At 33.5% G+C, this 72,089-nt stretch overlaps 2 protein-coding genes, 1 long non-coding RNA gene and 1 other non-coding gene across 4 annotated transcripts; 3 read left to right on the top strand and 1 right to left on the bottom strand.

Annotated features, from left to right (window-relative positions):
- Positions 1 to 17,235: 17,235 nt before the first annotated feature.
- Positions 17,236 to 20,304, bottom strand: LOC107639412 (uncharacterized). The gene is made up of 7 exons (XM_016342901.3): positions 19,783 to 20,304; positions 19,068 to 19,253; positions 18,823 to 18,969; positions 18,544 to 18,645; positions 18,360 to 18,430; positions 18,205 to 18,272; positions 17,236 to 17,787 (listed from the first exon to the last, which is right to left on the bottom strand). Exons 1-7 carry the CDS (start codon positions 19,990 to 19,992, stop codon positions 17,549 to 17,551), a joined length of 1,023 nt encoding a protein of 340 aa, XP_016198387.1. The 5' UTR covers positions 19,993 to 20,304; the 3' UTR covers positions 17,236 to 17,548.
- An 11,387-nt stretch (positions 20,305 to 31,691) lies between these two features.
- On the top strand, positions 31,692 to 41,219 carry LOC148568510 (uncharacterized). Its single transcript, XR_015880605.1, has 4 exons — positions 31,692 to 31,767; positions 31,879 to 32,054; positions 40,151 to 41,011; positions 41,144 to 41,219. It is a non-coding gene; the product is annotated as an uncharacterized LOC148568510 (long non-coding RNA).
- A 4,113-nt stretch (positions 41,220 to 45,332) lies between these two features.
- LOC107639411 (uncharacterized) lies at positions 45,333 to 47,556 on the top strand. Its single transcript, XM_021121258.2, has 4 exons — positions 45,333 to 45,488; positions 46,252 to 46,843; positions 46,924 to 47,363; positions 47,536 to 47,556. Exons 1-4 carry the CDS (start codon positions 45,333 to 45,335, stop codon positions 47,554 to 47,556), a joined length of 1,209 nt encoding a protein of 402 aa, XP_020976917.1.
- Positions 47,557 to 63,498: 15,942 nt separating this feature from the next.
- On the top strand, positions 63,499 to 63,606 carry LOC148568509 (small nucleolar RNA R71). The gene has a single exon (XR_015881513.1). It is a non-coding gene; the product is annotated as a small nucleolar RNA R71 (small nucleolar RNA).
- The last annotated feature ends 8,483 nt before the right edge of the window (positions 63,607 to 72,089 follow it).

Below are 72,089 nucleotides of genomic sequence, written 5' to 3'. Positions count from 1 at the left end.
TAACTTTATATATTAATTTTGTTATATATATATATATATATTACGTAGTTTTTCTTAATATATATACGTATACATAAATAATTCTATACATATACATAAATAAAAAATATGTGAATTACATTTTGTTAAATTCTATGTTACTGGTTATTAAAAACATCTAAATCACATATATTAATTATTTTTTTGTTATAGTTATTTCATTGTATATATATGATTATTTTTTATTCTACAATCGTGCAATAATTTTTTACTTTTTATATCTATATATATTCCTCAATTCTGACTCCATTCATACGTATATTAACAGTTTTTTTCTAATAGTGATGTTTTAATTTTTCGTTTTCCTTTTTTTCACGTATCTTTCTTTTTTTTTAAATAGTGATGTTTTAATATTTCTTTTTCTTTTTTTTAATACATTTTTCTTAATAATTACATTACTAATCTGAAATATAAAATGAGAAAGAAAATAAACTTAAAAATCGAAAAAAAAAAAGAAATTTTATATTAAAAAATATAAAAATAATATATTCAAAAAGAATAGTTGTAATATATAAATTGAGTCAACAATTTAAATTTCTCTAAAACTAATTTAATCAAATACCAATATTAGAAATAAATTACTTAAATAATATTTAATCTATTCTAGTCCTTAGACACGTATAGATTAGAGTCATTCTCGTAACGACAACGAACTGAAACAACGTCGTAAGTTCGAACATTTAGAATTCGTGCAAATTCAGACCATTCCTTTGTTCTTTGAAAACCTTCTGTATCCCTGATAGAGTTGAATCGAAATTCCTTTATGGGAAAAGGGTTACGGAGATAGCTTTGATGTGTTAGAGACCAAAATCCAGAAGTCACTATTTATATTTGAGTGTCACACCCATTAAACCCGAAAGACCAAATAAAATAGTATCTTTAGTTTTATTCTCATTTAATTCTAAATCAAAAATAATAATGACTTATTTAATTCAGCATTTATGATAATAAATGAGATAACCATTATATAAGTTATTTAATGTAAAATAGCTTAATTTACGATTATAATTAATATACGTATTGCCCATAAATAGATTAGAAAATAATAATTTCGTAACAAAATAATTATTCAATTTGAATTACAATTAATTGATTGATAGAAATTATAATAAATTGTATGGTATTTAAAAAATTAATCAAATCAATTAGTTGATATAATTAATTTATTATAATAAAATTAATTCAATGAGTTAAAAGAAATAAATTGAAAAACACCATCAGAAATATGTTACGACAGTTTTATCATTAAGTGTAAAAATTTAATTTTTACATAATAGAATAGATATTTACAGATTATTATATTAAACACAGACTAAAAAAATACACTAAACAAAATAAAAGCATCAATGGTAAAATATAACCTAAAAAATCACTTAAATTCAAAAAGAACCTGTGATGAATTATAATAAATCTATATATGAGAAGTAAAAGTAAAATAAACAATTAAAAATAAAGTAAAAAGAATAATTAAAAAAAGTAAAAGAAGATAGAAAAGATAATGTGTGGAGTAGATAAAAAATGTATTGCAATAGAAAATTAATATAATTAATTAATACAAAGGATGAAAAAGAAAAATCAAAATACGATCTTATTAAAAAAATTTCAAAAAAAATATTTTAAAAAAGAACCTATTAATCAACTTTTATAAAAATATTACAAAAAATTTAAATTATCTTTAAATAAAATAATAATACCCTTAAGCATTATTAATCAAAATAAATAAAAAAAATTAATATAAAATAAAATCATAGAAAAATATTAGCAAAATTAAGATAAAAAAAATAAAAATTATAAATTACAAATATTTTACCTGAAGTACAAAATAGAGAGGGAGAAAAGGGATATATAAAATAATAAGATAATAATTTGAATTAATTGAGTTCATTTATTTCATTGCTTTATATATTATTTATTAAATAATTTAATATTTTTCTCGATCATATTAAATAATAAATTATTTATAATTAATTTGGTTTAATGAATCAAACAAAATTTAAAATAATTTGATATTTACTCTAATTAAATTAAATATTTGAAGTTATGATTAATGTAATTTAATGAATCAAATAAAGTATTAAATGATGAAATATTTATCCTAATCAAATAAAATTACATAATTGATTAGTTATAATTAATACAATTGAATGAATCAAACACATTAAATTGAAAAATAATTTAGTTAATTTGTGTCTTAAGGACACATTTTAAAAATATTTATTTTGCAACAATTTTTATAAAAGATTTTTTATAATATTTTTAACTTATGGTTTAAAGGCACAGTTATAATAACTCATTAAAAAGTACTTAATTAGTTAATACAAATAATTAATATAATTAATTTAGTTCAATAAATTAAAAGAAATAAATGTGAAAAGAAGAGATAAAGAGAAAGTAAAATTATAATTAAAAAGCTTTTTTTTAGTTTTTTATTTATTAATTATTAATTTATTATAATTAATTTCACAATATTTATTACACGTTATTCATTTTATAAATTAATACAATCAATTTATTGATATCAATTATTGATAATTAATTATAATTGATATAACTCATTTCGCTATACTTTCTAAATAAATAATTAAAAATGAACGTCTCAATTTTTTGTTAAAGTAAAATAAAATAAAATATATAAATTGAGTAGATATAAATCTGAAAATTATAAATTTTATGAACAACTCAAATAAATTAGTACCATAAAATTAAATTTAATATCTATTTTACAAATAATTACTAACCTTTTATTCTTTTAATTATTAATAATTTAAATAAAATAATACGATATAACTTATTTTGTTATTTATTTTAAGTAATTACTAACATAGTTGTTAGTAATACCCAAGTGTATATTATCAACATAATTTTATCACGGGTATTTCAATTCTATGTCATTGCAATTTTGTACTATCTTACTTTTTTAATTGTTATTATTAGAATTGTTAAATAATATTAAAAAAATTCTTTAAAAATAGAAATAGCGATGGCACGTTCAATAATTAATTCAATAGAATTAAATTTAAACGAATAAGATGATTCAATCAATTATACAAATAATAGCATATTTATAAATATTAATATTGAAAATAGTCTCACTAATGTAAATGATCAATACAATAATTATATGAAAAAATAACTAATTACATAATTGCATAATTTTCAAGATCCTATATAGTTAAATCTAACGGACAAATAAAAAAAAATATTTATATGATAATGTCCTAATATTTTAGTATACTATAAATCATATTATAAATTTATATATCATATTATAATTTTAAGTCAACTCTTTAAACACATTATAACATAAACCATCTAAAAAGATACACCAGATTAACGAATATCACATGGGTCACAACATACACTCTAAATTGTCACGATATTTCAAATAAAAAAAATATCAATACAGAAAAATCAATGAATATATATAACTAAAATAAAGAGCAACAAAGAGACACACAAGAAAATAAAATAGAATAAAGAGAATCAATAAAAACATTAACATATAAACCACATACACGAACAATGTATATATTAATTGTGAATCACAAAAAAAAGACTATATATATATATATATATATATATTGAAGTACACATGACAAAATACAATATTACAAAACAAAATTATAGTAAGATTTTTTAAAAACAACATAAAAATCACACATTTTTTTTGTTAATCAGAAGCTAAAATAAAAAAAATGTGCGCCTAATAATAAGCAATTAAAATATACAAAAATTTTAAAAAATATAAAAAATAAAATGTATAAATAAAGATAAAAGAAACAAAAATTCAATAAATTACAGAAATTGTTCCTAAACACGAGAGGGAGAGAGGGGAGGGAGGAAGGGAGGGAGAGAGAGAGAAAAGAAAGCGAATGAATAAAAAACATTTGATTTTGTATAAATAGAGGGTATTGAGAAAAATAAACTAATTAAATTAATTCATATGTTTCGGTATCATATTTATTATTTATTTATTAAATTATTCGATATTTACTCCAATCAAATTAAATAATTAATTATAATAAATGGTGAAATTTGAATGTCTAATCAAATTAATTAATTGATATAATTAATTAATTATAATTGATTTGCTTTAACGAATTAAATGAAATAAACCTGAAAACACCTGCTAATGAGTAATAGCTCAAATGGCATAGTCTCCCCATACTCAATTAAGAGGTTGCGGGTTCGAGTCTTCTATCTTTGGTAAAAAAAAAAAAAAAAACTGAAAACACCTTAAGAGCATGTCGCATCAGTTCTGTTATTAAATGCAAAAGTCTGATTTTTATATAATAGAATAGATATATAAGTAGATAGATGCTAAAAAATGTTAATATTCTCCCTCTTCAATTACTTCTGCTTCTCGTAGAAGTTACTACATGTTTCTTTAAAATAAAAAAAATAAAAAAAAAAACTATTTTTCTTCTTAGAAGCACAAAAAGATTACTAAAAAAATAAAATAATTCTTTTAAAAAATAATTTCCCGAAAAAGTTAAATAAACGAGCCCATTATCTCAATTTGTAAAGAAGAAGCCTATGGTACTTTGAGTAGATAAATCGTACTGTAATGAATTTGTTTAACAGTTTTAATCTTTTTAAAAAGTTTTTATTCATGTTTTTTTATATTGTATTTTTTAACCTAATAAATTAAAAATTAATTTGTCCTAAACCTAATTTTTATTTAAAAGTCTATAAATAAGTAATAAATGGTTACATGTATAAGACAAAATTAAAACCCTTTAAATTGACACTCGACCACAACAAATTAATTTTCTTGTGCACACTAAAAGAAAAAAAGACATAATTACACTTGATATATATAAATATAATTCCAGAGATGGAAAGCATGCATAATAATAATGACGTAAAACATGCTATCTTCGATTTGAATTTTGATTCCGTATAGCTTTTTTCGGTGGAATATGTGGTCCAAAATTCTGGTGTGATAGGTGAAATGAACCCATTGCATAAGGAAAGATGTTATATATGTATATGTCATGTCACGCATAATAATGATTTGCTCAAAGATATGAATGCCTTAGATTCCGTCTAATGTAGCCCACACACGAAAATTGTTACAAACTACCCAGTTGATGATAGAACTCGTTTTTCTTTCCAATTTAATGTTACATGCAGCAGCAGTAATGACATTTGGATTACTGATGATGCAAAATTTTAAATCCATCCAAATGCAATTGCACGATGCGTATCTTATGTAATGAGAGAGATTAGAGTTAAAGCATCCATAAACAGCCAGTTATCGGATAAAAAATTGTAACCACTGTCAACTTTCACCACTCTAGTAATCGGTTTGGAACCCCATAACCACCACCATATTTCACAATCGCATTAGATCACTGCCGACTGCTATATCGACGGTGCAGTTTTGGAATCACCAAGAAAGACAACTTCTCTTTCAACTCCCACTAGAATGTAGTAGGAAGTAACCCTTGGTTTAGCCCCTCTTCATTCAATGTTGCTTTCTTCACACAACCTCCAGTTTTCTTAAAATTGGGATTAGTAGATTTTGAGATATAAGTAGGTTGATCTTAACAAAAATATTAGACCTTTTAGCATCATTCCTCTTTTATAGGGGAATAGATCCTCTTAATTGTTAAAAAAAATTTAGAGAATAAAGTATGATCTCTAATTTTTTATTCTCTCATGTTTTTTTTTTAATTCCACTTATAAAATTAATGATAAAAGATCACACTTTATTCCCTCAATTGTTAAAAAAAAAAATATGAGGAGACAATGTATGTTTTATACAATGTGTACAATGGAGTTAATTTAAAATTAAAACTAAATTATAGGCAACTAATTAATTTTGAATAGTTTCCAATTTGAAATTTAAATCAAATATTATGATTACCGTCGGTTTTGGAAACAAATAAACTACTTCCTTCTCTCAACTCTCTCTCTCAATACGATTTGTCAGCGTTCTATGCCTTTCTCATCGAGTCTCGCCGGTACACTAACGCCACAGTCACCAGCCACCATCGGAAATCCACCGACACTGTTCCGACTAGCGCCGTTGCCACACAGGCCACCGCCAAGGGAGGACGTGCATATTGTGTGGGTCGAACTAACGGCACCGCAGCAACCCGGACGTCCAGCGCCTCCGTCGCAGCCGGTGTGTGCCTTCTTCTTGACACCGTCCTCACCTCCTCCGATTCGTCTTCGCTTTCTCTCATTCCTTCAAGTCTCTTCTCACCGATGATACCACCATACTCTTCTTATTCTTCGAATCCAAGCATGGTTAACTTCTTTCATGATTTGAGCCCTATGCTTCACAACAGTGCCGCTTTTGTCATGACTAGTCCTTCAAAATTATGTTTCACCACAATAATAGTTTCTTCTGTTTATTCATCTTCTTCTTCTATTTTAATGGTCAATTTAGGATGGTCATTTTAGTAGGTATGCGGATGGTTATTTTATTTTTATGTAGATGATTATTTTGATTGAATTGAGTTTAGTTATATATAATTAAAATATGTTAGATGTTCAATTCATTAGATATGCGGATGATTATTTTTATCCTTAAGTGGATGGTTATTTTTATTAAGGGTGAGTGGCACGTGGCAACCCAAGTAGCGACGGTGAAATGGAATGATTATTGATGAAGGTGGGTAGGCTGCCGATTGAAAAAGAAGAGAGTATTGCAGGATTTCAAATGGTTATTTTTTTGAAATAACTAATTGAATTTTTTAAAAATTTGAAATTTGAAATTGGAGAATTTGAAATTTAAAATTTGATGTGAAATAACTAAATAAGAATTTTTAAATTTATTATTTCGTGGGTAATTTTCATTTTTAATTCATATTGGGCTAAATAAGCAGCCCATTGTACACAATGTACAAATACCTCGTTGATTCCCTAACAGGACTCTTGTTAAAATAAATTGAGAATCCATTTTCCTTTTATAGAATTCAAACATGTTTCCTATAGCAGCCAATGTTTTTAAGGGCTTTTTTGGATAGATTCATAATTTTTTTTTTTTAACTTTTAACTTATGAAAATGTATAGTATTAATGTCTGGTACAGTTTTTTAAATTACAGCTTCTTAAAAAACTATTTTACTACTTATGGAAAAGTTAAAAAAATGATTTCTTTCATAATAAAAATTTTTTATCATTCTTCTCTTAAAATAAGCATTTTTAGAACTAAAAAATCAAATACAAAATAATTTATATATAAATTATTTTTAATATAAATATTTATTATTTCAATTATTTTTTTTAAAAAAATTAATTAAACTATTCACTCAAATTGAACTTAAATCTAGTATTTATAATCTCCTTTTGACTTGTATTTTCGATGATAATGTGCTAAAAATTTCAATCTAGTTTGGCTCTTAAAGAAGCAATGCGAAATTTTGGTTTCCAATCAATTTTGTTATGCATTTATTAAAATAAAAATTTAAAAAATTTCTACTACTAATAGCTTTTATTTTTTGAAAACTATTAGTAATAACGTTAATTTAATATATATATATATATATATATATATATATATATATATATATATATATATATATATTTCTTAAGATACATGATAGTTGAACCTAAAAACATAAATAAATAAATATTAATAACTTAAGTTTATTATGATACTTTCAATACACAATACATTGAATGCATTAAAAGTTTCGAAATTTACTATTCTTATCTACTTAGGACACTTGTTGGCTAAATTTCTTTTTAATTTTTTAATTATATTAAATGGAATCCCAAGTGTACTATTTATCTTTTAGAACTTCAGTTATCTTTTACCCGAAATTTTCTACTTACATTTACAATGAGATACTTATTAGAATATGATTAGTAAATTAAGTTTAGGTTACAGTAGAGTTGTTAAGAAGTTGTTAATATCAATTGATAAGTAGTGGAGTAATTAGTAGTACTAGAATGAGACCCGCGCAATATGTGAAAAAGTAAATTATTTATACTATATAGTGTATTTTAATAAATATTATATTAAAAATATTTTACAAAACATATTATTTTAAGATTTTAAATTTATTTATTTTAAAAAATACATAAGTTATTTATATTAGAATTATACAAAATTACATCTTCATTTTTTTTTATTTTTCGATTTGCATTAATTGTTACCCTTTGTCTTTTCATGCATTTTTTTTATTTGTAAATAATTTTAAAAAATGAATGAATGAGAATAAAAAATATATAAAAATATCTTAAATTTAAGAAATTTTTGACAATTGGTATGAGAGATTAAGAAATAAAGAGTAGTAGGAGTGTTAATATATATAAATTATAGAATTTGAATATGTTGTAGAATTTAAATATTTGTAACTGAAATTTTTTATAATTATTATTATTATTATTATGATACTTTTAATGTATGTTTATTGCATTTAATTAGCACTTCATGTTTTAATTGAATAATAATAGATAAGAGTCTTTTGTTTTAATTTTTTTAAAACATTTTACTAAATGGTGATTGGTTGATTTTCATCTTTTGCCAAATCATTAAAATTGCTGATGTGGCATCATTAGCAAAGAAAAGATGGCTTAAATTCATTGTGAATAAAGTTGATATCAACTTTTATATATTATAAATAGATAGATAGATTGTTAAGATTATTATTGAAAACTTTTGTATAAATAATCTCTTTGTATCAATAAATTATACAAGATATAATAATACGTTTCTGATTCCTTTTTGTATTTATATCATGGTATCTAGAACATAGATTAATTTTTTTCTGTTGAAAAACCAATACTCTTCGGCTTAATTTTCTATTTTTTGGGTCATCTTCCCGTTGATCACCAACCATCACAGAAGCTTCTCTATGTCGTTCTGAGTTGAACTAACGAAACACTGTCTGAATCTGATGACGCATGCATTGTCACGTGTTGCTGGAATCTCTGCCACTGAAGTTACTGCACCTTCTTCATCATTCTCACAACAATTTTTTGTCACTCCATTTTTGTTATCTTTTTGTAATGTGATACATGAGTATCTTATACCTTTTTTCTAGTTATTTTTGTATGGTTGAGTTAGATTTTATTTACTTTTACTTGATTTTAGTGCAAAAATCACATTTGGATGCTACTTTGAGTTTTTCTTGTGTTTTTATGATTTTAGGTGAAATTCGGAGCAGTTTGGAAAAGTCTGAAGCGAGAAAGGAAAATGCTGGCAGCACCCCCTGGGCGCTGAACGCCCACCTAGCATTTAACGCCAGCAGGGGGCACAAGCCAGAGACGCACACTTCTTCCCTTGGCGTTCAACGCCCATTCCTAAAGTTTAACGCCAGCAGCAGCCCGTTTCACACATCTTTGGGCCTCCAAATGGATTTAACACTTAGTTTTATTTTATTTTCTTTTTGTAATTTTATATAAAAATAATATCTTTTAGGTCTAGCCATTATTATTAGGTTAGTATTTAAAGGAAAGGATTAACCCTAGTAAAGGGTTCGAACATTATCTTCTTCCTTTCGCACTTTTCAGAATCCTGTTTTCTCTGTAAGTTATGAGCAACTAAACCTCCTGGTTAAGGTTAGGAGCTCTATTTATTTCTATGCATTAGAACTATTATTCTTCTATTTTAATTAATGTTTGATTCAATTCTAAGGTGTTGTTTTCGTTCTTAATCTTATGAACTAGGTGGAATGAGAGTATGACCCTTTTCTACATGAGTTCTTGTGATTTTCGAGAGAGTTATCTCACTTGAACTACAGCTTGAAAATACTCCTCCTAAATTGCTAATTACATGAACTAATTGGGATATGTGACATAAAATCCTGTTAGCTTTGGATGATTAGGATTTTTGTGGTGCTAAACTAGTTTTCTGAACTTAACCCTCTAATCCAAATTGAGTGACCACGAGAGTGGCGTTTGATGAGGATTAGAGGAGATTAAATCACTAAGATTTAGGGTTTAATCACTTATGGCTTGCCATAGAATGAATCATTCATTGTTAAAATAGTTGGTAAGACGTTTTAATCCGGAAAAAGTAAACATCTCCGAAACCTTAATTGTTTTCTCACCATTGTTTTACACCAAACCCTTTACTTGCTTTTCTTTACTTTCTTGTTAATTCTTTATGCGTTTACAACAACTATCTTTTACTGTTTGCCTGACTAAGTCCAACAGGACGACTATTTCTTGCTCAGTCCGACAATCCTCGTGGGATCGACCCTCACTCACCTGAGGTATTACTTGGATGACTCGGTGCACTTGTCGGTTAAGTTGTGCGAGTTCTAATTTCGTGCACCATAATGCCTTTGAGTAACTCTAACCGCACCATCATGTTCATCTCTCTGTCCCAAGTCCAACGAACCCAAGATCGTCTCCATCAAAGTTGTTGCACGCTGTCACGCGCCTCTCGAAGTCATTGTCCTAGTCTCTCTTCCATCATTTTCCAGATTGAATCTTGACCGTTTGATTAAGTGCTGCATCACCACGGTTCAAATTTTCGCCACATGTCGCAAAATCACTTGCATTGTAAGCCCAAACTCACGTCATGTACCCGTTGGTTGACCTGACCCGCATCCATTTTCATCCTGACATGCTGATGTCAGCACAAGGCTGAGTCAACGCGCTGACGTGGTTCTCTCCCTAATCAGAATTTTTCACGTGTCCCCTTGCTGCTAACGTGGTAGATCTACCTGGCTACTAATGTGGCATCTTCGTGTAGATCACTCCTAAGGTTTTTTTATGTTCTTTTTTTAAATTTTTCCTCCGTTTTTGTGATTTCTACTCCAATCTTACTATTTTCACTTGTTTTGAGGGATATTTAATCATTCTCATAGAGAAACCAGATATCTTCTGCCAATTTCTGTCAATCTTAGTGGCTCTAAATATAACCATTGGGTTGAAGCCATGAGAGGATTTCTAATTAAAATGCCGTAAATTATGGTATTATGTGACTAGTGATATTGTGTGTCCAACTAAAATTGAGACTGACAAATCCAAAGAAACGACTGAAAAATCCAAAGAAGCTCCCTCTAAATCTATTGATGCTAACAAAGCCTTTGCTGAGAAATTAGAAGACTAGATAGTAAGAATCACCAAATTATTTCTTGGTTTTGTAACACAACTACACCAGGCATTCATATTCAATTTGGGTGTTTCGAAAATGTTAGAGGTACGGGATCATTTAGCAAAATACTACACAATTTTTTATCTTTCACATCAATATCAATTACTTAAGGAACTTCACAACCTTAAGCAAGAACATGATCAGGCTATTTATGATTTTCTAGCACTGATTGAATGCATTTGGAATCGATTAACCTCTTGTGAACCTGTTCTTAAAGATTCTACTAATGCTAAAGTTTTTGAGGATTATCGTAATCAGACACGTCTAATTCAATTTCTCATGGCACTTATAGATGATTGTGAGCTAGTCAGAGCTTCTCTTCTTCATAAAAATCCCTCGTCTAACCTTGAAGACACTCTCCCATGTCTTCTGTCTGAAAAAAATGTCAAGGACTAACTCAATCCAAAACTGATGTTATCTTTGCAGTTGCCAACAAAAAGGCAAATTTTATCGAAATTGTAGTCGTTCTGGTCACCTTCTACCAGATTGTCCCTTCATTGAATGTCGTAAATACAAGCAGAAAGGTCATATTGCCTCAAACTATTCCATTACGTATTGTCACTATTAAAAACGATTGTGTCACTTGATAACTACTTGTCTTTCTTGTCCAACTCATCTAGATCAGAATAGGTGTATTCTCGCTCCAACACTTCCAAGTCCATGCATGTTACCGCAACTACTGAAGTTGATGTACCTAACTCATCTACTTCTGGTAGTCTATCTTCTGTTCTCCATTTGCTATTGAGTCTTTTCTTACACAAATTCTCTCATTCTCTGGTAATAATTCTGCTATTCTATCCACTCCTCTAGGTAACTCTAAATGGTACATTGGTTCTGGTTGTTCACATGTCACCTATGTGTCATGTTTTCTTGATGAGCGAAAATTGAAGCTCACGGATACCGGCAAGTACACCAGATTATTCAAGTAATACCATGGTGAATGGATATTGTTTCCACGAGGATTAAAGGATTGAGCACGCAAATATCGAGTTAAATAACTAATTAGATCAATGAAACCTGGATTAATGAGTGCTGAAATCTAGAATGCTTGAATGTTGAATGCTAGAAAGAGGACAGTGAATGTATGCTTGATTGACTCTGGATTTGCATGCAATGCTTGCCCTTTGATTATCCTCTCTTTGCTACTTGATTTTTATCTCTTTAATCATGTATTTTCTTAAAAACATTTTGAACATATTTAGTAACAAATGATACTAAAAAGTAATGAGATTATAAGAAGAAACTATGATTAAATCTAAGAAAACAAGAAATTAAAATAAGAAAAACTACTAAAGATGCGAACGCATCATTTTTCCTCTTTGTCTACCACTACCACCGCACCATACATTCACACTGCTCATGGATCCCTTATGTATGTGAATCACAAAGGATCTGTGTCTCAGTCTGACCTTCACCTACATAATACCCATTTCATTCCTACATTAAATTTCAATTTTATTTCTGTGGGTCAATTAGTTGAATTTGATTTGGATGTCAATTTTTCTATTTATGTTTGTCGTGTGTAGGATCTTCAGACAAACAAATCATCGAGATTGGATGTAAGGTCGGAAGATTATTTGAATTTAGGAATCTACATGTTCCCTCTAGCACAAATCTCTATGTTGTTTTTCCACCATCCACACTTCACTTATGGCATCATCGTCTTGCTCACAGTTCATTAGGAAAATTGTGTTCTCTCGTGTCTAAGGGAGTATTAGGGTCGGTCAATAATAAATCTTTTAATTGTATTTCTTGTCAAGCTGCAAAATAATTAGCTTTATCTTTTCATACTAATTCATCTATTGTTTATTCTTCTTTTGATCTTATACACTCTGATGTTTGGAAACCTACTCCCACAGCTTCTATGGGGAGAGCCCGATATTTTGTTATATTTGTCGATGATTATTCATGTTTTACTTAGGTTTATTTAATGTCTAATAAACATGAATTGCTTCAGATTTATATCAATTTTGCTACTATGATTAAAACATAATTTTTCAAAGCCATTAAATTTTTTCGATGTGACAATACAATAGAGTACCGTAACTCCAAACTTTTTAACTTCCTTACTGAACAGGGCACCTTGTCTGAATTTTCTTGCCCTGGAATATCTCAACAAAATGGTAGAGCTGAATGCAAACATCGTCACACTCTTTACTCTATTTGAGCAATGCTTCTTTCCTTTTGTTGTCTTGAACGTGTTTGGAGCGAAGTTGTTCTCACTGCTGTCCATGTTATCAATAGTTTTTCTTCCTCTGTTCTAGGTAACATTGCTTCTTTTGAGCGTCTCTATAATACTTTACTAGACTATAGTTTGCTTAGAGTTTTTGTTTTGTTCTCCTTCAACCCCATAAACATAATAAACTTGGACGTTGGGCTTGCCTATGTTGTTTCCTTGGTTATGGCATTGAACATAAAGATTATTGTTGTTGAGATCCTATCTATCGATGAATCCTGTCATGTTTGTATGTTGAGAACATCACATGTTTTTGAGTTTCTCTTCCTTTCAGTCCATTCCTCCTATCCGTTCACCTTTATTTACTCATCCTTCTATTGATCTTTTCCTTAGTGATGATAATGCAGGAGTTGTGAAAAGATCACCTCTTGAACCTCCTATTTCTGTCTCTTCTACTATTCCGAATGATCTAAGCCCGAACGATGATCCTATTCTTGTGGTACTTCCTCCTCCATTTACTCGTAGTATTAGGGTGAAATCCACTTCTACGTCTTCTTGTTTTTTTCGCCAGTCTTCTTTAATCCTTCAAGCATATTTTAATTCTTATTGGACTGGTGACCCTACTGATCGGCATTCTACTACTGGTTATTGTCTGTTTCTTGGTGATTCTCTTATCGCCTGGCATGCCAAGAAACAAACTTTTACAGCTCGATCAAGCATCAAAGCAAAATATCATGCTCTAGCTGACACTTATGCTGAAGTTGTTACAATTCATTAGCTTCTTAAAGATTTAGGGACTACTCAACCTTTTCCTACTGATCTCTATTGTGATAACATCAATGATATTCACATTGCACTTAATGATGTCTTTCATGAGCTAACCAAACACATTGAGAATGATAGTCATTTTGTACGACAACGACTTCTCATTGATGCTATTCATCTAATCGCTGTTAGGCTATAGATCAGACTGCTGATATCTTTACCAAGGTTCATCATCCTACTTGTTTTTGAAATCTAATGTGCAAACTCAAGATAATCTCTTTAGCTTCTACTTGAGTTTGGAAAAAAGGGGAGATATTAAAATATGATTAGTGAATTAGGTTTAGGTTAGTAGAGTTAATATTAGTTGATAAGTAGTGGAGTAGTTAATAGAGTTGTTAAGATTATTGTTGAAAATTTGTATATAACTAATCTCCTTGTGTCAAGGAATTATACAAGATACAATAACACATTTATGATTCGTTTCTTGTATTTCTATCAACACTAATAACATTTATCTTTGATGCAAATGATTGATTCGTCAAAGATTGTGATGATAGCCTTGAAATGAAAATTTGGAACTGAAAACAACAATAAACTTAAGCTTGTAAGAAGTTTGGATAACCGCTGCTGCTTTTCTACTCTAGTGACAAATTATCATATACTAAAATTAGATAGTTTTTTGAACAATTCTGAATATGTGAGAGATTGGAGATCATAAAGTTTATTGGAGTAAATGAAAGTACGATTTGGATTTGGTAGCCCTCTCCAAAGGAAAACTGCCCGTGGTCTCTCCAAAAGAACTAATCCGTCACAGTACTGAACTCAATTTAAGGGTTTATCGCTGGCTAATAGGTTGCTGCATACACAAAGCAGGATTCGAATCTCCGATACTAGTTTAAACCGACTAGTGAACCAACCACTAGACCAACCTAACTTGGTTGTATATTTTTTTAATATTCAAAAGGTACCTCCTTTGATTTTGCCTTTTTTTTTTTGTTTTAAGCCCTTTCTCTGGTTTTCTTCCATACTCCATTACTCTTCCATTCTCAAAGCTTACACTACTCGGTTGCACTCAGAATTATTTTCCAATATCAATTTATTATAATGTTCTTCAAAGTGGGGAAGTATGGTTCTTGTTTGTCCCTTCTGTGACCAAAAATAGGAAACTAGCCTCTTCGAAACAATCACATGGAGAAGGATAGCATAGAAGAAAACCAATACTGAAATATATACCCACACACACCCCACACACACAAAGGCATGTCTTGGTCGAGTGTGAGGAAGATTGTGTTTCTTGTTGCTTGAATCTAGAATAGGAGCAGGGGTCTATTGTTATATACTTGGTAATGCTTTGTTTTTTTTTTTTTTCTTTTTTTCCCTTTTTGTGTTGATTGTTTAAGTTAAGGATATTATTTTGTGAAGCCTTTTCGAAAGAAGGCATAATAGATGCGCCATGGGATGAAGTTGCCAAAGCAACATAATACTACCTTGGATATGAGAGAGAGAGAGAGAGAGAGAGAGAGAGAGAGAGAGAGAGAGGTTGGTTGTTGGTCCAGTATGTGTGTAGAAAGCATATTTTGTATATGAAATTAGTTAAAAAATAATAATTCAACCGAAGTTAGAAACCAAAAAAATAGTATAAATGAAGGATACTTTTTTTGTATTAAAAATATGTACGGGATACATTTTGTATTTAACTTTAGAAAGGTTACTAATAGCCCTTTTATTGAGAAGGCTTTGAATCCTAAGCCATGAAAGTATAGTTATATTCATTCATATACATAATAGGTCATGAAGCAACATATAAAACTGCTGAACAGCAATGTCAACATTCTGGTGATTACTATGAAATCAAATCATTAGACCTCTTCATCTAATAGATTTGGGTGTCACTAACTATATCTAAGATTATGATTAATATTGACCTTAATTTTTAAGGACTACATGAATGTATTAGATGCCACTTTTGCTATCCAACCACCAAATAAGTAAGATATTACCTTAATAAGAAAGGTTATATGAGCAATAATGCCTTGATTAGTGTTGGTATAATATATGTGCTTATTGTTTGCATGTGGCTCTTAGGAAGGATCCACCTATAATGCAAACTTTCATATGTAAACTCTTAGTCACAGACACAACCACAGTTCTTATATGGTTAGTTATCACTTTGTTCTTGATTTATAATGTTAATACTTATGCATCTTTTTATGCACCAAAATAAATTGAATAATTATGCCTAATTATGTAGTTTCCTAATTTGTGTATATATAATTGTTAAAACTCGATGGAATTACCTATGAATGGTATCATCAAAATGTTGAAACCATTAGTCATCATCTTTATATGTTGAACTATGACCTATTAACAACTACAAAGCTTTATTCCTAGTAGGTGAGGTCAGCTACATGAATCAAACGACACCATTGTCCCCTGACATGTATCATGTTTGTATTGAGTCTATGACCTATCATATCATACCAATTGTTGAAAAAACATGTATTGTATATTGTAATTGCTTAAAACCTATTCCTATTTCCCTCGCTCAACTCGTAACTTAATACCACTGCTTCAGCCAAACAACTTGATAACTTGCCACTAATGCAGCAACAAAAGTCCATGTAAGATCAAGTTTATTATTACCTTCAACCATTGCAGAGCTATCATCATTATCACTTGAGGTAGTAATCATCCTGTCTTCAAAAAAAGTGTTACTAAAAAGACAAGAAAGAATGAGTATCTCACAATATAATGTGAGACCTTTATGTTTAAGACAAGATAAATAACTCTAAAATATAACAATATTACATGACAAATACTACATTTTATAAGTCTGGTATAAATTAAAACAAACTCAAAAGTATAAGTCAGCCACACCATTGATATATGTCTTACATAATTTAAATTAAAACCTCACTATTAATTAGATCAATCAGGGCATTGAATGTAAATTTTAGCAAATGTATTCAACCAAACATGAAGATCAATTACCCCTTGTATTGCATATAGTGACAAAATACTATACCATTTTCTCAAAGCCAACAAATAAATAGAACTCCATCTTAGATGACAACTCATCTATAAGGAATGTATATGCTATTTCAGTTATCACATCCAAACAACTAAATTCTAATTTTGATTTTAAATGAAAAAAAAGGAAAAAAAAGGTATTTTAAGAATTACATCTAAACATAGAAAAGTTTCTCACCTTTGCTTCTGAAGTAATCCTTTAAAAGATTGTTCAGATGAAAGATTCCCCTAATAATTTGTTAACACTGATATAAATCAAGGTTTTACACTGCATCATTGCTTTGATCATAAACTACTACAAAAGCACTGCAACCTAAATTCCGAATTAGGTACAATTGACATCACTCATTCTCGACTATACCTACGTATTCACAGATGAATATGATTCCATGTCAAAGCCAACAAAACTCACCATGACAAAATTTCCTAAAAGGATTAAATGGAGGTGGTCAGCATATGATGGAAAATAGTTTAATAACTCTGAATGCTTGATATAAGGATCTTTAATGTCTCATAAGTCATAAAGACAATGCCCACGCCGGGAACAACCTTGTAGTACTCAGGCAAAATGCCTCTATACAAACCTCGTACCCCTTCATTCTGAATTATGTGTCCAAATGTTCCCAACAGACTGGTATTATAGATGCGAGCTCGACCCCCAAGCCCCTCTAACTGCATCCGGCGCCTTACTAGATCCAAAGGAAATGTTGCTGCACGTTATAAGAGCCAATCAAACTCACAAGGTTACGTCAGATGTGAACATTACTATCTAACCAAAATTTCTCCCTCGGGAAAATAATATTCAGAAAAACTGACAAATATATACATGTTATGAATGAAAATTAGTTATTAGAGCATTTAAATAAATAAGTCATTTTAAAGTCACCAATGCATAATGTGTCTCCCATTAGAAGTTTTCCCCTTAGGTAGTAGGCACTAGATTTTTGCACCAATCACAAGCATTAGTGGTATAGAGCAAAACATCTAATGAAGCACATTATTAATTATAAAAGTTGTTCAACATACAGTGCAGGCCTTTAGCAGAAGAGGATACAAAATCTTTTATCTAAACAAACTTGAGAAATTAGATGAACCAATTAAAGACAGCATTATCATCAAGAACCCACCTGTTGATGACGCAATGCCTGAAAGACTGCCACAAGCAAGGCTGATCATGATTGTTGAATCATCAGGCCTAATTCATAAGGAAATGAGAAAATAATATTCATAAAAGTATATCCTCCAAGCATGACAATATAAGCTTCAACACAAGGCTATTCACCTTTGCGACTTCCAAAATGAACGTAAGCCTTCATAAACAGAAAAACTTATCGCTATACTCGGCCCAACACCCTGTATCACACAAAATAATTAGTTATGTCAGCTGTAAAATTAAAATATAATAACAGAATAAACACAAAATGCAAAATAACTCATTAAGAATTAAAGATGCATCATAAGCCTACCAATAATGTTGCTCCAAGTCCCTTGTAAAGACCCAAGAAGCCTTCTTCCCTGCATATTGTATTAAAGGCATGGGAGATGCCATTGTAGTAAATGGCACTTCTCTGCAAAGAAACATAATAAAATATTCTCAATTCTTGGCCACAAATAGAAAGTAATGATAAATCAGACCAAATTCAATCAAACAATAAATAGCTATCAAATTATACAATTCATTAATGCAAATAACCAAGGGCTTGAAAATAATCTCCAAGAATTTTCAATTCATTTAAGTCCATTACCTGTGCGGCAAGTCGGGTTCTCACTAGATCCAACGGATATGTGGCAGTAGCAGCTGTTATGCCAGACAAACCACCACCTATGAAGTGCACAAAGGGGTCTGTACTTGTATTTCCTCCGAGTTTCTCCCCCAAAATTGAATGTATTATCTGCAATATATGAAATTGATCAGATTTAAGGAATATATATATGCGGTAGCTTCTACATAACATATACATTTTGTAAAGAGCATCAGATGAGACGTTACACTCTTGTAGCGTTCATAGGCATAGAAGTTGACTGCGGTATAAGGAAGTCGATGGGCTACTGTCACCAAATTGCCTTTCCAAAATGCTCTAAATCCTTCTTCAGTGACAATGCGTGAGGCCTCACACCATATGCTAGGCTTGCTCAACGCTGCTGCTGCTGCCACATCAAATTGCATACCTTGCACCTAATAAATTTATGGCATATTGACATAATTAGTTAAACACTAGTTGATAGCAGAGCAATTTAAGTAGCATGACGAGAGATGGGCAAAGAAAATAAATTTTTATTGGCTATCATGGCTATCATGATTCGTTTCATTATTAAAAAAAAATGATATTACAGTGAAAAGATTATTAGTTATAAACTTACAATTTTTTAGTAGAATTTGAATATGATAATTACCAACAACAATAATTACAGCCATCTCCTTTCCCACTAGATAGAATGGGCTACACAGATCAAACAATAAGATTCAATTGTTATTATGTGGGTAACCATATAATTTTATAATAGTTTCAGCTATAATTTTCCTTGGTGTGCCTGCTAAACTACCCTTCATATGACTATTGGACTAACACTAATTCAAATTATTATTAGTTTTTTATTATCAGTGTAAAAATCATGATTAAATATCTAAATATCTGTGGTTGAGGATCTGTTCTATGGAAATCCCAAGAGAAAACCACAAAAAAAAATATAAATAATAAAAAAACCTGAAAAAGAATAGTGAGGCGTGAGAGTGGAGCAGTGCAGGTCTTTCCAAAGGCGCCTGCTATGCCACCGGCAAGAAGCTGAGACACAGTTCCCATCTGCGGCGGTTGCTGACTTTGCTGCTGATGCTGCAACACCTTCCTCCCGCCACGATCACCATCGTTCACCACCCTCTGCGCACCTTCAACCGTCATTCGCGCCTGCGCTTGCATTCCCCAAACTACCCCCCAAAATAAAAGAGGGGGGAATAACAAAAGAAAAAAGAAACCTCGACGGGAGATGATGAGGTTAGTGATACTCGTTACATTCTGTTTAATAGTTTTACAAGTAGAGTGAGTGAAGAACGAGGGTTTTAGGAAAATGGGGAACAGGGCTTAAGAGTTAAGATTTAACTTTTAAGAGTGAACAACCGACTAGCTGTGTAGCTGTACCACAATTGTTGAACTTGAAAGCAGAAAGAAACAACTGGAGATTAGGGTTTAGAAGAGGTTTTGTAGTATACAGCTGCAATTAGCGCCGAAGACCGAAGTCAGCAAAAATATCTCGATTCGGAATAAATCTACTACTTATGTACCGTTTAGGAAGTTATAAAAATAATTTTTTTGAACTTTTGACTTATAAAAAATAGTTGTATTAATATCTGATATAATTTTTAAAATTAAATTGTAATTTTTTAAAAAATTATTTAAGAGTTTATAGAGAAGTTAAAAAAAAATAACTTCTCTCATAATACTATTATTTTTTATTATATTTTTTTATAATAAACATTTTTAGCATTAAAACCTCAAACACAAAATAACTTATTTATAAACTACTTTTAACATGATTATTTATTGTTTAAATTATTTTTTTAAAGAGTTTAATAAAACTATTTATCTAAATTAGACCTTAGTTAAATTAAACAAAAAGGAGTTAAAAATTCAGAAAAAATTATGAAATTCTTCTTAGGTCAGGGTATTTCTACTAGAAAGAACATTACGTAATCTTTTCTAATATTAACTACTTAATTACTGAGCCTTTGTAGCGATTTCGCGTTTCTGTTTTAAGAAAATACCGGAAAATTTTGTTTTTATTCATTAAAATCATGTTTCAAAGATTTCCAACAAATAACAATCACATAAATACTATTAATAATAGGTGTTATACAAAAGAAATCAAAAGAAGCTTGAATACAATATATCATACCTAACCCTCTGTGCAACAAAATCTCAAGGGACAATAGCGAGGGGACTCTATGAAAGCAATTAAAATCCCACGCAAATCCAGATTAGCAACAGTGGCAAAATCTCTAATCATGCCCGCAACGGCGACAATTCCATGACGATAATGATAGTTACAGCAGAACAGAGAATTCAAATTGGATGGGAATTAAGAGCAATTACAGCCCTGGAGATTTCAAGACAAGACATATACCAGAATCAACTCAGAACAAGCATGGCAGTGATAATAAAACGTGTAAATGGGCCGTATTTAAGAAAAAGGTCAAACCAGAGTCAAAGTGGTAGTTTCAGTCTCAACACGGCAAATTTAGCGGTGGCAGAGTAACTAACTCGCTGTGACAAGTGGGTGGTGGCTCCAGGCCGAATCGACAATGACGATAGGGCGTTGGCCTTCGGCGGCAACGACAGCGATGCTTGCTGATAGCAGTAGCGACAGAGGCCCAGCGTTACCCTTCGCTCGCGGTTTCTCCCCCTCTGTTTGAACTTTATGCTTCTAGCCGCGACAACGATGGTGACGGGGTGGCAGCAATAGCTGCGTGGCAACGGAGTGGCGGCGCTGTCCTTTGCGCACGAGCTCTCCTTCTTCTCGCGTTTGTCCTCTCCCTCGCGAGCATTCTCTCTCTCTCTCTCCTCTGGCTCTGGCGACAGCGACAGCAACCGGCACAGGGAGCAGTACGGCGCGGCGATCCTCCTTCCTCTCTTCTTCCTCTGTTCCGTCACCCTCTCCCTCTCCCTCTCCCTCTGTTCTCCGTTTTCTTCTTTCTTCCCTTCTGTTTTCCCCTCGAGCTCCCCGTTCCCTTTCTTTCCCTTTCTAATTGTAGATTTAGGGATTTAGTATACAAATTAGGGATTTGTGATATTAGAGTTAAAATTAGGAATTTTTAGGACTAGGATAAAATATATACGAGTAATATAATAATTTTATAAAATATTTGAGATAGAATAATAATTTAAGATTCAAATATAATATTATAAAAATTACTTTCAAAACGTATAAGATTTTATCTATTAATCTATTAATGAGCTCAAATAATTATTTCTAATTTAAATTATGAAGTAAACATACTAATCACATTTTATAAAATACGGTTAAACTCGAAATATCAATTACCTAAATAAAATTATATGACCTTTCATTATATTTCCATCATAACTTTAATTTTAATTTATATAAAATAACTAATTAAAATAAAAGTTGTACATAAATATTAATTAACTTAAACTTAGAGTATTTAAAAAAATTCATTTAATCATTTCTAATAAATTAATCTCTAAGAACTTAAACTAATAAAATAAACCATAATTTATCCATAATTAAAATTATTTAAATTAAATTATATAATTTTCAAATTATGTAAAACCAACTATAAAAATTTACACAAGAATATTAATTGAATTAACTTCAAATATTAGTAAAACTAATTTAATTACTCTTAATAGATTAGTTTATAAAATAAAGAGTTCAAATTAATAATAAGTCATAACTTATTCATAATAAAAGTTACTTAAATTAAACTATACAATTCTTTCTTATTTTTCAATTACTAAAATTATGCAAAATATTCAATTATAATAAAATTACTTAAGAATCTCAATTGGTTTAAAATAAAATTATCTCCGAATTTATTTAATTATTTCTATTAAAATAATTTCTAAAATTATAAAGTTTAAACTTAATAAGATAAAATCACAATCTATTCATATTTAGATTTTAAAAAATGCCGGATGTTACACTTGATGCTGAAAACAACGTCGTTTTGCAAAAGGTAGCTCATTCTTATTAAAAACCCTTTGGCAAGACAGAAATTACCATATATTGTCCTAACCCCTTCATCAAGCCAGAGCTTCCTTCCCTCTGAAACGAAACTAAAGCGTCATCGAAGAAGGTAGAGTAGGAGAAACGAAGTTCGTATGCTGAAGAAGTTCAGTCATCGATCAAGGTAAGCTAATCCACAACGTTCCTGATCACATTCACATCAGGGTTCCATTTAGTGTAGGGTGCGATGCATGCAAATGCATTCTGCCATGGTTGCTTTCTGTTTCAATTTATTTGAAAAAAAGTTATTGTGTCCTCATTTTAAAGTTTTCTTAGGGTTCTGTGCATTGTGGGTTGATTTTATTTTTGTTTGAAAATTACAGATGATTGATAGATATGTAATTCCTGTTTTTCACCATAGAGGAAAGTTTGTGAGGAATGATGATGGGAAACTTGATTATGTGAATGGAAAAGTAGAAAAATTTTCAGAGATGGACATAGATTTTTATCAACTTTGGTGATTTAGTGAAGTTGTATGAGGGTTTAGGATATCCTAGTTACAAGGCAATATACCGATTTGATAGTACGGCTAGTGATATAGAATCTGAGCTTCATCATTTAACAGGGGATAGTGGGATTCATGAATTGTGTGACAATTTGATTAGGAATGAAGAAAAAGATGAGTTCTATGTTTACTTTGATCATGTTGTCAATGAACCTGAGTATGTAGAAGAAGCAGGATGTAAAAACCACGACTAATTAATCGCCTAATCAGGTAATTAATATTGCCTAAATTAGGTTCCAAAAATTTAGAGTGAGAATTTGAGGATGTAAATATGATTTTTGGACTTAGTAGATTTTTCTGAGTTAGAAAATATTTTTTCTGCGAAAAACTGCGAAAAATCACGAACCGGTCATATCGGTTCAAGTCTGCCCGGTACTGCACGAAAAAAAGTTAAAACAGTCAAAAACCTAAGAAAAATATTAGAAATGAAAATCGGGCGTTAATTTTAAAGGTTTGGCCAAAAGTTGGGACAAACGGGCTAAAAACTCTAACGGGTTGGACCGGACCCAAGTTGGGCCCAAGCCCAACATATAAATAGATTCATTTAATGAACCCATTTCAGCACACCACACTTAAACACAACACCCACTCAGCTGAAAAGAAAAGAGGGAGAGGAGAAGAGATAGAGCACTATTCACCAAGACCTTCCCAAGCTCATATCTTGAGCTATAGAGCTCCGATCGCTGCATCGTTTGCGGCCACGCGTTCCTTGCAAAGAGCTCTAAAAAATCCACCCAAGAAACTGGTAAGAAAAGCTCGAATCCCTCTCAGTTCTTCTCTTCAAAATTTTGAGTTTTAGGACTTTTGATTAAGTGAGGTTTTGTGATTTTGGGGTGTTTAGGTACACTCTAGCCTTTGATTACCATTGGATTGGGATTCCAAAACTATTGGGTAAGGTGAGTTGCTCTTGAACCCTTGTGAAATTATGATTAAATTGAGCCCTAGGTTGATTAGTTATGATTTATATATATTATAGCTTGAGGTTGTGATTATTAGAGCTTGTTGGTGCTTGTTGGAGTTAAATTGGTGGATTGCTTGTGGTGGAAAGCTTAGTTTGTGCTCAATTTTGGGTTTTTGGTATATTGAAAATCGACCAAGGTATGGTTTCGATTTTCTCTATGTAGTATATAATATTCATGGACACTTAGGCTAGTGACCTATAGGACAGGTTTGATTTGATATGGTTGTTGATGATGGTTGGTTGATGATGTATGATGAATTGAATTTGTTAATGTTGATAAGTAATGATGTGGAGGTATGATGTTTGATGAATTTGAATGAATATATATTGTTGACTATTGATATAAAGCCGGAATGAGGTTGATAATGAGAATTTATAGTGATGGAATGATGATTGGTGAATGTGTTGATGGATGATTAATTTTAATGTTGTATATAATTGATGTTGATTGTTGATAATATTGAAATGTGATGGAAAAATTGTATAAATGGTGAATTGTGACCCAAGAGGGTAGATTGTGCTGCAAATAGAAGTTTGGTATTGATTTAGTTGGATGTGGCTTGAGAATTTGGAAAATTGAGTACTTGTGGAATTTGGTAAAAAGGGAATTTTGGTGAACTTTGTCTGATCATAACTCATGCCTCTGTTTTCAAAATTTGTTGAAATTTGTTTAGAATTAAAGTCCATTGAAAACCCTTAAAATTGATATAAAGTTTGCAAAATTTGAATTTTTGTAGAGGAAGTTATGATCATTCAAAGTTTGGTGTTAAAATATGAAATTCCGCCAAGTTGCAGAATTTTGTGATTTCTGGTACGTGCGCACACACAGCCTTATGCGCACGCACACTCCTGCGAAATTTTAAACCTGTGCGCACGCACAGACCTTTGCGTACGTACACGCAGGGGAAGGCTTCCTGTTTAGAGCGCTAGCACAGCTTGTGCGCGCACATACCCGATGAGGATTTACAACCTATGCGCACGCACACGTTGGGAAGGGCAGCCTGTTGAGGGCGCTAGCACAGCTTGTGCGAGCAAACAGAATTGTGAAATTTAGTACCTGTGCGTACGCACACCTCTATGCGTACGCACACATCTTAAAAATCTCCTGGGCGTGCGCACGCACACCCCTGTGCGTACGCACACGCCCTGTTTTATAACTTAAACTTTGTTTTTAAACTATTCCACTTTCCCAACAAGATTGTATACTTCTATGACACCATTTTAAGACTCTTGGGCTTATTTTTGGGCATTGAAACATGGGAAAGGTCTTAGGAGAAATTATTTGGTTTTCTTTGAAAAATTAAAGAACGGAGGCTTAGGTTTCTGGTGTACTGAGGATGGGTTTGGTGGATTGAGAAGAGCGAAAGATGTATGAATTGAGAAAGTGACGGACTAAAGAGTTCGAAATGAAAATGTTGAATTGACAGTGGTTGAGATGAGTCGAGGACTCGAGATGAAATGATGGATCCATGATATGCTGAAAACGTTTTTTGAAAACCGCTGAACTACTGTTTTATAATGAGATTGATGAGACCTATGGGTGCGGCAGGGACGGTGGTTAATCCCGCCTATCGAGGTAGCAGCGGCGGCGTAAGGACGGTGGTTAATCCCGCTTACGTTGAGATGTGAGGTCTGTGGCAAGAGTATCCCGCTCACATCCCTTTGGATCAATAGAGTGTGCAGGCACAAAATCCTGGATGGTGATCTGAGCACCATATCTCGGGGGTTCTCAATGATGATTCCGAAGGGCGACATCTCCATGGAGGTGTGTCGGGCTGGCAGTTGAACCAACAATGTGATATCACAGCTAATAGAACAGGCATTCATCATGTGCATCTTCTAATTGTTTGTTTGCTTTGCCGACTTGCAATTATATGCCTATTTGTATAACATGCCTAATTGCTACTTGAATTACTTGCCTTAAATGCCAATACTTGTGTTTTACTTGCATTGTATATTATCTGTGTTTTCTACTGGGATTGAGGAGGTTCGGAAGGCAGTGGCGATGGGATCGCATGGAGGATAGGTTGGTGAAGGCTGTGGGACAGCGGAGAACTGTTTGACTAGAAAATTCTCTAAGTTAGATTACCCTTTTAATATGTTAAGGTTTAAGTTATGTTAAGGTTTTATATATGCTTTACTGTTTCTAGTTATGCCTTAAGATTGAATCTTGTGATGGATATGAAGTCTAGGATTGCCTTTGGCGTCCCGGCGTCTTATATCTTACATCACTGGGCACTGTTACCATACTGAGAACCTCCGATTCTCATACCATATTCTGTTGTTGTTTTTCAGATGCAGGTCGCAACCCACCTCGGTGACTTGTTTGGATGGTGACAGAAGCGGAGGATCATGATACTTTTTGGAGTCTTTCAGGATTATTTTGTTTATACATCTCTCACTTTTGTATCTTGCTTTTGCCTAGAGGCTTGTATTGAGAGAGAAAAACTTGTATAAGCTATTTCAAACTTCAGTTTCTGTTTTGTCTGTATATATGGCTAGCCGGCTTAAACTCCGCGAGCCGTGGCTAGATTCTTATGATATCAAACTCTTATCTGTTGTTATATTATATCTATATCTTGTGCTTTAAGTTAATAGCTCTGTTAGTACATTCTGCGCTTTTTAAATCCTATTTTTGAACTATAACCTTCATCAAGCTTCTAGATTATATTATTTTTTCTATATATTATATGTATGAGCTTTAGAACTGTCGTAATCATTGATTAACCTTTGCTTTACAACGCGAGGTAAGGCTTAGGCTAATTAGGGTGTTACACAGGAGGCGAAAATGCAGGAACTGGGAATGTTGAGTGCATAGAACTAGATGACATCTGTGATAATCTGATGACATCATCCTCTGATGACAACTAGGAGAGCACAGAAGATGAACTTTACAAGCCTCCACCTCCGGGGTATAATGATGACAGTGATGATGAGAAGAGCAGTGGAGAAGAGAAGCATACCAAAAAGAAGAGAAGTATGACTTACAAGGGGAAAAAAGTTGTTGTACCAAAGAGAAAAATAAAAGAGAACAAGAAGGATCCACTAAAGAGGAAGGATGCACCAAGGAAGAATAGATCGAATATTGGTGGAAAAAGACCCAATGTACAACCAAGTGTTGGGCCCAGTGTAGACCAACAAACTGGGCCTTCTTTGAAAACTGGTGGGCCTAGTAATGGGCCTATTATACACTCAAGCTCCACTGATTCAGAGTATGACTATAAATACCATTTAGATGATTTTCATACCCCTGTTTCTTCTGATGAAGAAGTTGAGAAGCAGCACTGGCCCGTGTTCAACGATGAGTATGGATTTGGAGAAGGCCACTTTGAAGTAGGCACCAAGTTTGCAACTTTTGATGGTTTTAAAGAAGTGGTGAAGGACTTGTTCATATCTGAGGGTAGGGAGCTTTAGTGGATTAAAAACGATAAAGAAAGGGTTCGGGTGGGCTTTAAAGGAGAAGAATGTCCATGGGTTGTACATGTATCCTACAATAATTCTCTTAGGTGCTTCCAGGCTAAAACTTTTAAATCTGAGCATACATGTACAAGGGACATGGGCAGTAATGCTGCTGGCCAACACTGGCTGAGCAAGAAAATTGAAAAAAGGCTAGCTATCCATCCTCTGATGACTAGGAAGGAGGCTAGTGATTTTTTGAAAGATGAGTTTGGCATACATCCTCAAGATAAGATGGTTTACAGGGCACTAAAGGAGGCAAGAGATAGAATTGTCGGAAGCAAGAGTGAGAAATATGGAAAGCTGAGGGATTATCTATTTGAACTCTTACGCAGCACCCCTGGAGTACTGCACTCTTAGAAGTGATACCAATTCCACAGTCCCCACTAGTGTTTGATAAGATATATATATGCCTGGATGCATGCAAAAAAGGCTTCAAGAGTAACTGTAGACCTTTAATAAGTTTGGATGGATACTGATGCGGGTGCATCATTGCCTATTTTTAGTTGTTATTTTAGTAGATTTTAGTTTAGTTGTCATACAAATTTTGTTAATAAATAAGTAATAGCATGAAATATCTCTGCAAGAAATAAAATCTCAAGCATAGCTGAGTTTTAGCTAATATACAAGGTAAATATGATAAAATAGATCACACTAAGTGAAGTTTTGATTTTGAGTATTATTAGCACACTTAGTATATAAAGATCATCTTGTATATTACCTTGATGCACTTATTTTCTTGATGATAGGAAAAGCAGAAGCAGAGGAAAACAAGGAGCTTAAAGGGTGAAACCGAGAAGAAACTATGGAGAGCGCCTTTGGTGCTATGCTTTTCCTCAAGAACACTGTGAATCTCCAGGAGAGTGCCTTTGGCGCAACGCTTTTCTCAAAAGTGTTCCTCAGCGTTAGAAGAGCGCCTTTGGCGTTCCGTTTTCACCAAAGAACACCTGCGATAGAAGAGGGAAAATTTAGCTGGCGACGCGTACGCGTGGGTGACGCGTACGCGTGAAAGTGATGTTTTTAGCTGGTGACGCGTACGCGTGAAAGTGTTATTTTTGAAAGGCCACGCGTGAGCGTGGGTGACGCGTACGTGTGGAAGAGCGCCTTTGACACTAACGCTACGCCTTCGATGCCAACGCTGAAGATGACACGTACGCGTAGGTGACGCGTACGCGTGACAAGTGCCAAAAAGCTTGATGACGTGCACGCATGGGTGACGCGTACGCGTGAGTGCACGAACGCTACACTTTCCTGAAAAATGCTACGCCATTCTGAAAGGCTCATCTTAATTAATTTTTCAATCCAAGGTTACTCTAAATTCAAGCAAGCGAGCCCACAATTGTCAACCAATCCAGGCCACAAGAATCATCTAGAATAGTTAATTTTCATTTGATTGTAATTTGTTTTTAATTTTATTTCAATTTGTAATTTAGGAAAGCCTATATAAAGGCCTTAGTTTCATAGAATTAGGCATTCTGGGAGGACACAGACATGGAGAATTGAAGGAAGGGGGAGAGAGTGAAGACTGATTCGAAATTCTGTGATTCGGACCCCTCCCCTCATACACTTTTCTTCCCTTTCTCTTCTTTTCTTTCTTAGCAGTAGTTTAGTTTCTTAGTTTGTAATTTTCATTTATGAATTCTTTAATTTTTATTTTCAGTTTTGAATTCTTAATCTTCATCTTTATTTTTATGCACTTTAGTTTCCTGCAATTTGGTTTTTATTTGAGAGCAATGACTACTTAATTCCCTCTGCATTTGGGAAAGGAGCTCTGTTTCAATTTTGATTGAATTGATGTTTATTTCTTCTTCTCTTCTTCATTCTATCTTCATACTTGGATATCTATTAGAATCCTTGCAAGAGAGTTTTGTTCTTCAAAGATCTTTGGATCTATTAGAATCCTATTGTGAGCCTCCAGGGAGGGATCATAGGTTTTTGTTTGAGCTCTCTTGGCATAATGATGTTGTTTGTTGATTTAGAGTTGGTACGTAACATATAACCGCTCTAATATTGGGGTCTTTGGAATTATGTAGTATGAGATTAGAAATCATATTTGTTTATCTAAGAAAGAGTCTGTGTGCTTTATAGATCCAATTACTACCGAGAGAGGGATTGGAACTACTTGAATTACATGTGAGCCTTGAGAAAGGGATCATGAAATTCAGTTTAAGGCTCTTGTCTCATAATCCTTCTGATCAATACACTCTTAGTTGGTATGTGAGATATAACCTCTTTGAGTTGAGGTCTTAAGGGTTGTGTGGCTTTTGGATTAGCACTACCAAAAATCTTGATTAAAATGGCAATATTATTATGGCATGTCCATAAAACTGCCATTTTTTGGCTAATTTTGGCAGTTTTAGTGTCTGTCGTAATGTTCAATTCTTTTGACAGTCATTTTCTTTTTTTTTTCCCTTTTTATGTGTTTTAAACTGAGGAGGTGATGGATCTGAAAGTGATTAGTGTTGCATTTGAGAAGGGGAGAGTGATGTGAATGATGAACCCTAATCTCTTGTCGCTGTTCATCTTCCACCTCTCTCATTCATCTCTTTTCTGCCACCCATTGCAACTCATCTCCTCGCCGGCGTCACCGCTGCAAACAATGTCGTTGATGTTGCCTTCAACGAGCTCTGCGATTTGGTTGTGCCTTCTCTGTCACTTCCAATAGGTAATTTATTTCATCTTCTTCTTTTTATTTTTTCTCTCACTTCATACTTTTAGATCTAGTTTATGATCTAGTAGAAAAAAATAGTGAATGCTTGCTCACTAAGTCGTGCCAGTAAATCAGATCTACCAAAATGTTCGACGGCATCCTCGGTCAGAGATTCGTCGCGAAATGGTTCCGTACTTTGATTTCTCTGTTTCTATTCTTCCTTCTTCATGTCTTTCACTTATTGCGGATATGCTGATTGTGATTTTCAATTTCTTATTTTATCTCCTTTTATGTTTTCTGTGAATCGTTAATTAAATAGACGAAGTTTAGAATCCAATCGATGTGATAAGGAGAAAGAGGACCGCGATGGAGAAGTCTATTAAGATTCGCTTACAACAGTCTTTTTTTCTGCTTTTGTTTTAGGAAATTTGTTTATTTGATTATGATAGATAGATGAGATTCTTTACTGGAGTCGATATATGAATTCATTAATGCACAATTTTAGAAGAATGTGCTAGTTTTAGTCTTTCGTGATTCAACTATAGTCAAAAGATTTTGAGACGTTGTTCTGTTTTTAGTACATTTTAGTACAACTGATTCTTGCCAATTTTGGGTGATCAATTTTGTTCTTGTGACAAATACATTATCAAACTATTGGCCCAGAAAAATGGAAAGGTTCGGAAGGAAAAGTCGACATGCTTGTATGCGGGATAGGTACTGGTGGTACCATCACTGGTGCAGGGAAATATCTGAAAGAGAAAAATTCCAACATAAAGGTTAACTGTTCTTTAGATACATTTGCAGAAGATAATTTCTGCTATAATCATGGTGTTATTTTCTTGTTATTATTTTTCTTTTGACTTTTGGTCGTTGATTGGTATGGAACTAACTGAAAGTCCAGTGCTCTTAGGAGAAAAACCTGGTGAGTTACAACCTCTTTTGTGATAATGACTTGTATTTTTTTAAAAAAGGTTATTTATTTATTAGAAGTCCTCAAGGTTAAGGTCCACAACTTTATTTTTAGTACCCAGTGATTTACAATTTGTCATTATTAATGTGTAGGTCCACACAAGATCCAGGGTGGTGCAGGCTTTGTCCGTAGTGTATAGGAAGTCAATCTTCTCGATAAAATCATCAAGTAAGCTTTATTCAAGAGTTGATAAAATGTTGTGATTCATGAATACCTTTTAGTAGTATTTGCCTTAAAAGTTACACGAGCATTCAATATGTTTGAATTGGGAATAAGACTAAAAAAATGATGCATTTTATGTTTTGTTAACTCTTGAGATATGTTTAAATTGGCAGATATCAAGTGAAGAAGCTATAGAAACTGCAAAGCAACTTATGCTTAAAGAAGGCCTGTTTGTAAGTTCCCAAATGTATGTGTATTAGTATTCTGTTGTGACACTTGTAATTTATTAACTTTATTGTTGATGCTGAACCTGTTGATTTTGAGAATAATGGAATTCTCTGGCTCCCTCCTGAACCAGAAGATGCAGAAGACGAGCGAGAAACTTTTTTTGTTGATGAAGATGATGAAGACAACGATGGAAATGGGAATGCCATTGGTGAGTGGGGATATTTGTGCAATTCAAATAGTTTTGGAAGTGGAGAGCATCGCCACAAGGATAGGACAAGTGAGGAGCAGAAGAAGGTAATGAAGAATGTAGTAGATGGACCTTTTAGGGCATTGGTGGCTCAGTTGTTACAGGTCAAAAACCTACCTGTTGAAGACAATGGTGAAAATGTTTGGATGGAAATAATCACATCTCTCTCATGGGAAGCTGCTACTTTATTGAAGCCAGATACTAACAAAAGTGGAGGGATGGAACCAACTGGTAATGTGAAAGTCAAATGCATGTCTACTATATTTGAAAACTAGTGTTAAACCCGTGCGATGCACGAGCTTGTATTTAAATTTGACATGTTAAATTAAAAATAATATTTTATAACCATAAATTTTTTGAGTTTAGTATAACACGATCATCGTCATTATATAATAAACGTACTGAATATGCTGTTTTATCTTTTTTCAAAGTAAAAAAGCAAATAGAAGAGTTTGAAGTCTATAATATTCTTGAACCATAAGGAGGGAGACATGAACAAAATAAGAACATATATAACTGTAATAATAACATGTCAATTTTACACTAAATTTTATATCAAAAGGCTAATAAAAATTTATCGACAACCTAATATCTTACTAACTTCATTAGAAAAGCAATTGGCATATGATGTTGTGCTCCTTGTTACACATTTCATCTCAAATATGAAAACAAAGTAATAGATAAATTAGTTATATCTACAGTAAATATTTATACAAAAGTGTAAATCATAACATGCTATTAAAATAAAAATAATATTATTCTTACCTAAATATTATTAAAAATTCTTTGAACACGACATTTATTGTTGATGACTTTGGATTGCCGTCTTCGTCTAGAATTAAAACCCTGAGCCACTGCGACTCTTAACTCTTGACAAAATAACATAAAGATGTCTATAGATGAATATTAATTTTGGCAAGTAAAGTCCTACATGTGATAATGATTGACCCTGACTCTTGTTAATGGTCATTGCAAAGCATACTGTTAATGGAAATTGTCTCCGTTGGAACTTAAATGGAAATCCTGAATCTGAAGGGATCAAATTCATTCTTGGAATGTATACTTTATCTCCAATATTTCTACCAGTCACTACCATCGCTCCAATTATGTTGCTGCCAAGTTCGTTAACTATTAATCTTGTCCCGTTGTATAAACCTGAAGTCTGGTCTATGTTTCGCAGTAGCATTACAACGACTCCTAGCTTCAAAGTCAACTTGTGATTGGGTAGTCCTGAACATTTGATGTCATTTAGGAACTCTGGTATGAACCACTCTTATTGTACATCTTCATTCTCATCAGCTTGACATGTTGTGTCAAAACTCAAGTACTCCTTTTCCATCCCTGGAAAGATTGTCAATACAAAATCGTTTACCTTCTCGACACTCTCAAGCGTGGGTGCAAGAATTGCCCTACTCTAAAAATACCTGTAATATGACATGTTTTGCAACAAATTTGGATATGAAAAGTCTACCAAATGAGAGAGAGGATCATCAGTAGTTGTAATCAATAGATCATTTGGAATTTCAATTTCTGATTCATCACCAACAACAGAACCAATATTTCTATTTCCAATATCAAGTATCCAATTAGGAAATCTCTTCATTTCACCTTCATCTTGATCTGAAGAAGACATTAGAAGCCTCATGTTTGTGTGCAGTTTCAGAACCTTACAAAACGACCACAGATGGGATGAGCTAATATCTGATGTTAATATGTCGGGTCTACTCCCTTTCGGAACACTGGAAGTATCTGTCTGGAATCACCTCCTAGAACAACAACCTTACCACCAAATGGTTAATGTGTCTTATGTTGATCGGTAACTGATATAAGATCCCTGAGCATCTGATCAAGTGCTTCAAAGCACATTTTATTGAGCATTGGAGCTTCATCCCAAATTATTAAACTACTTTGGATGAGTAGCTCAGCCTTCAAACTGCCATGCTTGATGTTGCAAGTAGATTCATCAGTAATTGTAATGGGTATTGAAAATCTAGAATAAGCCGTTCTGCCACCAGGTAGGAGTAAAGACGCAATTCCACTAGATGCGACATTTAAAACAATCTTTCCTCTAGACCAAATAGCAGAAGAAAGTCCATTCCAAATAAATGTCTTACCACACCCACCATGCTCAAAAGCAAAGTAAAAATCACCAAAGTCTGTAATAACAGCATTGAGTATCTCGTCGAATACTAACCTTTGCTCATGAGTCATCTTTTGTTTCATATATAAGTTTGTATGAGTCAACTCATTTGTGTCATATGCTAACTCCTCCTCTATTAGCTTATTCTGAAAAAGGCGAACATCAGACATCTCAGGATATGGCATTGATTGATAGTCTCTTAAAGATCTCGCATTGCTGTTGAGTATCATCTCATTCTCAATAAGGCAGAGATTTTTCAATTCGTCATCAGTCATGTTTAGTCCTAGCAAAAGCACATGGTGGTCTTATGAAATATTTAATAAGTAATTCTAAAATAAAATTATTAATATTATTAATAAAAATAAAAATAATAAGAGAATACAATCTTGATATAAAAAAAATATAGTAAAATACCTTGGTTTTTCAAAGCTTTTCTCCTCTCATATAGTATTACATCAGCTAATAATGTCCAAGTTGTATTCCAAACATGCTCTGGGTTGCTAATACTATTAGATATCAGTAGCATCGCAAATAATTTTCTCAATTGATGACCAGATGCAAGTTTAGCTACCTCATTAATAGCTGTAATGAATTCTCTATCATCGCACAGTAGTCCCATGGAATAGCAAGCATCTTGGAAGCTATAATATGTAATTTCATTAACTGTCCTAATAGACTCATATGTTGTGCAACCTCTCTGAACAGCTAACAAAGTTCTCATATAATAAATATCACCTGTACCCGGTGGAACATAGTTTAACCTCCCGATAGAATACCCTCTTTTACGTAGATGTCATTCCCCTTGCTTCTCTATCATAAACAAATTAATTTGGAAACTCAGCATATGTCAAAATGTGACCTGATTCAAATTTTTTATTGGCCTCCATCCATGCTAAGAACATCGTACATTTTTCTTACTCTTCTTCCACGATTTCCTCAAGATTGTCATCATCTTTAAAGATGATATTTTACTCTCCAGACAAATGAAAAGTTAATCTCATCATTGAAGGCCACCTCTGATGAATATCATAAGTTAAAGTTCTCCACACAGCCTCACATGCAGACAAATATCTGCAATCATAAAATTGTTTGATCTCATCAATAACCTGAGCATACTCTCCACTGGAAGCTTCCTTTGTAACTCCAACTGCTACCTTGTCTGGACCTTTATTCACGTACTTGAACAAATATTTGATAGCATTTGACTTGTTGCAACTCTACATTAACATGCGCTTGATAAGACATAAAAAATGATTTTTATTAGTTTCATCATAAATAGTATTAATCCTATTATTTGTCGATAAAAATAAATAAAATTAAATACAATCTAAAAATTAATAACCTTATAAATTATATAAATTTAGAAAAAATATTCAAAAAGAGAAAAAAAATGAAAGTACTTCTATTGTGTAGAAATAATGTAAATTGAGTAAAGAGAAAATTTATAAATATGGCAAGTAAAAAAATTTAAATTTAAAAATTGAAATGGTTAAGACGTCACTTAATTGGGAATTAGTATTAGAATTTCAAATTTTAAATTTTTAAATAGAGTTTCCTAATTAGCTAGTACATATTTTAAATTTTTAAATAAAATTTTCTAAATTAATTCAATTTTTTCGGAACAAAATTAGAAATAGAATTAAGTATAGAAGAATGTCAAATTAAAATTTTCTTTTAAATAGTATAAATAACCTCACATTTTAATAAGACTGATAATTCTATTTACTTTAATATAATCTTTTGTAATTAGCATAGTAGCTTATAAATTATATAAAATTTAAAAAAATATTCTCAAACCCAATTGCTTATTTAAAAATTCAAAAAAAAATTATTTGAATTTAAATTTAAAATTTTAAACATAATACTTTAATTAGAAATTATAATTAGATTTTTTTAAAATAGGTACACATTAAAAATTAATAACTAACTTAATTGTATCAACAATAATTCATATGAGAAATTTGTAACTTTATGACATTAAATACTAAATTAGAAGTTAACAGAATATCAACAATGTGAATCGAATTAAAAATAAAACCACAAGTAATAACCAAATAACTTCAATTTATATTTTAAAAAATTCTAAATTCCAAACATAAAAATCGAAAAGAATCAAAAGAAAAATAACAACTTAAGAAAAGACAATATTTCCACCAAAACAAACATATGCTTGGTATTATTCTATTAGATAGACTCTAAAAGGGATTCCAAAACATGTGTATCTAAATTCTCAAGTTTCATTCTCAATCTTGATCTTCTTGCAAGTTGAGGTATCTCCTTGCACCTTCGAATCTTCTGACTCCGAGGATAGTCGCTTGGTTGGTGTAATAGCATTTTCCAACACTTTGAATTCATCATTGTCCGCAACTTCATTGGAGAATTCAAGCAATAAATTATGTACAAAATACTACGTTAAATTAAAGACTTCCTTCTCACATTTGATTTTATCTCAATAATATTTTTTGAATAAAATAAAGATCTAACTTTGAGAAAACAAACAAACAAAAAATTAATTTTTTGAACAAATACCTTATCACATTCGATTTTTTCCCCTTCAATAATTGAAGATGCCTTTGAAGTTGGAAGCAAACCACTGGTGTAGTCAACATCTTAAAATTATAATTAGTTATTAATTATTATTTATAAATTAGATACTACTAATGACCAAGAAAGAGAAAAATAAACCTATTTTTAATAGAAAGTACAGTTATAACTATATGCACAATTTGAATAGAGTGAGCTTTTTTGAATTTATTTATGAGGTCCACATTATCAGTTATATTCTTAACTTTATAAGAAGGTGAAAAATGTAGATTATCAGATATTTGAACTTCAACGATGAAGAGGAAGGTCTTTTCAATTAGGTTGAGCAAAAGTGTAGGTGTTTCCGATAGATCTCCTTTCTACAGGGTATTACATAATATATTAATAATAAATAACATAAAAATTACCATTAAAAATATCTTTACTAATGTTTTTAGAAATAAATATTGGTTAGATCTTACCAATAGGAGTGGATCAAGTATCTCTACACAGCTCTTTCCCAAAACTTGTTTTTTCTCCTTGTCAAAGATTACGAAACATGCACACTCAGAGTCATCAATGACACCCAACTTTATTTGGTACATGCTTAATAATAATAAAAAAATAGCATAAAAAAAAGTTAAACATAGATTTATTCAATATCTAATCCATTGTAATTAAACTTTAAATTAAAAAAAAAATTCAATGTATAACAGATTTAAATTACTTTTTTCCTCAACTTTTTTACAGAAAAAAATTACCGTATCTAATTCTTTTAAATGCTCAATGGTTTTGCCTTGATAAATTTTTAAGAATGCAGCCTCATTTGGAATTTCGCCGATATTACCCCTAAACTCTTCAAATCTTACAAAGCTAGATAAATAAAGCGAAAAAACGACGTTAGATAACACATAATATTAAACTAAAGAATTGAAAAAAATATATACCCACCTATTTTTAAATTGGATGACATTTGCTTCTTCAAGATTGAAGAACATCTTTGTGTCATACATGAAATTCTGTAAAACAATTTTTCCTGAAAAATTTAATTTAATACAAAATGAGTAAAAACTCACTATTATCGAAAAGCTCACATAAAAAATGAGTAAAAGCTCACATATAAAAATTCACATAATTATGGATAAATATTACTGTTATATAACTTCACTCTAACAAATTGTAAGACGACAACAGCTCCATCCTTATTGCCAGATCCCAAAAAAATATTTAATTCATGTGCATAGTTGCCAAAAAGTGCATACTTCGTTATTTTTCTATGCCAAATAGAATGTTTGATGTTAAATATACTTTTTATAAAAAATAAACAAAAAATAATTACAACTAAAAAAGTAACTACCAATAAAATAATATCAAATTATATATATTTTATATTTTAAAATTAACAATAAAATTAAAACGTCAAACACAATTTAAAAAAATTAATAATTAGTTTATTAATTATTTTAAACTCATAAAAAACTAACTACGGAAAGAATGCTTTCTATTAAAATTCTATTTAAAAAAAGATTTAAACACTTTATTATTTTTCTATGCCAAATAGAATGTTTAATGTTAAATATACTTTTTATAACAAAATAAACAAAAAATAATTACAACTAAAAAAGTAACTACCAATAAAATAATATCAAATTATATATATATTTTATATTTTAAAATTTAAAAATTAACAATAAAATTAAAACGTCAAACACAATTTAAAAAAATTAATAATTAGTTTATTAATTATTTTAAACTCATAAAAAACTAACTACGGAAAGAATGCTTTCTATCAAAATTCTATTTAAAAAAAGATTTAAATACTTTTTTTCAAAATCAATCTGAAGTGATTTTTCAAAAAATTTAAATGCTATTAATAAAAAAACGAATTGCCTTTTTTTCAAAAGCGTTGTCTTTGAATAAAAACGTTTGTTACATATTTCAAAAAATTTAAATATTATTAATAAAAAAACGTTGCCTTTTTTCAAAAAACGTTGTCTTTGAATAAAAACGTTTGTTTCCTATTAATAATATTAATAAAAATATTCATAACAAAATAAATTAAAATAACAATTTAAAAAGATGAAAATATCAAAATTTTTAGATTTATAAAAATAAATATATGATTACCCATCATCGATCTCTAATTCATTAACAGTGTACTTGGTAGATTTACCATCCTTTTCAAGAATCCTCTTACTCCCAATTCTAGTAAGATATCCAACAATATCTGAAATAATTTAAAATAAAAAAAATTGTTGTCAATAAGTTTGTTAAAAAAAAAACACAGCCGAAATTATCAATAAAATAAATAAATTTATAAATAAATTATACTTTTTCTAAAATAATAAACTTTCCAACTAAGTAGGTGTAATCGTACCCAAGAGTATTGAGAGTGTCAAAACTCACAAAATTAAATCCATATCGTGAAATACTTGATGATACTGGAAGTTTGTGCACATCCGTACGTTGGTTTAAATTAACAACATACTCATGATGTGTAGTCTTGAAGTTACTCTCATTGAGTCCAACACCAACATATCTTATTTGGTAAGATATTCCTTTCTTTAGCAAATTTACGAATCGAGACACAAAAGCCCTCTTAACCGAGGCGTGTATTTTTCCTCCCTAAAATTGATAAACAAAAATAAAAAAATAATTAGATAGGGATAAACAAACAACTTTAAAATATAAATAATATAAATTTAAAATAAAATAAAAAAATATTAGTAGAAAACTCACGTCTTCATCGAGCCAAACCATCTCAATTGAGTATGGCAATGAAGAATTTCCGTAATTTGGTAGTGTTCATAACCGTATCACTCGTATACGTATATACAAATTATCGATTGTAGGATTGATTTTTGCGATTTTGTGAATACCAGTCATTGGAATAAGTAGGGAAATTTTAGATTTTGAATGTATGTAAAGAAAGGGTTTGATGTACTTTGAATCGTAGTGTTACACATATCTCATAACTTATACTTTTATAGTTGACTCATAGCTAACATTTTTTAAATTTGATTGACTTTAATTTAAATTTGAATTAAATTTGTAGATAAAGAAATAAATATATTAACAATTTTTAAAATTCTAAATATATTTAAATTTACATATGTAGCTGCAATTTTTGAAAAAAAATCAATAAAAATTTAAAAAATAGTGTTAAAATTTAAAAAATAACAACTTAAATAAAATAATTTAAAATTAAAAAAATAACAACTTAAATATAACCACTCAAACAAATAATTTAAAATTTGAAAATAACAATCTAAGCAAATAATAATTTATAATTTATAAATATAAATCTAAAAATTTTTAGTGACGACATCTATGCAAATAAATTCTCAGACTCAATGTTAACTCTCCATTTGTATTTGTATTACTATTATTATTACTATTACTATAAAGATAAAGATAAAAATTGAACAAATTCCTTTTTCCCTGCTTTCTCCATCTCTTACGGAGGCCCAAATGAAACACACAAATTACTAGCATCGACGGCTGCAGATTCTCGAACCGAAATCAAGGGTTGATATCGGTTCTTTTCCCCAGGTCTCCACGTAGGATTTTTGGTTCTGAATTTCATTTACATAAACCCATTCAATTCAATTTCAATTTCCAGCAAAGGTTAAAAATATCTCTACTTAGAGTTTTAGCACTTTACAAAGGTACTCTCCCAGGCTCCAATTCTCTTCTTTTTCTTCTTCACTGTGCTGCTCTCGTTTATATTTTTTTTAATCTCCGCCTTGTTCTTTCTTCATCTTCCGATTCAATTTATTGTTGTTTATTTGTATTACTTCCCCGGCACTTGACAAGTTGAGAATTATCTTGCTATGCTACCTATGATATTGATATATCTCTTTTCGTTTTGGTTTTCAATCCGCTGGTTTTATTTCATTGGTTATTGCAAGGGTTTGATCAAGGAGCTTGACATTTGATTGATAGATAGCTCTCTGAAACTAATAGTTAGGTAATGAAAGCGTTAAAGATGGCTGGCTTTTGAATTTATGTTATTGATTAGGACAAGAACAATGAAATGATTTTATATAGTTTGAGTGTAACAAGCTGAAGTAAATAATTTGGCTAATTTTTCTTTCTGCACTTCTTTGTTTTCGTCTCATATGTGTCGGCAATCTGGTTTTTTGATGTTGAAATACCATATATAGAACATAATAATAATCAAGGTTTATGGTTTACTTCAGGTTCCAACGATGGCTTTCTTTGGTCGAATTGGGAATTTACTCAGAAATGCTGCAAACAAGCAGATCAGTTCAGAATTGCTCTCATCCCCATCTATTCTCCAGGCAATACGGTGCATGTCATCTGCTCCAAGCTCAAAACTGTTCATTGGAGGTGCATTGAAGTTTGAAATACCTTATAAGTTGCATCCATCATGTTTTATTTTTGGTGTAATGTAGCTGATACTAATAATATAATAGATATTGATATATGGATAGATACATATTAACATTTCCTCTGTTGCAGGTGTTTCATATTCTACTGATGAGCAAGGTTTGAGGGAGGCATTTTCAAGATATGGAGAAGTTGTTGATGGTACATAAGATTCTTTTTCCTCCACTTGTTTCTTTTGTTATCTTAATGTTGTTTGCTTTTATGATTTTTGGTTCTTGAAAATTGTCTATATTAATTTACCAACAGCTCCTAACAAGCTATATTTGCATGTCTACTATATTTTCAACTTTTAACTCCCCCAATTCAACGAATAACCTCGGTGAGACGAGAGATATATTGGGTTGATGATGTTTGTGTTCGAGACAAATTGTAATTTCAAGAACATTCTACACCTAATTCAAATAAATTGTTATTCTATTTATTATTCCTAGAATTGTGAAGTCTTTCGGGCAACGGTCATGAAATCATATTCATATATATTCATACCTCTCACTCTCACCTTCCACAAACAAGGCAAAAGCAAGGTATTTATTTATCTGATCTTCTCCTGTTTGAACTAATCATGATTCAGAATCTATATGCAAGTTGATGGTAAGCTTCTCTTAATTTGGTGTTTGCTTTTAGAGTTGTTGATGGTACAAATCCAGAAGAGATAGAGATAACAACACCTGCTTTTAACGATGCAAATTTTGAGAGGGTTGAAAGGCTAATCAAAGGTTGGTGTCTATTTCTTCCCTCATACATATATATATAATTTTGAGATTTGTTTCTTGATTTCTTTATGTTTATGATCAAATGAGCGGAATTAAAATAGAGGAAATGTAGTCAGACAATGAAACCCTAAGCTATTATTAGTTACTCTTGTAGTGAAAACAAGTCTCCCTTGGGCAAATATAGTGTTTATGACCATAACAGCAGGATAGTAGACATATGCCTCCTACCTCCATTCCTCTTGGATCTAATGAAATTAGTTTGAAATTAGTCGTGGAATATGTTTATTGTGTTCCTCTATTAGGAAGAGCAGAAATTATTTTGAAAAATCTGGGAGTGGATCAAGGGAAGAAAGGACAGAGTTACCAATTTTAACTTTAAATCATTATCATTAGTCAAACCAACCAAATTGGTTATCAATCAAGAATTAGGAATGAAGGCAATGTTAGTTATTTCTCATGTCACAATTAAAAATATATTGGCCTGGAAGATTCTATATACTTCCCACGAAACATTTCAATAGTCACAATTAAAAATATATTCTATATATCAATCATTAAATATATTCTACATAATTGACTAATTGGCATTAAAGCTTCGTTAGAATTTTTGGCATTCTTTAGGAATTGAAATAAGCATTTTATTGGAAGTGGTAAATAAGGATTTTATTCTTGGCATTCTTTAGGAATTGAAAGCAATCAAGAGTACAAGTTACGCACAAGAAGTACCAGGAAGATTTCCTCTTACTATGTAAGTATAATGATGATAATACTAATAGTAATTTAAGGAGAAAAAGAGATTATGAATAGAAATTACCTATGTAATTACTAAACTAACTTCCTATATTAATAGGCAAGCATGTGAATAGCTTAATTTTTGCTGCTTCAAGATATCAGAAAGTTCTTGAGGAGAATCTTAATTTATCAAGTGCAGGATTTGAAAGGTAAACTATATTATTATTATTTATACTTTTAATTCATTTACTTGTATAAGAATACAATTGAATATATACATAGAATATTCTGTAAGAAATATAAAATATATATGCACTTAATTAACTTTTTTACAACACACACAAAACACATACAAGTTACGCACAAGAAGTACCAGGAAGATTTTCTCTTACTATGTAAGTATAATGATGATAATACTAATAGTAATTTAAGGAGAAAAAGAGATTATGAATAGCAATTACCTATGTAATTACTAAACTAACTTCCTATAATAAATAGGCAAGCATGTGAATAGCTTAATTTTTGCTGCTTCAAGATATCAGAAAGTTTTTGAGGAGAATCTTAACTTATCAAGTGCAGGATTTGAAAGGTAAACTATATTATTATTATTTATACTTTTAATTCATTTACTTGTATAAGAATACAATTGAATATATACATAGAATATTCTGTAAGAAATATAAAATATATATGCACTTAATTAACTTTTTTACAACACACACACAAAACACACAGATATATATAAATACCAACTTTATATGAACTAGTTAGTACAACTTGAAGTCTGATTGTTACCCTCTCTTTATATTTATATATACAGATATGAAGTATAGCTCTTATCACTATATATAATAACCATCTTGTAGCAGATACGGAATTGAAGTGTAGTTTCTTGTAAATAAATTAAATCTATGTCACATTTTGCAAACTAATTTCAAATCAAATTGGCTAATTACAAATCAAAGCTATAGTCCATCAAACAGAATCAGGAGTGTAAGTTATGCACAAGAAGTACCAGGAAGATTTCCTCTTGTTTGATGTTGTTTCTTTTGGTTTTTTATTCTAATGTCTTTTCCTGAAATTCTTTCAATTTTCAGTTTTTTTTTATCTTATCTCCATTTGGCTCACATTTATGAACGAGCTAACCAGGTCTTCACTGTATATTTTGGTATTGCAGTGGGATTCTACCAGGTATGTAACCTTAAACAAATTAGGCTTATTTCTTCCTTTGAGATGGCTTACTTCTCTATTTGGTTTGATTGAGTTACGTAATTGCTGCTTTAGATTTGTATATATGCTGCAATATTTTCATATGAACTTGACACTTTGGTTTTTACCATCTGCATGCAAGATAATATGAAGCTAATGGATGACATAGCTGCTCCAAAACCTACCATATTTATTAGTCCAAGTAGGAAGTAGGAAGTAGGAAGTAGGTCTTTTGGAGCGAGCAACAGAGCATTGTGAAATATGGAGTTTTATGTATTAAGAGTTAATGTTAAGACATTTATAGTTAAAAAATCATGTTATGTTTGATACTTTGTATAAGAGTTATTACTTTTGATTTCCAATACTAAAAAATCATATATTATATTTAATACGTTGTTTGTGAGTTATATAATATTTTGTTTATGGATTATGATTTTTTGGTTATTGTGAAATTTTAATAAAAAAAATTATTTGTTTAACATGATAAAAACGAGGGTAAAAACTGCCTTTTCAAATGATAAAAAATGTTACTATTAGGGTTAAAACGGCGGTTCAAAAACGTCATTTTAACCAATTAAAAGTCACTCTGTCAAGGTGAAAACGGCGGTTCAAAAACGCCGTTTTAACTGACCAAAATGTCACTCTGTTAGGATAATAATGACGGTTCAAACCATCATTTTAACAAATGAAAACGCTATTCTGTTAGAGTAATAATGGTGGTTCAAACTGCCGTTTTAACCTATCCAAAAATTGTCGTTTTAATCCTGGAAATAATGGCAGTTTAACCAACAAGAAAATACCTTTAGTCGAAAATAATGGTGGTTTTCAAAAAATCAGCGTAATAACCAGAATGGCGCCCAGAATTACGTCACTTTCTAAAACCGCTGTTCTCGGTAATAATGGCGGTTCAAATCGCCGTAAATACCCAAAAAAACCGCAGTTTTAACAAGAATTTTTTGTAGTGTAGAAATTGAGCTTCACCTCTTCTCATGAGCAATTAGATTAAGAGATTGGCAATTGATTATGTGAAGAGAAATTAAATCACCAAGAGATTGGGGTTTAATTACTCACAGTCCGTCATGGATCTATCTTACATGATTGAGAAGGAGTGAGACCCATTGATTCAAGAGAAATTAACATCTCCAATCCCTTATGTTTGCCATCTTTACTTTTTGTCATTTACTTTCTTGCACTTTACTTTCTTATACTTTCTATTCCTTGCATTTTACTTTCCAGCACTTACTGTCTACTTCATTGCACTTTACTTCTCTTGCTCTTTTACTTTCCGGCACTTTATTTTCAGCACTTTATTTTCCTGCACTTTACTTTTACTTCATTTACTTTCCCTGCACTTTATTGTTTTCTTTTAATTTCATGTCATTTCCATTTCTTGTTGCTCATCACTCTAAATTGAATCATCTAACTAGAATAATCAACTAACTATTGATTGCTTAATCCTTTAATCCTCGTGGGATCGACCTCACTCTAAGTGAGTTTTATTACTTGATGCGACCCAGTATACTTACCGGTAGTTAATACGTGAAATTAAATTTTTCCATATCAGATGCTTTTTAAAAGGGCATTTCAGTGGACAGTTACTTTTGGCGATGGCACAAGATGCCAATAATAATTTCTATACTATTGCTTATACTGTTGTTGGATCAGAAACAAAGGAGTCGTGGAAATTGTTTTTAACTCTCTTACAAGAAGATCTTGGGAATGCAAGTGTGCATGGATGGAACTTTATGTCGGATCAACAAAAAGTTAGTAATTTATTTGTTTATGATTATATTTTGAAATCTAGTTCATTATGCTTCGGATAAAATTATGCTTGTATTTTGAAATCTAGTTAACTTTTTGTATTTTGTAATTTAGATTATTTGTATTAAAACTGCAGAAAAAAGGCTTGTTCTGTTTCTCATTTTTTGTTTAGTTAGCATTAGTTCAGTTTTCTCACATTAGTTAGAATTAGTTAGCATTAGTGCATTGTGTATACTATTAGAAATTATCAAATTGCAGTAGTTCAATTTTCATCATACCAGTGGCATTTGTTAATATTAGTTCATTTATGCATCAAGTTAGCATTAGTTCACTTGTGCATTATTCATATATTAAGTTAGTTTCAGTGCATTTGTGTATTATATTAGAATTTGTTAAATTGCATTAGTTCAATTTTGATAATACCAGTGGCATTATTTAGCATTAGTTCTTTTATGCATCTAGTTAGCATTATTTCGCTTGTGCATCATTTGTGTATTAAGTTAGTATTACTGCATTAGTGTATTATATTAGAATTTCATAAATTGCATTAGTTCAGTTTTCTCATACCAGTGGCATTAGTTAGTATTAGTTCTTTTATGCATCTAGTTAGCATGATTTCACTTGTGCATCATTTGTGTATTAAGTTAGCATTACTGCATTTGTGTATTATATTAGAATTTTATAAATTGCATTAGTTCAATTTTCTCATACCAGTGGCATTAGTTAGTATTTGTTCATTTGGAGATGATATTATGCTACTTTCAGGATCTTCTTGAAGCAATGAAAGAGGTGATGCTAGAGGCACCAAATCAAAATTGTGTAATGTATATGTGGAAAAATTTCATCAACCGTTTTAAGGATCTACAACTTAGAGATGTGGTTTGGGAGTGTGCAAGATGTTCAACCCCCCATGAGTTTGTAGAGACCATGGAAAAGCTTAAGAAGATTAATGAAGAAGCATGGGAGTATCTTATAAGATTTGATCCTCGGGTGTGGGTGAAGGCTTACCTTAACCATGGGCCGAAGGTTGATTCTTTGACAAATAATATGTGTGAATCCTGGAATGCCAATATAGGAAAGTACAGAGTGAAGCCCATTCTTACAATGTGTGAAGAGTTGTGCTGTTATGTCATGAAGAGAATGACGAAGCATATCATTCTACTATCAGCATATCCTGGAAAGCTTGCTCTGGTACAACAAAAAAGAGTTGGCCGAATGATTAAGCCCAGCAACAGATGGAATGCAGAATGGATAGGTGACAACGAGAGGAAGCGGTTTGAAGTGAGTCGCAAGACATCAAGAGTTGCTGTTAAGTTGATGAAGCATACTTGTTCATGCAATATGTGGCAACTAACAGGTTGACTTACTTATTCTTTAATTAAAAACTTGTTAAATGAGTAATGTATTCTAAACTTGTATGTGATTGTTGAATTATAGGAATGCCTTGTGTTCATGCGATTGCTGCTATTAGGAAGAAGCATGACAAGCCAGAAGATTATGTGCACAAATGGCTTTGCATGGAGTCCATCCATCTGACTTATGCACACTCTATCCAACCAATTCCCAGTGAAGAATATTGGCATAGAATATGTTATATCAAGCCAGAACCTCCACCCATCAAGAGGCCGATTGGTAGGCCAAAGATGCATAAAAGAAAGAAGGATCCAATAGAGGATTTGATTCAAGGGGACAAGGTAAGAAAAACATTTCGCATAACATGCAGCAAGTGCGGCGAGAAAGGTCACAACTACAAGACGTGCAAGGGAGCACCATCTAATCCTAATTGGAAGCCTAAAACCAGGAAACCAAAGCACCAAAACTCAAGTACTCAAGCACCAGTGGAACTTCCATTATCCCAATCTGCTCCAAAGACTGAGGTAACAAAGCACTTGAGGATTTAGTTGTCTTTGTTATGAATGATGAAGGATTTATGTGTCTTCAATAGAAATGTTAAAGGATTTATGTGTCATCAATAGAAAAGTTAAAGGATTTATGTGTCTTCAATAAAAAAGTTAAAGGATTTATGTGTCTTCATTATAAATGTTGTAGGCTAGCCATAATACACAATAGGCAGTTCTATGTGAACAAGCACACAACACTCCAATGGTCCCAAATCAAGCCTTACCATGCCCATCAGCAACTCTAGCAAGACTAGCTGTACCAACAGAAACAACCCCAGCATAAGCAGCATCATTCAGCCAATCACCAATCAAGACAACAAACCAGACTTATTCCAAAGTACCAGCTAAATTTAGGCCAAAGCAACCAATCAAAAGGCCACCTGCACCAACTACAACTCAGACTCAAGTTGCTCCACCAACTTCAACAAGTGTGACAACAAGATCGAGTGGAGAAGTATCAAAGGAGACCCTGGCAGCAACAAGTTGTGCTACAATAGGAATGTTCAAGTTTATACCAAATCCAGGCTTCAAGGACCAGAAAAAGTGACATGCTTGTTCCTGAATTATTTTGGAAACAAATATTAGTTTTTTAATGCAATATTTAGTTGTAATACATATTGGCAAACTTTCTTTTAGCCAATTTAGTTGCTTTCGAATTAGTATTTTGGAAACCAAGGGTTGATTACTTGCTACAGTTTCTTTTTCTAGATGTTATTATGTTATGGTATGACAATATTCCTATGTTATGGTTTAGGTTGAATGGATGAATTATTGTTAATCGAATTAATTATATATGGCTTGTTTCTGGCTTAGGTTCATTGAATGAAAATAAACATTAATTTACATGCATTCTATATCTGTTTTAAGGCAACAAGATATGGATAATTCAAATCTTCATTCTTTCATTCATATTAACCAAAATAGTCAACAGACATAATTCACTACAATCCACATTTTTTTTTCATATTTTTCATACCCTAAATAAACAAAGACCAACAACTACAACAATCAAGCCTATAACTATGACCCAGAAGTTACTGCTTTTCTTGTTCTCTAGGTAAATTAATCTTTGCTCTAGATCAGCCATTCTGTTCTCCAATTCTTTCTTCCCAAAATGTTCTTCAACATCTAAGCTCTGATTGTCACCCAATTTTTTTGTTGGCTCCATGCACCCAATTCTTTCAATGTGGTCATCAACCCACACAAAGAATTTACAATATGGTTGTTTCACCTAATCAAGTCGGATAGTATGAAAATATGTTGGTAAAAAAAACTTTCAACTTCACCCATATACATGAAAAATTGTGAGTTTACCTTGAAGATTGGGCATCCGAAAAATAGCCTGTTTGGTTGGTATTTGTCTTCGACAAGTAAAATATGGCATACATCCCGCAGAAGCATTTTGGAGCGACACTATCTTTCTCATCCCCAGCTTGCACTGAACATAGGGCTGCATTTACAACCGAGCCTTCCTGTTGTCTGCCACTACCTCCGCGTTGTCTCATGATTGATGAGCTTCCATCGCTGGCCATCAATATAAGCAACACCACCATCATCAACAAATATGAACAACTACTGCGTATGTTACTTCAGAAAACTCAATTTAAATCTCATTAGGGATACCTTTGCAAAACAACGTTGTTTTCAGCATCAAGGACCTATTTGTCCTTAGAACTTTATTTCCTTCCAGCGTGGCACTGTAACGGACACCTGGACACCATTTCAACCACGTCAGCCAGTTCCATTTGGTGTATGAGAGACAAATAGACGGAAGGATTAAATTGTCCTCCATTTGTTAAAGTCAGGGATTTTTTTGTATTTAAATTTTGTTAGGGATGTATTTGTCAAAAATTAAAAAATTCAGGGACTTATCTGTCTTTTTTCCTAAAATAAATATCAGATTATCTATAATCTATAAGTTATGTAGTTAATTTTTAAAAATGAAAATTATTGCTTCTTTTAAAATAAAATTATCGAGTGAGGCCTTGAACACTTCTTTTACTTTAAGAAAAAAAATATTTTTTACTTATTTTTTTTTCAATTTTGTACAGTGTATACTCTTTGAACTAATGTACCATGATATGGTGGGTATAAATGAGAGGCAATAATATGGCTTGACATGTTAGTAGTTCTGTGGACGTGAGGTAGAGATGAAACTCACTCACTTTCTTACATTGAACAACTTAGGTTTGTAATCATTTGACTTACACTATATGCAGTAGATAAACCACCTTCCTGATTCCAATGACTATTGGAAAAAGGGCCAAAATATCTCTTTGCCAGCTTCTGACTCTTGCGGCATGCCACTGATTGCTGCTGGTATGACTACAGTTTGACGAATACAAAGTCACCTGGTGCATGAAATTACAATCACACTTTTGCAATTCCGCACAACTAACCAGCAAGTGCACTGGGTCGTCCAAGTAATACCTTACGTGAGTAAGGGTCGATCCCACAGAGATTGTTGACTTGAAGCAAGCTATGGTCATCCTTGTAAATCTCAGTCAGGCGGATTCAAATGTTCATGAGTTTGATAATTAAAATATAGTTAAAACAGAAAATAAGATAGAAATACTTATGTAATTCATTAGTGGGATTTCAGATAAGCGTATGAAGATGCTTTGTTCCTTTTGAACTTTTGCTTTCCTATTGCCTTCATCCAATCATTCATACTCCTTTCCATGGCAAGCTGTATGTTGGGGGATCACCGTTGTCAATGGCTACCGTCTGTCCTCTCAGTGAAAATGGTCCAGCTACGGGTTACGTAGGGCTAATCATCTGTCGGTTCTCACTCATGTTGGAATAGGATTCATTGATCCTTTTGTGTCTGTCACTACGCCCAACACTCGTGAGTTTGAAGCTCGTCACAGTCATCCCATCCCAGATCCTACTCGGAATACCACAGACAAGGTTTAGACTTTCTAGATCTCAAGAATGCTGCCAATTGATTCTAGCTTATACCACGAAGACTCTGATCTCACAGAATGGAGGGCTCTGTTTTTAGGAGAGGCAACCATGCATCGTGCACCAGGAGGCTAAGAGATACACACTCAAGCTATTGCAGATAGAACGGAAGTGGTTGTCAGGCACGCGTTCATAGGTGACAATGATGATGAGTGTCACGGATCATCACATTCATCAGGTTGAAGTGCGAGTGAATATCTTGGAATAAGAATAAGCTTGAATTGAATAGAAAAATAATAGTACTTTGCATTAATTCATGAGGAAAAGCAGAGCTCCACACCTTAATCTATGGGGTGCAGAAACTCCACCGTTGAAAATACATAAGAACAAAGTCTAGGCATGGCCGAATGGCCAGCCTCCATACGTGTACAAAAGCATAAAGGTCTAAGGACTAAACGTCCAAAGATGAAAATACAATAGTAAAAGGTCCTATTTATAATGAACTAGTAGCCTAGGGTTACAGAATTAAGTAAATGATGCAGAAATCCACTTCCGGGCCCACTTGGTGTGTGCTTGGGCTGATCATTGAAGCTTTCATATGTAGAGACTTTTCTTGGAGTTAAATGCCAGCTTTGGTGCCAGTTTGGGCGTTTAACTCCAGCTTTTATGTCATTTCTGGCGTTCAACGCCAGAATAGGGTAGAAAGTTGGCGTTTAAATGCCAGTTTGCGTTATCAAAACTCGGGCAAAGTATAGACTATTATATATTGCTGGAAAGCCCAGGATGTATACTTTCCAACGCAATTGAGAGCGCACCAATTGGGCTTCTATAGCTTCAAAAAATCCACTTCGAGTGCAGGGAGGTCAGAATCCAACAACATCTGCAGTCCTTTTTCAGCCTCTGAATTAGATTTTTGCTCAGGTCCCTCAATTTCAGCTAGAAAATATTTAAAATCACAAAAAATACACAAATTCATAGTAAAGTCCAGAAATGTGATTTTTGAATAAAAACTAATAAAAATATAATAAAAATTAACTAAAATATACTAAAAACTACCTAAAAACAATGCCAAAAAGCGTATAAATTATCCGCTCATCATCACCCACCTTGTATACCACAATATTATTCACAAGTTCATTATCTCGCCAGCCAAAGAAGAAAGAGGCAACTGAAAAAGTTACAACAGGGACACAGGCAAAGTGGGTGTTGATGCAGGAGGTTGTTGATAAGGTTGTTATGGCAAAGTATCAATAGCATTTGGTGAGGTTGAGGAGGAAGTGATGCAACACCTGTGCTAAAGTCAAATCAAATCAAGGCCGGCCTTGAACACTTCCCTTCCCTTAAGAAAAAATATTTTTTACTTAATTTTTTTCAATCTTATACATTGTTTACTCATTGAACTAATGTACCATGATATGGTGGGTATAAATGATATGCAAATATGTTCTTTGATATGTTATTTGTAGTTCTGTGGGCATAAGGTAGAGATGAAACTCACTCTCCTTAGAATTGAAAAATTTAGGTTTGTAGTCTATTGACTTACAATAAATACAGTAGATAAGCCACCTTCTCGATTCTTGTGACTATTTTAAAAAGGGCCAAAATATGTCATTCCCAGCTTCTGACTCCTGCACCATGCCACTGATTGCTGCTGGTATGGATACAGTTTGATGAATACAAAGTCACCAACCTTGAATACCATAGTATGTTATTCGCAAGTTCATCATCTCGCCAGCCAAAGAAAAAAGAGGCAGGTGAAAAAGTTACAACAGAGAGATAGTCAAAGTAGGCATTGATACGAGAGGCTGCTCATATGGTTGTAGCGGCAAAGCATCAACAGCATCAGGTGAGGTTGGGTAGGAAGTGATGGAATACCTGTGCTGAAGTCAAATCAAATTGAGCCAGGCTTTGAACACTTCTTTTCCCGTAAGAAAAAAAAATATTTTTTACTTATTTTTTTGTCTATCATGTACAATGTATACTCTTTGAACTAATGTACCATGATATGGTGGGTATAAATGAGTGGCAATAATGTGGCTTGACATGTTAGTAGTTTTGTGCATGTAAGGCAGAGATGAAACTCACTCAACCCTCGTAGCATTGAACAATTTAGGTTTGTAATCATTTGACTTACCGTATATGCAGTAGATAAGCCACCTTCCCGATTCCCGTTACTATTGGTAAAAGGGTCACTTCTAATTCTTGCGCCATGCCACTGATTGCTGCTCGTATGACTGCAGTTTGACGAATACAAAGTCACCCGCCTTGAATACCACAACATTGCTCGCAAGTTCATCATCTCGCCAGCCAAAGAAAAAAGACGCAGCTAAAAAAGTTACAACAGGGAGATAGGCAAAGTGGGCATTGATGCAGGAGGCTGCTGTGGCAAAGCATCAACAACATCTAGTGGGGTTATGCAGGAAGTGATGCAACACCTGTGCTAAAGTCAAATTAAATTATGGCAGGCCTTGAACACTCTCATTCCCTTAAGAAAAAAATTTTTTACTTAAAGTTTTTTCTTTCAATCTTATTCAGTGTTTACTCATTGAACTAATGTACCATGATATGGTGGTTATAAATGATACGCAAATATGTCTCTTAATATGTTGTTTGTAATTCTGTGGGCATAAGGAAGAGATGAAACTCACTCTCCCTCTTAGAATTGAACAATTTAGGTTTGTAATCTATTGACTTACAGTAAATGCAGTAGATAAGTCACCTTCCCGATTCTTGTGACTATTTGAAAAATGGCAAAAATATCTCTTTCTTAGCTTTTGAATCTTGCACGATGTCACTGATTGCTGCTGGTATGACTACAGTTTGACGAATACAAAGTCACCCACCTTGTATAGAAACAATATTATTCTCAAGTTCATCATCTTTCCAGCCAAAGAAGAAAGAGGCAGTTGAAAAAGTTACAACAGGGAGACAGACAAAGTGGGCATTGATGCAAGAGGCTGCTGATAAAGCTGCTGCGGGAAAGCATCAACAGCTTCCGGTAAGGTTGGGCAGGAAATGATGTCACACTTGTGCTAAAGTCAAATTAAATCAAGGCAGCCCTTGAACACTCCCCTACTGATAAATCACTATTTTATGGTTTATTTTATGTTTAATTGAGTAGTTTCATCAAGTCTTCACCCACTTATTCTTACTAATTGCATGATTTTATAATTCCTTTCTAGTTTTGTTCTATGGTTGAAAACTTGCTTCCTAAAGATCTTTAATTTGTGTATTTTAATTCTCCTTTATACCATTCGATGCCGTGATCCGTGTGTTAAGTGTTTCAGGCTTTATAGGGCAGGAATGGCTTAGAGAATGGAGAGGAAGCGATGAGCGAATAATTTATACGCTTTTTGGCATTGTTTTTAGGTAGTTTTTAATATGTTTTAGTCACTTTTTATTATATTTTTATTAGTTTTTAAATAAAAATCACATTTCTGGACTTTACTATGAGTTTGTGTGTTTTTCTGTGATTTCAGATAATTTCTGGCTGAAATTGAGGGACCTGAGTAAAAATCTGATTCAGAGGCTGAAAAAGGACTGCAGATGCTGTTGGATTCTGACCTCCCTGCACTCAAAATGGATTTTTTGGAGCTACAGAAGCCCAATCAGTGTGCTCTCAATTGCATTGGAAAGTAGACATCCAGGGCTTTCCAGCAATATATAATAGTCCATAATTTGCACAAAGATAAATGATGTAAACTGGCGTTTAACGCCAGTTCCATGTTCCATTCTGGCGTTAAACGCCAGAAATAGGTTACAAGTTGGAGTTAAATGCCCAAAACAGGTTACAACCTGGCGTTTAACTCCAAAAATAGCCTAGGCACGTGTAAAGCTCAAGTCTCAGTCCCAGCACACACCAAGTGGGCCCCGGAAGTGGATTTCTGCACTATCTATCGTAGTTTACTCATTTTCTGTAAACCTAGGTTACTAGTTTAGTATTTAAACAACCTTTAGAGATTTATTTTGGACCTCATGACATTTTACACATTTCATATTGTATTTCTGACGGCATGAGTCTCTAAACCCCATGGTTGGGGGTGAGGATCTCTGCTGTGTTTTGATGAATTAATGCAATTACTATTGTTTTCCATTCAATCACGCTTGTTTCTCTTCTAAGATATTCACTCGCACTTCAACTTTATGAATGTGATGATCCGTGACACTCATCACCATTCTCAACATATGAACGCATGCCTGACAACCACCTCTGTTCTACCTTAGACTGAGTGCATATCTCTTAGCCTCCTGATTCAGATAAGAGTCTTCGTGGTATAGGCTAGAATTATTGGCAGCCATTCTTGAGATTCGGAGAGTCTAAATCTTGTCTGTGGTATTCCGAGTAGGATCTGGGAAGGGATGACTGTGATGAGCTTCAAACTCGCGAGTGCTGGGCGTAGTGACAGACGCAAAAGGATCAATGGATCCTATTCCAACATGAGTGAGAACCGACAGATGATTAGCCGTGCGGTGACAGCGCATTTGGACCATTTTAACTGAGAGGACGGATGGTAGCCATTGACAACGGTAATCCACCAACATACAGCTTGCCATAGAAGGAGCCTTGCGTGTGTGAAGAAGACAGTAGAAAAGTAGAGATTCAGAAGACAGAGCATCTCCAAAACCTCAACCTGTTCTCCATTACTGCATAACAAGTACCCTTTATTTCATGTTATTTATTTTTCATAAATACAATCACTCTTATCATTAATCTCCTGACTAAGATTTACAAAATAGCCATAGCTTGCTTCAAGCCGACAATCTCCGTGGGATCGACCCTTACTCACGTAAGGTATTACTTGGACGACCCAGTGCACTTGCTGGTTAGTTGTGCGGAGTTGTGAATCACAATTTCGTGTACCAAGTTTTTGGCGCCGTTGCCGGGGATTGTTCGAGTTTGGACAACTGACGGTTTATTTTGTTGCTTAGATTAGGAATAATTTATTTTTGTTAGTTTAGAGTCACTAGAATTGCATCTGCTATTTTCCTTTCAAAAACACTATTTTTCTTTATTAATTTTTAATTTTTCTTTGAGTCTTCTGTTTGAGTTTAGATTCATATTTTAAGTTTGGTGTCAATTGCATGTTTTTATTTTCCTTTAAATTTTCGAAATTTGTGTTCATTGTGCTTTCTTGATCTTCAAGTTGTTCTTGCTATTTTTCCTGTTTGATCTTTAGTTTTTCATGTTCTGTGTCTTTTCTTGTTTTTCTTGTGCGTTTTTAAATTATCAGTATTCAAAAAGTTTTATATACATTAAATACCTTTTTTTTAAAAACACATTAAATTTATAGCTCAGTTGGCTAGAGCATTGTGCTTATGTTCTTGGTAATTGGGTATCTTCCTTTTAAAACTTTTTCTAAAATAATTTTCCTTTGATTAAATCTTGTGTCAAGCTTTTAAGTTTGGTGTTCTCTTGTTATTTTTCTTTAATTTTTGAAAATTTATTTTTAGTTTTCTAAAAGTTTTAAGTTTGGTGTTCTTTTTATGTTCTTGAGTCTTTGAATTTTATTCTTGTTGTTCTTGTGAGTCTTCAAGGTGTTCTTGAGTCTTCTTTGTATTTTGATCCTAAAATTTTTAAGTTTGGTGTTCCTTAGTATTTTCCCTCCAAAATTTTCGAAAAACAAGGAGCATTAGATCTAAAAATTTTAAGTCTTGTGTCTATTGTACGTTCTTCTCTTTCCTCATAAAAATTCAAAAATAAAAAAAATTATCCTTTCCTTTAATTGCTCATAATTTTCGAATTCATTAGGTTGATTTGGTCAAAAATTTTAAAATCATATCTTTTTCAAAATCTTATCTTATCTTTTCCAATCTAAAATTTTAAAATCATACATTTTTCAAATCTTTTTAATTAATTACTTATTTTAATTTTCAATTTTCCTTTTTATCTATTTTTCTAATTTTCGAAATTATAGTTAATTTATTTTATTTTATTTTCCTTTTAATTTTCGGTACTCAAAAAGAAAAAAAATAATAATTTTTTTTATATTTTGCAATTCACATCATCTCCCTTTATCCATCATGGACTTAAGTGAAAATGAACAGTCCAGAAGGACTCTGGGGTCATATGCCAACCCCATTACTACTGCATACGGGAGTAGTATCTGTATACCTCCCATCAAAGCAAGCAGTTTTGAGCTAAATTCTCAGCTCATTGTCATGGTGCAGCAAAATTGCCAGTATTTCGGTCTTCCACAGGAAGAACCTACTGAGTTTCTGGCACAGTTCTTGCAAATTGCTGACACAGTGCGTGACAAGGAGGTAGATCAGGATGTATACAGGCTGTTACTGTTTCTGTTTGCTGTAAAAGATCAAGCTAAGAGGTGGTTAAATAACCAACCCACTGCAAGCATAAGAACATGGAAACAGTTATCAGACAAATTCCTAAATCAATATTTCTCTCCAAAAAGGATGACACAGCTAAGGCTGGACATCCAAGGCTTTAAACAAGAGGATGATGAATCCCTTTATAATGCCTGGGAGAGGTACAGAGGGATGTTAAGGAAGTGCCCTTCTGAAATGTTTTCAGAGTGGGTACAGTTAGACATCTTCTACTACGAGCTTACAGAAAAAGCTCAGATATCTCTAGACCACTCAGCTGGTGGATCTATACACATGAGAAAGACTGTTGAAGAGGCTCAAGAGCTTATTGATATCTTTGCTAGAAATCAGCATCTATACATAAGTAATGAGTCCTCTATGAAAGAAGAAGCTAAGGCAGTATTAGCTGACTTTAGTCCTCAGGAACAAGTTGCTGAACTCAATCAGCAACTATCTTCTATAACAAGGCAGTTATCAGAAATTAAGGAGATGCTACAAGAAACCAAAAATGCTAACAAGGATATGGAATCACAAGTGAATCAGACAAAATAGCAGTTATCAAAACAGATAACAGAAGAGTGCCAAGCAATTCAATTAAGAAGTGGAAAAATATTAAATACATCAACTCAAAGAAGCAGAAAGCCAAAAAAAGAACAGCTGACAGAGGATGAGTAACCTGCTACCCAAAATCCCTCTGAGGATAGTAAGAGCCCAAAAAAGAATAAGTTTGGTGTTCAAACGCCAGTGAGGGATCAGACACCTGTAAGTGCTGATAATAACTCCCTCAAGAAGGCTTCTCAACTTACCTCTGTAGGAAATAAACCTGCAGCAACTAAGGTTGAAGAATATAAAGCCAAAATACCTTATCCTCAGAAACTCCGCCAAGCAGAACAGGATAAACAATTTGCCCGCTTTGCAGACTATCTCAGGACTCTTGAAATAAAGATTCCATTTGTAAAGGCACTTGAGCAAATACCCTCTTATGCTAAGTTCATGAAAGAGATCTTAAGTCATAAGAAGGATTGGAGAGAAACAGAAAAAGTTTTTCTCACTGAAGAATGCAGTGCAGTCATCCTAACAAGCTTACCAGAAAAGCTTAAGGATCCCGGAAGCTTTATGATACCATGCACATTAGAGGGTGCTTGCACCAAGACAGCTCTATGTGATCTTGGGGCAAGTATCAACCTAATCCCTGCATCCACTATCAGAAAGCTTGGCTTGACTGAAGAGGTCAAACCAACCCGGATTTGTCTTCAACTTGCTGATGGCTCCATTAAATACCCATCAGGCATAATTGAGGACATGATTGTCAAGGTTGGGCCATTTGCCTTCCCTACTGACTTTGTAGTACTGGAAATGGAGGAGCAAAAGAGTGCAACTCTCATTCTAGAAAGACCATTCCTAGCAACTGGACGAACCCTCATTGACGTCCAAAAAGGGGAGATAACCCTGAGAGTCAATGAGGATGAGTTTAAGTTGAATGTTGTCAAAGCTATGCAGCATCCAGACACATCAGAAGACTGCCTGAGCGTTGATATTATTGACTCCCTGGTGGAAGAGGTCAATATGACTGAGAGTCTCGAATCAGAGCTAGAGGACATTTTTAAAGATGTTCAGCCTGATCTAGAAGAACCAGAGGAACTAAAAGAACCTCTGAAAACTCCTCAGGAAGAGGAGAAACCTCCTAAACCCGAGCTCAAACCACTACCACCATCCATGAAATATGCATTTCTGGGAGACGGCGACACTTTTCCTGTAATCATAAGCTCTGCTTTAGAGCCACAGGAAGAGAAAGCAATAATTCAGGTGCTAAGGACACACAAGACAGCTCTTGGGTGGTCCATAAGTGATCTTAAGGGCATTAGCCCAGCCAGATGCATGCATAAGATCCTATTAGAGGATGATGCTAAGCCAGTGGTTCAACCACAGAGGCGGCTAAATCCCGCCATGAAGGAGGTGGTGCAGAAAGAGGTCACTAAGTTACTAGAGGCTGGGATTATTTATCCTATTTCTGATAGCCCCTGGGTGAGCCCTGTCCATGTTGTCCCTAAGAAGGGAGGAATGACAGTGGTTCATAATGAAAAGAATGAACTGGTTCCTGGTATGCAAAATCGTGATCGTTCATTCCTTGGTAACAGCGTCAAAAACTGTATACGCACATTCATAATCTTAATTCTTTGTCACAACTTCGCACAACTAACCAGCAAGTGCACTGGATCGTCCAAGTAATAAACCTTACGTGAGTAAGGGTCGATCCCACGGAGATTGTCGGCTTGAAGCAAGCTATGGTCACCTTGTAAATCTCAGTCAGGCGGATTCAAATGGTTATAGAGTTTTAATAATTAAAATATAAATAAAACGTAAAATAAAGATAGAGATGCTTATGTAATTCATTGGTGAGAATTTTAGATAAGCGTATGGAGATGCTTTTGTTCCTTCTGAACCTCTGCTTTCCTATTGCTTTCATCCAATCCTTCATACTCCTTTCTATGGCAAGCTTTATGTAGGGCATCACCGTTGTCAATGGCTACATCCCGTCCTCTCAGTGAAAATGGTCCAAAATGCGCTGTCACTGCACAACTAATCATCTATCGGTTCTCGATCCTACTGGAATAGGATTCAGTAATCTTTTTGCGTCTGTCACTACGCCCAGTACTCGCGAGTTTGAAGCTCGTCACAGCCATCCCTTCCCAGATCCTACTCGGAATACCACAGACAATGTTTAGACTTTCCGGACCTCAAGAATGGCCGCCAATAATTCTAGCCTATACCACGAAGACTCTGATCTCACGATCAGAAGGCTAAGAGATACACATTTAAGCTTGTTTACATATAGAACGGAAGTGTTTGTCAGGCACGCGTTCATAAGTGAGAATGATGATGAACGTCACATAATCATCACATTCATCATGTTCTTGTGTGCGAATGAATATCTTAGAGAAGAAATAGGCTTGAATTGAATAGAAAAATAATAGTACTTTGCATTAATTCATGAGGAACAGCAGAGCTCCACACCTTAATCTATGGTGTGTAGAAACTCTACCGTTGAAAATACATAAGTGATAATGGTCCAGGTATGGCCAAATGGCCAGCCTCCCAAAGAGGTTTCAATCATCAAAACATGATCAAAAGATGTAAATACAATAGTAAATAGTCCTATTTATACTTAACTAGTTACTAGGGTTACAGAAATAAGTAAATGATGCAGAAATCCACTTCCGGGCCCACTTGGTGTGTGCTTGGGCTGAGCATTGAAGCTTTCACGTGTAGAGGTCTTCCTTGGAGTTGAACGCCAGTTTGTAACCTGTTCCTGGCGTTTAACTCTGCTTTGCAACCTGTTTCTGGCGTTTAACTCCAAAATAGGGCAGAGAGCTGGCGTTGAACGCCAGTTTGCATCATCAAAACTCGGGCAAAGTATGGACTATTATATATTGCTGGAAAGCCCTGAATGTCTACTTTTCAACTCAATTGAGAGCACTCCATTTGGACTTTTGTAGCTCCAGAAAATTCACTTTGAGAGCAGGGAGGTTAGAATCCAACAGCATTTGCAGTCCTTCTTCAGCCTCTGAATCTGATTTTTACTCAAGTCCCTCAATTTCAGCTAGAAATTACCTGAAATCACAGAAAAAAACACAAACTCATAGTAAAGTCCAGAAATGTGAATTTTATTAAAAAACTAATAAAAATATACTAAAAACTAACTAAATCATACTAAAAACTATGTAAAAATAATGCCAAAAAGCGTATAAATTATCCGCTCATCACAACACCAAACTTAAATTGTTGCTTGTGCCCAAGCAACTGAAAATCAAATAGGATAAAAAGAAGAGAATATACTATAAATTCCAAAATATCAATGAAACGTAGCTCCAATCAGATGAGCGGGACTAGTAGCTTTTTGCCTCTTGAATAGTTTTGGCATCTCACTTTATCCATTGAAGTTCAGAATGATTGGCATCTATAGGAACATAGATTTTAGATAGTGTTATTGATTCTCCGAGTTCAGTATGTTGATTCTTGAACACAGCTACTTTATGAGTCTTGGCCGTAGCCCTAAGCACTCTGTTTTCCAATATTACCACCGGATACATACATGCCACAGACACATAACTGGGTGAACCTTTTCAGATTGTGACTCAGCTTTGCTAAAGTCCCCAATTAGAGCTGTCCAGGGTTCTTAAGCACACTCTTTTTTTTGCTTTGGACCTTGACTTTAACCGCTCAGTCTCAAGTTTTCACTTGACACCTTCACGCCACAAGCACATGGTTAGGGACAGCTTGGTTTAGCCGCTTAGGCCAGGATTTTATTCATTTAGGCCCTCCTATCCACTGATGCTCAAAGCCTTGGATCCTTTTTATTACCCTTGCCTTTTGATTTTAAGGGCTATTGGCTTTTTGCTCTTGCCTTTTGGTTTAAAGAGCTTTTGGCTTTTTCTGCTTGCTCTTTCTTTTTCATTTTTTTTCGCCATTTTTCTTTTCTCTTTTTTTTTTCTTCGCAAGCTTTTGTATTCACTGCTTTTTCTTGCTTCAAGAATCAATTTTATGATTTTTCAGATTATCAATAACATTTCTCCTTTTTCATCATTCTTTCAAGAGCCAACATATTTAACATTCATAAACCACAATATCAAAAGACATATGCACTGTTCAAACATTCATTCAGAAAACAAAAAGTATTGTCACCACATCAAAATAATTAAACTAGTTTCAAGGATGAATTCGAAACCATGTACTTCTTGTTCTTTTGATTTTTTAGAACAGTTTTCAATTAAGAGAGGTGATGGATTCATAGGACATTCATAGCTTCAAGATATAGACACTTAAACACTAATGATCATGTAATAAAGATACAAACATAAATAAACATGAAGCATAGTAAACGAAAAACAGGAAAATAAGGACAAGGAGATTAAGGAACGGGTCCACCTTAGTGAGGGTGGTGTCTTCCTCTTCTTGATGCTTCTTTCTGGCGTTTAAACACCAGTAATCTCTTCTTCCAGGGTGAGCTGTTTTTAATGCTGTTTTTCATTCTGTTTTTGATTTTTCAGTAGGTTTTGTGACTTCACATGATCATCAACCTAAAAAAAATAAAATAACAATAGAAAATAAATAGATATAATTAAATAATATTGGGTTGCCTCCCAACAAGTGCTTCTTTAAAGTCAATAGCTTGACAGTGAGCTCTCATGGAGCCTCACAGATGTTCAGAGCATTGTTGGGACCTCCCAACACCAAACTTAGAGTTTGAATGTGGGGGTTCAACACCAAACTTAGAGTTTGGTTGTGGCCTCCCAACACCAAACTTAAAGTTTGACTGTGGGGGCTTTGGTTGACTCTGCAGTGAGAGAAGATTTTCATGCTTCCTCTCCATGGTTACAGAAGGCGATTTTTGAGTTTTAAACATAAGATTGTCCTCATTCAGTTGAAGGGCCAATTCTCCTCTGTCCACATCAATCACAGCTCTTGCTGTGGCTAGGAAGGGTCTTCCAAGGATGATGGATTCATCCTCTTCCTTCCCAGTGTCTAGGATTATGAAATCAGCAGGGATGTAAAGGCCTTCAACCTTGACTATCACGTCCTCTACTAGTCCATAAGCCTATTTTCTTGAGTTGTCTGCCATCTCTAATGAGATTCTGGCAGCTTACACCTCAAAGATTCCAAGTTTCTCCATTACAGAGAGTGGCATTAAGTTTATTCCTGACCCCAGGTCATACAGAGCCTTCTCAAAGGTCATGGTGCCTATGTTACAGGGAATTAGGAATTTACCAGGATCCTATTTCTTTTGAGGTAGAGTTTGCTGAACCAAGGCATTTAGTTCCTTGATGAGCAATGGAGGTTCATCCTCCCAAGTCTCATTACCAAATAATTTGGCATTCAGCTTCATGATTGCACCAAGGTGTTTAACAGCTTGCTCTTCAGTAATGTCTTCATCCTCTTCAGAGGATGAATACTTATCAGAGCTCATAAAGGGCAAAAGGAGGTTCAATGGAATCTCTATGATCTCTAGATGAGCCTCAGATTCCTTTGGTTCCTCAAAGGGAAACTCCTTATCGGTCAGTGAACGTCCCAGGAGGTCTTCCTCACTAGGATTCACGCCCTCCTCCTCTACTTTGGGTTCGGCCACACCAAGCAAGGTAATGGCCTTGCACTCTCTTTTTGGATTCTCTTCTGTATTGCTTGGGAGAGTACTAAGAGGGGTTTCAGTGACTCTTTTACTCTGCTGGCCCACTTGTGCCTCCAAATTTCTAATAGAGGACCTTGTTTCATTCATGAAACTTAAAGTGGCCTTAGATAGATCAGAGACTATATTTGCTAAGCTAGATGGATTTTGCTCAGAATTCTCTGTCTGTTGCTGAGTGGATGATGGAAAAGGTTTGCTATTGCTAAACCTGTTTCTTCCACCATTATTAAAGCCTTGTTGGGGCTTTTGTTGATCCTTCCATGAGAAATTTAGATGATTTCTCCATGAGGAATTATAGGTATTTCCATAGGGTTCCCCCATGTAATTCACCTCTGCTATTGCAGGGTTCTCAGGATTATAAGCTTCTTCTTCAGAAGATGCCTCTTGAGTACTGTTAGATGTAGCTTGCAATCCATTCAGACTCTGAGAAATCATATTGACTTGCTGAGTTAATATTTTATTCTGAGCCAATATGGTATTCAGAGTATCAATTTCAAGAACTCCCTTCCTCTGAGGCGTCCCATTACTCACAGAATTCCTTTCAGAAGTGTACATGAACTGGTTATTTGCAACCATGTCAATGAGTTCTTGAGCTTCTGCAGGCGTTTTCTTTAGGTGAATAAATCCACCTGCAGAATGGTCCAATGACATCTTAGATAATTCAGACAGACCATCATAGAATATATCCAGGATGGTCCATTCTGAAAGCATGTCAGAAGGACACTTTTTGGTCAGTTGCTTGTATCTCTCCCAAGCTTCATAGAGGGATTCACCTTCTTTCTGTTTGAAGGTTTGAACATCCACTCTAAGCTTGCTAAGCTTTTGAGGAGGAAAGAACTTGGCTAAGAAAGCCGTGACCAGCTTATCCCAAGAGTTCAGGCTATCTTTAGGTTGAGAGTCCAACCATAGTCTAGCTCTGTCTCTTACAGCAAATGGGAAAAGCTTAAGCCTGTAGACCTCGGAGTCAACCCCATTGGTCTTAACAGTATCACAGATCTGCAAGAATTCAGTTAAGAACTGAAAAGGATTTTCTGATGGAAGTCCATGAAACTTGCAGTTCTGTTGCATTAGAGAAACTAATTGAGGCTTTAGCTTAAAATTGTTTGCTCCAATGGCAGGGATTGAGATGCTTCTTCCATATAAATTGGAATTTGGTGCAGTAAATTCACCAAGCATCTTCCTTGCATTGTTATTATTTTCGGCCATGTCTCCTTCTTTTTCAAAAATTTCTGTCAGATTTTCTCAAGAGAGTTGTGCTTTAGCTTCCTCTTCAGAGTCCTTTCAGGTTCAGGATCAGCTTCAACAAGAATGTTCTTATCCTTGTTCCTGCTTATATGAAAAAGAAGAGAATAGAAAATAATAGGGATCCTCTTTGCCACAGTAGAGAGGTTCCTTTATGTGAGTAGAAGAGAAGAGAATAGAAGAAGAGAAATTTGAACACCAAGAGGAAGAGAGGGTTCGAATTTTTAAGAAGAAGAGAAGTGTTAGTAGATAAATAAATAATTAGAAGGAGATGAGAGATGGAAGATTTCGAAAATTAAATAAAATAAAAATATTTTTGTTTTTAAATTAAAATTAAGGTTATAATTCGAATTTTTTTTAAAAAAGAAAAATTAAATTAAATTAAAATTTAAAACAATTAGTTAATTAAAAAGGAATTTTGAAAAAGAGAAAGGTGATTTTCGAAAATTAGAGAGAGAAAATTAGTTAGGTAGTTTTGAAAAAAAGATAAGAATCAAACAAAAAGATAGGATTAGTTTGAAAAAGATTTGAAAATCAATTTTAAAAAGATAAGAGGTTAGAAAAGATTTTGAAAAAGATGTGATTGACATTTATTTTTAAAAAAAAAAGATTTGAAAAAGAAATTTAAAAAGATTTGATTTTGAAAATTAAATTTGATTACTTAACTAACAAGAAACAAAAAGATATGATTTTAAAATTTAAAGATTGAACTTTTCTTACTAGGCAAGTAACAAACTTAAAATTTTTGAATCAATCACATTAATTGTTAGCATCAATTTCGAAAATATGAAATAGAAATAAGAAAAAGATTTTGAAAATAAATTTTGAAAATTTCGAAATTATGAAAGAAAAAATGAAAAAGATTTGATTTTTGAAAAAGATAAAATTTTTAAATTGAAAATTTGATTTGACTCATAAGAAACAATTAAATTTTAAAACTTTTGACTGAATCAAATCAAATTTTCGAAAATTATGAGTGAAATAAGGGAAAGATATTTTTTTTATTTTTGAATTTTTAATGATGAAAGAGAAAAACAATGAAAAGACTCAAAACATGAAAAATGTGAATCAAAACACACAATGCATGCAAGAACACTTTGAATGTCAAGATGAACACCAAGAACTTATTTTTGAAAATTTTTAAGAAAAGAAAAACATGCAAGACACCAAACTTAGAAATTTTCAAACTTTGGACACTATGAATGCAAGAATGCATGTGAAAAATAAGATGCAACACACAACAAGAAAATATGAAGATCAAACAAGAGGATTCATCAAGAACAACTTGAAGATCATGAAGAATGGAATGCATGAATTTTCGAAAAATGCAAGAAAGAGATAAACATGCAATTGACACTATACACAAACAAGAAACACAAATTATTTTTAGTTTTATGATTTTATAAATTTTTTTGGATTTTTCGAAAATTCTTTTGAAAAGGAAAATAAGGATTTCAAAAGTTTTAATTGGAATTCCAGGAATCTTGCAATATTAGTCTAAAACTCCGGTCCAGGAATTAGACATGGCTCACTAGCCAGCCAAGCTTTCAGTGAAAGCTCCGGTCCAAAACACTAGACATGGCCAATGGCCAGCCAAGCTTCAGCATACATAGTTCAAGCATGTGAAGAAGAAGCCTCCCAAAGAGGGTTCAATCATCAAAACATGATCAAAAGATGTAAATACAATAGTAAATAGTCCTATTTATACTAAACTAGTTACTAGGGTTACAAAAATAAGTAAATGATGCAGAAATCCACTTCCGGGCCCACTTGGTGTGTGCTTGGATTGAGCATTGAAGCTTTCACGTGTAGAGGTCTTCCTTGGAGTTGAACGCCAGTTTGTAACCTGTTTCTGGCGTTTAACTCTACTTTGCAACCTGTTTCTGGCGTTTAACTCCAGAATAGGGTAGAGAGCTGGCGTTGAACGCCAGTTTGCGTTGTCTAAACTCGGGCTAAGTATGAACTATTATATATTGTTGGAAAGCCCTGGATGTCTACTTTCTAACATAATTAAGAGCGTGCCATTTGCACTCCTGTAGCTCCAGAAAATCCACTTTGAGTGCAGGGAGGTCAGAATCCAACAGCATCTGCAGTCCTTCTTCAGCCTCTGAATCTGATTTTTGCTCAAGTCCCTCAATTTCAGCCAGAAATTACCTGAAATCACAGAAAAACACACAAACTCATAGTAAAGTCCAGAAATGTGAATTTTATTTAAAAAGTAATAAAAATATACTAAAAACTAACTAAATCATACTAAAAATTATGTAAAAACAATGCCAAAAAGTGTATAAATTATCCACTCATCAGTTCCTACAAGAACATTTACAGGGTGGCGTATGTGTATTGACTACAGAAGGCTCAATACAGCCACCAGGAAGGATCACTTTCTTTTACCATTTATAGACCAGATGCTGGAGAGACTAACAGGTCATGAATATTACTGCTTTTTGGATGGCTATTCAGGATACAACCAAATTGCAGTAGATCCTCAGGACCAAGAGAAAACAACATTCACATGTCCATCTGGAGTATTTGCATACAGAAAAATGCCTTTTGGTCTGTGCAATGCACCTACAACCTTTCAAAGGTGCATGCTCTCTATCTTCTTTGATATGGTAGAGAAATTTCTGGAAGTTTTCATGGATGACTTCTCAGTATTTGGAGACTCATTTAGCTCCTGTCTTAACCATCTTGCACTTGTTCTGAAAAGATGCCAAGAGACTAACCTGGTTTTAAATTGGGAAAAATGTCACTTTATGGTGACTGAAGGAATTGTCCTTGGGCATAAAATTTCGAACAAGGGAATAGAGGTGGATCAAGCTAAGGTAGAGGTAATTAAAAAATTACCACCACCCACCAATGTTAAGGCAATTAGAAGCTTTCTGGGTCATGCAGGATTCTATAGGAGGTTTATAAAGGATTTTTCAAAAATCGCAAAACCTCTGAGCAATCTGCTAGTTGCTGACATACCATTTGTCTTTGACATAGGGTGTTTGCAGGCCTTTGAGACTCTGAAGGCTAAGTTGGTCACAACACCTGTCATTTCTGCACCAGACTGGACATTACCATTCGAACTAATGTGTGATGCCAGTGACCATGCCATTGGTGCAGTATTGGGACAGAGGCATAACAAGCTTCTGCACGTCATTTACTATGCTAGCCGTGTTTTGAATGACGCACAGAAGAATTATACAACCACAAAAAAGGAGTTGCTTGCAGTGGTTTATGCCTTTGACAAGTTCAGATCTTATTTAGTGGGATCAAAAGTGATTGTGTACACTGACCATGCTGCTCTAAAATATCTCCTCACAAAGCAGGATTCAAAACCCAGACTCATAAGATGGTTGTTGCTTCTGCAAGAGTTTGATATAGAAATAAGAGACAGAAAAAGGACAGAGAATCAAGTAGCTGATCACCTGTCCCGGATAGAACCAGTAGCAGGAGCATCCCTCCCTCCTACTGAGTTCTCTGAAACCTTTCTAGATGAGTATTTGTTTGCTATTCAGGAAGCTCCGTGGCTTGCAGACGTTGCAAACTATAAGACTCAAGGTTCTCCTTCTGTAACCATGGAGAGGAAGAATGAAAAGCTTCTCTCAATACAGAGTCAAACAAAACCCCCACATTCAAACTCTAAGTTTGGTGTTGGGAGGCCACAACCAAACTCTAAGTTTGGTGTTGAGAGGCCACAACCAAACTCTAAGTTTGGTGTTTAGAGGCCCCAACCCTGCTCTGATTATCAGTGAGGCTCCATGAGAGCTCACTGTCAAGCTATTGACATTAAAGAAGCGCTTGTTGGGAGGCAACCCAATGTTATTTAATTATATCTATTTATTTTCCATTGCTATTTTATGTTTTCTTTAGGTTGATGATCATGTGAAGTCACAAAAATAATTGAAAAATCAAAACTAGAATGAAAAACAGCATTAAAAATAGCTCACCCTGGAGGAAGAGCTTACTAGCGTTTAACGCCAGAAAGAAGCATCAAGCTGGCGTTAAACACCAGAAACAAGCACCAGACTGGCGTTTAACGCCAGAACAGAGCATCAAGTTGGCGTTTAACACCAAGAAAGGGAGAAAAGCTGGCGTTTAACACCAGAAACAAGTAGCAGTCTGGCATTAAACGCCAGGATTGCACACTAAGGGCGTTTTTCCACGCCTCAATAGAGCAGGGATGATAAGTCCTTGACCCCTCAGGATCTGTGGACCCCATAGGATCTCCACCAACCTCAACTCATTCTCTCTTTCCCAGGATCCCCACCTACCTCACCATTCCAATTCAAACCATTCCCCTCCCAAACCCACCCATTCACACACCTCCATCTCTTCCACTTCTCCTTCTACTCCCTTCTATCTTCTTTTGATTGAGGACGGGAAAACCTTTTAAGTTTGGTGTGGAAAAAAGTGTTGCTTTTTGTTTTTCCATAACCATTTATGGCACCTAAGGCCGGAGAAACCTCTAGAAAGAGGAAAAGGAAGGCAGTTGCTTCCACCCCCGAGTCATGAGAGATGGAGAGGTTCATCTCAAGGGTCCATAGTTCATTGGTAGAGCATTTGACTGCAGATCAAAGAGCCATGAGGGAGGAGCAACAAAGACAAGGAAGAGACATAGAGGAGCTCAAGAGCACCATTGGTTCTTCAAGAGGAAGAAGACGCCACCTTCACTAAGGTGGACCCGTTACTTAATCTCCTTGTCTATTTGTTTTTCTGTTTTTCGATTTATATGCTTTATGTTTTATCTATGTTTTGTCTTTATTACATGATCATTAGTGTCTAGTGTCTATGTCTTAAAGATATGAATTTCCTATGAATCCATCACCTTTCTTAAATGAAACATGTTTTCTGAAAAAGAAAAAGAAGTACATGAATTTCAAATTTTAAAATAGTTTAATTATTTTGATGTGGTGGCAATACTTTTTGTTGTCTGAATGAATGCTTGAACAGTGCATATTTTTGAATTTGTTGTTTATGAATGTTAAAATTGTTGGCTCTTGAAAGAATAATGGAAAAGGAGAAATGTTATTGATAATCTGAAAAATCATAAAAATGATTCTTGAAGCAAGAAAAAGCAGTGAATAGAAAGCTTGAAAAAAAGGCGAAAAAAATAAGAAAAAGAAAGAAAAAGAAAAAAAGCAAGCAGAAAAAGCCAATATCCCTTTAAACCAAAAGGCAAGGGTAAAATAAAAAGGATCCAAGGCTTTGAGCATCAGTGGATAGGAGGGCCTGATGACATGTCATCATGTCATATTTTTCTATGCTTTTTCATACAAGAAATAGATGATTTGTGCTTAAATATTGAATGCTTTTGTGCTTAAATGGTATATTTTCTTGATCTTTTAATTTTATAAATCTTGTAGGATATAAGAAGAAAAAGAAGCAAAGAAGTACAAAATAAGCTAAAAAGGAGAAAAAAAGAGCTTTAGGGCACACTTTGAAGTTGGAGCACACTTTGGAGCCCTAGGCCACGCTTTTAAAAGCGTGGCCCATGACCAAATTAAAGGAGAATAGGCAATCAGCACACAAAGCTCCGCTCTTGGCAAGAGCAGAGCTTTATCGTGATGTTAATTGGGCTTTGAAGCAAAATTTTCGCTAAGTTAAAACCTGGGCGCTCACAGCATGACCATGCCTCCTTCAAAGGGCTATAACGTGAGCTACAGACGTCCGATTGATGTTCTTTCAGTTGCGTTAGAAAGCTTACATTCAGAGCTTTCCAACGATGTATGGAAATCCATATTTGGCATAAAATTGGGGTACGAGTTAAATGCATCTTTAAGGACCAAAAACAAGTAAAAAATATACCAAAGTGCAACCACCAAGGCTCGAAACTGGAGCCTCACTCCAAAGCAAAGTAGCGCTCTATATCATTATTGTGCTCCGCTCTCTTGGAGAGCATTGTCATGCTCTCTCCAAGAAAAAATCAAAGGAAAATGTTTGCTAGTGAAGCCACAAGGATTTGAACTTGGGTCCTCACCCAAGCAAAAGGAGTGCTATGCTCTTGCCAAGAGCAGAGCGCTACTTTCCTTATTTCTTGCGCAACATGGACACGGCCCAGGGAAGCTTGGAGCGCACAAGACACACAAGGCAAGCCAATGCTCCGCTCCCCATAAGAGCAGAGCACTCTACTGGGAGCAAATACACATGGGCCAAAAATTCAACCAAAATTCCATTTAAATTCAATTCCTCTCCAAATTGAATCAAGGCCAACCAAACCCATTTCTCCTCAAATCCAAAGCAAGCAACGCCCACATCATCACTCAAAGGCACAAGAACATGCTAGAATTAGGATTTTCATTTAATTTATTTTTCATTTCAATTTCATTTTATTTTGCAAAAAGCCTATATAAGGCATCATTTCCATCTTTGTTAGGAGAGCCCCATTAGAGAGCACAAAGGCTAGCTCTACTAGAGAGCATTAGGATTAGAGAGCTCTCTCTTAGTTTTGATTTTTGTTTTAAATCTTTGGTTGAGAATTGAAGAAATTCTGTTTCAATCTCACCTTGAGAATTCTCTCTGTTTGCTTGTCTGCATAATTTCAGTGAATTGTGATTTGAATCAAAGCTCTCTTTACTGCTTTCATCTCTATTTTTTTCTTCAATCTGTTTGCTATTGGATCAAGGAAGGGATTGAGATCTAGACTTGTTTTCTAGTCTCATTGAGCTCCTGAGATCTTCAACCTCTCATTTAGATTTTGCAATTGAGTCAAGCTGCTTTCTGTTTTGATTTTTCAAGTGATTTTCCAAATCTGTTTGAATCTGCTACATCTTTTACTTCTCTGTTTGATTGCTATTTACATTTCCTTGTTTGATTTCTTGAATCCCAGCTCCCAAAATCCTTTTATTCTTCCTGCAATTTAGATTTCCAATTGCTTGAATTATTGCTTCCTTTAATTCCCAGCACCCAATTCAATTTACTTTCAAGCAATTTAATTCTTCTGCACTTGTTTGGCATTTTACATATTTGTTCATGATCTAATTTACTTTTTCTGCAAGTTTAATTCTCCTGCAATTGCTTTATGCTTTGATCTATTGCTTTCTTTAATTTCCAGCACCCACTCCCCTTTACATTCACTGCAATTTATATTTCTTGTCATTTAAGTTTCTGCAATTTACATTTCTTGCTCTTTAAGTTTATGTCCAATTTACTTTCTGCACTTTAAATTTTTTTGTCATTTACTTTTTGCTGCACCAATTATCACTCACCAATGTTAGCTTGACTAAACTAATCACCCACTAAAGTTGCTTGATCCATCAATCCCTGTGGGATCGACCTCACTCTAAGTGAGTTTTACTACTTGATGTGACCCGATACACTTGTCGGTGAGTTTTAGGTGATTGGAATTCGTTTTCCAAAAAAATTCCATCAAGTTTTTGGCGCCGTTGCCGGGGATTGATTTAGATCAACAATGATTAAGTGGGTGAGAAGTCTAGATTAAGCATTTTTTTTGTTTTTGTTCTTGAAACCAAGGTGTTTGTGTTTTTGCCTCACTAAGAAATTCTCATCTCTGATATGAGTAATTTCAATTTTCATTGATGTTGCATTTTACAAAATACAAATGGAGTTCAACTCATCTTATGGTCAAACAAAATTTTATGGGATATTACCCACCATCATCAATCTCTAATGATGGCTGGGAATATCACCAAGAAAATACAAATTATGAGCACTCCAATTCATGGAGATTTGCTTCAGAGACACAAGATGAGCAAGAGAATCATATGGGATATTTTCCTCCACCATAAAATGATGCAAGTCATTATTCTAATGGTGGCTGGGAGTATCACCAAGGAATGAAAGAGCATCCACCCTCACGTCCCAGTTTCTCATTTGAAAGTTCTTCATCACTTGATTATGCCTCAACACAAAGTTTCCTCCAAAATCCATATAAGTCATCCCATCAATCACACAACTCATTCCACACCCCTCAACACAACTTCACCACAACACATCCATGTCACCAAAATTACTCTCAACCTTCATCTGTTGAACCAGCAGATGAGGATTACCTTCAATGGTCCAAAGAACCCTTAGAAAGCCAATGCCAAGCCATTGAAATACAC

The sequence above is a fragment of the Arachis ipaensis genome, chromosome B4, assembly GCF_059453495.1.
Source record: "Arachis ipaensis isolate K30076 ecotype BB chromosome B4, ASM5945349v1, whole genome shotgun sequence".
Classification (NCBI taxonomy): Eukaryota; Viridiplantae; Streptophyta; class Magnoliopsida; order Fabales; family Fabaceae; genus Arachis; species Arachis ipaensis.
The sequence above is the reverse complement of the archived record's forward strand: the minus strand, read 5'-3'. Positions and strand labels throughout refer to the sequence as shown.

Bases quoted from the DNA above. Each gene is read 5' to 3' on its own strand.
- LOC107639412 (XM_016342901.3), bottom strand. From the start codon at position 19,992: ATGCAAGCGCAGGCGCGAATGACGGTTGAAGGTGCGCAGAGGGTGGTG. The intron at 18,431-18,543 runs GTAGGCTTATGA...TGTGTGATACAG, and splicing joins GACTTGGAGCAACATTATTG to GGTGTTGGGCCGAGTATAGC. The intron at 17,788-18,204 runs GTGGGTTCTTGA...TATAACGTGCAG, and splicing joins AGGCATTGCGTCATCAACAG to CAACATTTCCTTTGGATCTA.
- LOC107639411 (XM_021121258.2), top strand. From the start codon at position 45,333: ATGGCACAAGATGCCAATAATAATTTCTATACTATTGCTTATACTGTT. The intron at 45,489-46,251 runs GTTAGTAATTTA...TGCTACTTTCAG, and splicing joins TTATGTCGGATCAACAAAAA to GATCTTCTTGAAGCAATGAA. The intron at 47,364-47,535 runs GTAACAAAGCAC...TAAATGTTGTAG, and splicing joins AATCTGCTCCAAAGACTGAG to GCTAGCCATAATACACAATA.